Source organism: Nicotiana tabacum, chromosome 23, assembly GCF_000715075.1.
Source record: "Nicotiana tabacum cultivar K326 chromosome 23, ASM71507v2, whole genome shotgun sequence".
NCBI classification, from domain to species: domain Eukaryota; kingdom Viridiplantae; phylum Streptophyta; class Magnoliopsida; order Solanales; family Solanaceae; genus Nicotiana; species Nicotiana tabacum.
In genome coordinates, this window is record NC_134102.1 from 135,537,173 (window position 1) to 135,609,261 (window position 72,089).

The 72,089-nt window shown below is 35.9% G+C and overlaps 4 protein-coding genes across 6 annotated transcripts; all 4 read right to left on the reverse strand.

The window, feature by feature from the left end:
* Positions 1–6,681: 6,681 nt before the first annotated feature.
* On the reverse strand, positions 6,682–13,481 carry LOC107832030 (AT-rich interactive domain-containing protein 2-like). The gene is made up of 4 exons (XM_075245886.1): positions 13,464–13,481; positions 12,564–12,608; positions 9,535–10,659; positions 6,682–7,808 (listed from the first exon to the last, which is right to left on the reverse strand). Exons 1-4 carry the CDS (start codon positions 13,479–13,481, stop codon positions 6,936–6,938), a joined length of 2,061 nt encoding a protein of 686 aa, XP_075101987.1. The 3' UTR covers positions 6,682–6,935.
* A 3,507-nt stretch (positions 13,482–16,988) lies between these two features.
* On the reverse strand, positions 16,989–22,415 carry LOC107832031 (putative E3 ubiquitin-protein ligase RHB1A). 3 transcript variants are annotated; one of them, XM_016659837.2, is made up of 6 exons: positions 22,206–22,318; positions 21,343–21,404; positions 19,746–19,873; positions 17,864–18,296; positions 17,665–17,774; positions 16,989–17,562 (listed from the first exon to the last, which is right to left on the reverse strand). In XM_016659837.2, the coding sequence occupies exons 3-6, from the start codon at positions 19,812–19,814 to the stop codon at positions 17,530–17,532; spliced, it is 645 nt and encodes a 214-aa protein (XP_016515323.1). In that variant the 5' UTR covers positions 19,815–19,873; positions 21,343–21,404; positions 22,206–22,318; the 3' UTR covers positions 16,989–17,529. The 3 variants fall into 3 exon arrangements, with proteins under 3 accessions (XP_016515323.1, XP_016515322.1, XP_075102723.1); XM_016659836.2 differs by lacking the exon at positions 21,343–21,404 and having other exon boundaries at positions 22,206–22,415; XM_075246622.1 differs by lacking the exons at positions 21,343–21,404; positions 22,206–22,318 and adding an exon at positions 22,083–22,103.
* A 10,364-nt stretch (positions 22,416–32,779) lies between these two features.
* Positions 32,780–36,331, reverse strand: LOC107832034 (uncharacterized). Its single transcript, XM_016659839.2, has 7 exons — positions 36,182–36,331; positions 34,458–35,045; positions 33,947–34,094; positions 33,731–33,864; positions 33,332–33,394; positions 33,180–33,248; positions 32,780–33,086 (listed from the first exon to the last, which is right to left on the reverse strand). The coding sequence occupies exons 2-7, from the start codon at positions 34,647–34,649 to the stop codon at positions 33,012–33,014; spliced, it is 681 nt and encodes a 226-aa protein (XP_016515325.1). The 5' UTR covers positions 34,650–35,045; positions 36,182–36,331; the 3' UTR covers positions 32,780–33,011.
* Positions 36,332–41,657: 5,326 nt separating this feature from the next.
* LOC107832035 (beta-adaptin-like protein B) lies at positions 41,658–52,266 on the reverse strand. Its single transcript, XM_016659841.2, has 15 exons — positions 51,879–52,266; positions 50,310–50,507; positions 47,527–47,640; positions 47,133–47,383; positions 46,723–46,858; positions 46,433–46,612; positions 46,209–46,301; positions 45,904–46,115; positions 45,762–45,825; positions 45,487–45,666; positions 44,089–44,181; positions 43,402–43,799; positions 42,971–43,160; positions 42,638–42,841; positions 41,658–42,221 (listed from the first exon to the last, which is right to left on the reverse strand). The coding sequence occupies exons 1-15, from the start codon at positions 51,963–51,965 to the stop codon at positions 41,922–41,924; spliced, it is 2,700 nt and encodes an 899-aa protein (XP_016515327.1). The 5' UTR covers positions 51,966–52,266; the 3' UTR covers positions 41,658–41,921.
* Positions 52,267–72,089: the final 19,823 nt, after the last annotated feature.

Genomic DNA, 72,089 nt, shown 5'->3' on the forward strand with positions numbered 1-72,089 from the left:
CTGATACTAGGGTGAAGACCCTCAATAAATCTGCGAACCCGCTCTTGAACAGTAGCAACTAAGGCTGGTGCATGCCTAGCCAAATCACTGAATCGGACGGCATATTCTGAAGCGGTCATAGAACCCTGACGCAGCTGCTCAAACTCTGCACGCCATACATCTCTAAGACTCTGAGGAACATACTCCCTTAAGAACATATCTGAAAATTGAGTCCAAGTAAGTGAAGCTGCCTCAGCCGGACTATCCAACTCATATGCCCGCCACCACTGGTAGGCTGCTCCTCTAAACTGGAATGCCATGAAAGAAACCCCACTGGAATCCACAATACCCATAGTACGAAGGATACAGTGACATTCCTCCAGAAAACCCTGAGCATCCTCTGAAGCTAAACCGCTGAAAGTGGGAGGGTGGTACTTCTTATACCTCTCGAGCCTGAGCTGCTCCCCCTCTGAAACTGTTGTCCTAATATCAGGCTGAACTGGGACAACTGGTTGCACTGGTATAACCTCTGGGGCATGGTCAACTTGGGCACGTGGCTCTGGAGTACAGGCGGCGGGAGTCTGCGCTCCTCCCCCAGCCTGAGATGTGGCAGGAGCAAGTGAAATTAATCCTCCCTGAGCTAAAGTGCCAAACATGCTCAAAAACTGGGCAAGAGTCTCCTGAAGTGCAGGAGTAGTAACAGGCGTCTCAGGTGCCTGCTCTCCAACTGGAGCTACTGGTGGCTCTGGTGCAGCAGTTCGTGCAAGTGCTCTGGCTGCACCACGTGGTCTTCCTCGGCCTCTGGCTCAGCCTCTGCCCCGACCCCGGCCTCTTGCGGCTCCAACAGGGGGCGCGGGTGTTTGATCATCAGATCTAGTCGTGCGTGTCCTCACCATCTGTGAGAGAATAGAAAGACAATTGTTTAAAATTTTGAAGTCAACAAATACGCACGATAAGGAATCAAAGAAGTGAATATTTCCTAACAGTTCCATAGCCTCTCGAAGATAAGTACAGACGTCTCCGTATCGATCCGCAAGACTCTACTAAACCTGCTTGTGACTCATAACACCTATGAACCTAGTGCTCTGACACCAACTTGTCACTACCCCAAATTCCCTCTGTAGGAGGTCGTGATGGCACCTAGTCTCTAAGATTAGGTAAGCCTATCAATGCGAAATAATAATAAAAATCTGAAGTAAATAAACTACAATTCAAACAATTTCATCTCCCAAAACCTGGTAGAAATAAATCACAAGCTTCTAAGAATTTATTCTCAATGTCTCTATATGTCAAGGTCTAAATAAAATATAAGGAAGCAACATAAATGATAGAAGGGGACTCCGGAGTCTGCGGACGCTGGCAGATATACCTCGAAGTCTCCGTGCGTAGGTAACTCACTGACATCTAGGCTGGTAAAATGTACCTGGATCTGCACAAAAAGATGTGCAGAAGTGTAGTATGAGTACACCACAGCGGTACCCAGTAAGTGCTAAGCCTAACCTCGGTAGAGTAGTGACGAGGTCAGGTGAGGCCCTACTAGAATATAATAATGGCATGGTAAAATATTTATCAATATAGTAAAATAAAATGACATTGGAAATGAATCAAATAGTATGTCACATTTAATGACACCAAATAATTGCAAATAATATCTCGTGGAATCAAAACAGAATTTCCTTCAACTTTATGAAAATCACAACAATTAATCGAAAGCAACTATGGCCATAAATCAATATCAACAAGGGCACTACCGAGGTACCGCCTCGTAGTCCCAAATTATAAATAATTTCACAATATCTCATTTCCTTATATCACTGCGGGAGCCTTCACAATTTATTTAAAGAAAATATTTTTTTCCGAAATAGCATCCCGCGTTTTAGCCACCCTTATCACACCGCATGACTTCTAGTAGTCACCCCTACTAGCCACGCGTATCAAGCCACCCTTATCTCACCGCATGCGTTTCAACACCCAGACCTTATACCACCGCATGCGTATCAATATCACAATATATCACAATTTGCACCTCAAGTGCCCAATATTTCAATTTTCCACAAAAAAATCAACAACAATATTTTTCAATAATAAAGAGCTCACGGCTCATGCCAGAATAATCCAAAAAAAATCTTACGAAAATATTCAAGAATAAATAATTCAAGAAAATAATATTTCAAATTTTTAATACGTTGCTTCAATATCAAATTTAAAAATGTCAAATACTTCATATTAATAATATTTAATTTAAAGAAAATCAACTTCAAATAATGCACAGTATAAAAGAAACCAAGTTTCAATTAAACAGGTAAAATAATTAGCAGAAAAAGGTAAAGAAATCTAAAATATATATCACAGATCAATGATGAAGAATATAACAAGATAAAATAATTTAATAACTACGCAACAATGATCTACACAATTTAAAAATATAATCTTTCACATTTAGCCCGTGTACACACTCGTCACCTCGTGTACACGACTTTTAACACATTTTAATAATCACATTAATATCAATTCTAGGGGAAATTTTCCCCCCCACAAGGTTAGACAAGTCACTTACCTTGACTTGCTCCAATTTAATCAAGTATTATATTTTTTTCCTCGATTTTTCGACTCCGGTCGACTCGTATCTAGTCATAATTAATTCGATACAGTCAATAAAAATTATAGAAATCAATTCCATAAGAAAATATTGCATATTTTACAATAAAATCTGAAATTAGCTAAAATTTTGCCCATGGGGCCCACATCTCGAAATCCGGCGAAAGTTACGAAATATGAACGCACATTCAACCACGAGTCTAACCATACCAAAATGACTAAATTCCGATAACGATTCGACCCTCAAATCCTCAAATCTATCTAAGAGGGCTTTCAAATTTTTCCAACTTAAATCACCAATTAAATGTTGAAAACAGTGGTGGATTCGGGTAATCTAACCAAGATTGGGTTAAGAACACTTATCCCAATGTTTTTCCTTGAAGATATATCAAAAATCGCCTCTACTCAAGCTCCAAGTTGTTAAAAATGGCGAATGGGACGAAGTTCCCCCCCCCATTTTATATCTAACAGATCTGTCTAGGGTGACCTCGATCATGGGGTCCGATCCTGGACCTCGATCATGGGAGTCCGATCATGGTCCTCGATCATAGCTTCGATCATGGCCCTCGACCCTGGGGCTCGATCACAGCCATCAACCCTGACTATCGATCATGGCTTCGATCTTTAAGGCCTTCGATCACTGGCCTTGGTCATAGCTCTCGTTCCTGGGCCTTCGAGCAGTGGCCTTCGATCATGGCTCTCGAGCCTGCCATCGATCATGGATCTCGAGCCTGCCTTCGATCCTCAGGAAGTTCGATTATGGCAGCATTTCCAACAGAAAATTGCAGCAGCTTTTGCAGCAGCTTTTTGATCTGTTAACCATCCGAAACTCACCTGAGGCCCTCGGGACCTCAACCCAATACACCAACAAGTCCTAAAACATCATACGAACTTATTTGAAACCTCAAATCACATCAAACAACGTTAAAATCACGAATCACACATAGATTCAAGCCTAATGAACTTTGAAACTTTCAATTTTTATAAACAACACCGGAACCTATCAAATCAAGTCCGATTGACCTCAAATTTTGCACACAAGTTATAAATGACATAACGGAGCTATAAAAAATTTTAGAATCGGATTTTGACCCCGATATCAAAAAGTCAACCCCTCGGTCAAACTTCCCAAAAATCTAACTTTCGACATTAGCCTAATTCCACTACAGACTTCCAAATAAAATTCTGATCACGCTTCTAAGTCCAAAATTACCATATGGAGTTGTTGGAATCATCAAAATTCTATTCCGGGGTCATTTGCACATAATTCGATATCCGGTCACTATTTGAACTTAAACTTTAAATTTTTTTATCAAAATTCCATATCTCGGGCTAGGGACCTCGGAATTTGGTTCCGGGCATACGCCCAAGTCCCAATTCACGATACGGACCTACCGGAACTGTCAAAATACTGATCCGAGTGCGTTTGCTCAAAATGTTGACCAAAGTCAACTCAGTTGTGTTTTAAGCATCTAATTCACATTTTAATCCATTTTTCACGTGAAAACTTTCCGGAATTTTTTTTTTACGGACTGCACACACAAGTCGAGTAATGGTAAATAGTGCTTAGATCATATAATTAATTATTAAATTTAAAGATGACATTTTGGGTCATCACAACAAACCACCCTTATTTATAAGACTTGGGGGCACCAGAATCGAAACGGCAGGTCATGATTAGCACGAAGATCGAAACGGCAGAACTAATCAAGGATCACTCGTGAATCGATGCAAGCGCATCGGGAAACGATGTCAGCATGACGCATGATTTCATGACGTCATTCTTTCTCTTGGACCAGATAGTTCCAACACATTTCCCGGGAAAATTCAAAGAATTCAAAATGAGCGGTCCTCAGAAAGCCATGTTGCTTGATCGTTACGACGACCACGACCTGTATAGCCAACTCAGTAAGCTTGACCACAAACGACATTATCCACTCATCGACCTCGCCCGCGAGGACGACCTCAATAAGAGGAGGGACTAACTGTATGGGCCAAAAAATATCTTTGCTATAGGCAAGCCACGTCAGCACTATTGTAGCCTTCATCGACCTCTACGTGCTATCGGTAAGGTCCCCACAAAGATTGGCCCCAGGATGAAGTAGCCTCGAAGCAAGGAAGGGTGCGGTCAAAGAGTCAGCAAAGATCAAGGTCGTGAAGTTACCGTAGTTCAAGGTCGAGCATCTTAGACAGAGTTATAACGGCTAGTTTTAAGATAAAACATAAAAGAGAATATTCTAGTAGATATTCTCTGCACATGTACTATTAGGGTTTCTAGGAACATGTTCCTTATAAATAGAAATAGACACAATGATAGGGTACATGAGATATTCATTTGTAAAAAACACATTAACTTTATAGAGAGAATCCGGTCCTATTGCAAGCATACAAAAATAATCTTTTTACTAAGATTCTTGTCTAGCATTTTCATCGGATCCAAGAACAACCTAAGTGTTCAAAGGCTTATCAATCATTCATCATTGTCAGAAAGAAGTGACTCACACGTTTTATTTACTTAAATGCTATTTATTGACATTCATTACTATTTAATGCCATATTCCATTTTTTGGGATCATTGAATGTTGTTATTATTGCGTATATACGTTGCCATCTGGACAAATATACAAGTTATTTGTCATAACACCGATAGCTTTATCTTTAGGATATTATTTTTAACTAAGATTAACTCTTCTTTATTTAAATCTAATTGATTGAACCAAAATCTATATTTTTGGTCAAACAATAATTACCCTCAATCCGAAGTAAGTTAGAATTAACTATATGAATTCAGATAACGTGCTTTATTCTACCATCTTCAGAAGTGTACAGCAAAATAAAAAACAAAGTGCGCCTCAAAGCAATTAAACTCGGCTATATGGATCATCATTATGCATTTCGTTCTACGTTTGCCATTCTTTAACATTACAGGTTCTCTACATTTTTTATTAACCTACAGATCTCTAAAACAGACTTAAAATGGCTCCTAACAATATCAAACATAATTATAAATCAACCAATACAAACTAGATACTCCCTCTGTTTCAATTTAGATGATGTAGTTTGACTTGACACGGTATTTAAGAAAAAAAGAAGAAGACTTTTGAAACTTAACAACAACAACCCAGTATAATTCCACTAGTGAGATCTGGGGAGGATAGTGTATACGTAGACCTTACCCCTACCCTGGGGTAGAGAAGCTATTTTTGATAGACCATCGGCTACTTCCCTCCAAGAACTCTCCACCTTGCTCTTGGGGTGACTCGAACTCACAACCTCTTGGTTGGAAGTGGAGTGTGCTTACCACTAGAGCAACCCACTCCTGTCAGACTTTTGAAACTTGTGGTCTTAAAAATTTAAGGAATAAAAGTTTTGTGAGGACATGATATTTGTGTGGTTATAAAAGCTTCTCATTAAGAATAAAATGAAGAGTTTAAAGTTGAATTATTTTCAAGTATAAAAATGTATCATTTATTTTGGAACAAACTAAAAAAGAAAATACCTCGTCTAATTTAAAACGGAGAAAGTATATAATAGCATATTTGGCTAAGCTTATCCAAGACCACCAAAAAAACAAAGTGTTTTTTGTCAAAGTTGAAATGTTTGGCAAATTTTTAAAAGAAAAAAAAACGTTTTTGAGCAAAAGCAGAAGTAGTTTTGTAGAAGCAAAAAAATTAACTTCTCCCCAAAAGTACTTTTAAAACAAATACACTTAGAAGTACCTTTTAAAAGCTTGACTAAACACTAATTTCTGATTAAAAGTGTCTTTCAAATTAATTAGTCAAATATAAAATGTTAGAAAGATTGTATGATCTCGAAATAAGCTGATTTAGAAGCTTGGCCAAGCTGGCTATAAGTCAGAAAGATTGTATGATCTTTTAAAACAACTTCCTTCTGTGATTTTACCTTTCACCTTTAACATTCTCAAGCATCATATCACACCTATAGACAGGTGCATTTAAAGATTTAAATAAGACATAACTAAACTACCTCGCGCTACACTCTTTCATTTTATCCTATATATTTGTATCTTCAATCAATCTCGAATGTAATCAAAACTAACTAATCTTATATGATCAGACATTCCGCTTAAGCAATCAAGCGTCATTAAAGAAAACCTTGAATCCTTATATGCAATTTGTTTAAACTTTTACAATGCACTATTTGGCAATATTTCAGATATATATATTTACATAATAAGATCATCACTTCAGTCTACTGAGTAGTATTTGCTCTTGCCATTACCTGCACTCAATTAGTCTGTCAAAATTGCCAAGCAAGTTGCAATAACTGCTTGTTAAATTCAAGAAAACATATTTGTTGGTATCAACTAGAACACTCGCTACAATGTCCATGACATGTTACTCCAGATCAGAGCATACCTTATTCTCGACGCATGTTAGTGACCTGGAGCTTGGTACATGAACTGCAATATTACCAAAACTGTCGCCGACAGACCCAAGCTCAATCTCATCATCATCGCTATCGAGTTCTTTTGGAGTAACTCGGTTTTGATAGCTCCGACGTCTGATAAGGAATACATTGAAGTAATAGCTAACCAACATATTCCTAGTCTTGGATGGAAGTAGTTTCTTAGAATTCTTCCATTTGTTATTCGACGTAGAACTTGACCTTACCATATCTTTGAATCTCTCTTCCTCTTCAGCTGTCCAAGAAAGTGAAATTTCTTCTCCCATGCGATCAAACCTCCATCGGTTGAACAAAGGACCGAGCTCGAGCTTCAATTTAAACCTCTTCTCCGCAATATGGAACCTGATGCATTCAACAGATTGTGGAAATCGACAACCACATGAACTTCGTCTTCCCTCCCCGATAGGATCTAACTCAACCAAAGATTTTGTTGTTTCCACTTCGGGAGGCCACATTCGCGTGCCTAACCACTTGGAATCACTCTCAGAAATCACCCCCGACCATTCAGGGACTTCAGCTTGGTGGAGAGGACCCACAGAAACTTCAGGGTGTGTTTGCTGATCCCCTAAGTCATCAGTTTTTTCTGTTACTGATACCTCAATACTTGTAAGATCTGGCCCAGTATCTTGTTCTTCTTCCTTCTGATGAGTTGAAGCTTTGTTTTGAGAGGTCGAACATGAGTTACAACACGGACAAGGAACATGTTTTGGTGAAACGGGGATCCTTTTGCTGCATCTTAGTTTTTCAGCAGGTTGATTGTTGAGTCTCTCTTCATACATGAACGGATGCATTCTCTGCTTTTTCTGCTAATTTACATCATGACAAAAACGGATAACGAATTGCTCTCGATAGATTGATACTTGAGAAGTCATAGAAGACACATTGTACAAGGTTCAAATTTCTGACTACCAGGAAAAGATGTGTGACAAAATAAATCACAACGGTTCGATTCACATAAATATTTCGGTGGTGAATCATGAATGTGCCAGCAGTAGCAGAATTTTAAGTCAGCCATAGTGGAGACAAAAGGTGCTTCCCAGCTTATCATTCCTTTTAATACTTTACTTTTTCTTTGGCCAAGAGAGATCCTTATACTATATCTTTTAGAAGAAAGATTTACTAGCATAACACAGTCAGGAAAATTGGCAAATATTCTAACATCAGCTCAGCAAGGAGATGAGATATGTCTATTTTCTAAGAAACAGATCTTGGGCCTAACTTAAACTCAAAAGCTAGTTCATGAGATGAGGACTGCCTAAGACTATATAAGGAGACAACAACTCATTCCTTCAATCAATGAAGGGCACTTAATACTTTTCTACACGCCCAGGATTGAACATCCGGGGAGTAGACAATATAACATGGGGGTCGGACATTCGACAAACCAAGAATAGGGATGGGTCCGGCTTGATACCATGTTAAGAAAAGAAATAACTATTTAAAACACAGTAAAGAAATGCAAAGAGAGATAACCAGGAGAAGGGAGGGACAAAAACAAAATAAAAATTCTATAAAATGGGAGCATGCCGAGTTAAATGTTATTTGCAATCAAATCACCCTAAAAGTACAAAGACCATAGAATATCTCAGTCATTATGTTCTGCCAGAGTTGCAAGCGCAGACAGTACCGTAGGGGAAAGCAGTCAAATCCTTCCCTCCCCCAGAGGGTTAAACTTGAAACAGAAAGCAAAAGTAAGTCATCAACTCAATTCGTAATTTGTGCATCTCAAACTTGGCCTCTCTTAACCTGGAAATTGTCTAGTAGTATGTACCTTTTGAACATTGAGATAGACGACGTACTAATGGGACATCAGTAATTTGCCAGAAGGAAAAGGAAAGTGCAGCAACAAAGAAAAGTTAGATTGGTAAATATTAACATAAAAGCTAAAAGTTGAAGCCCATCTGAAGGAGCATAAGTTGTAGTTCCAGCCTTCAAAATTCAAGGATATTTTGTAAGTTCAAATACCCCGAATGAGCCCCAGTTGGTAATATCAGCTCAGCCACATCTGTTTAGCTTTACCCGTTGTTGTGCTTGACAACTGACATAAAGCCACACGGGGAAACAAAATATTAAAAGAGCTCCGAGTACTGGCAGTATGGATCGATCTTTTGCCTTGGAGAACTTTGAAAGTAAAATATCATTTTTGGTTCTTGGAGTTGTGATACGCTAAACTTGTTACGAGAAATGATGAACCAATTTACCATTTTGGCCTAATCTGTGCCAAGTGACTTGGTTATAGTAAGGCTACAACGACTATCAAGTCTTTGATAGAACATGTGTAACATAATAATATTAAATATTATGTAACACCAATTCAAGGCATTGGTCAACCAAAAGCAAAATGAGCCATAGATGTGATTCTCATTTAAATACTTCTGAGAAAAATAATATAAAGAAATCATATTTAAAGGCCCCTGGCATGTAACAAGCAATTTGCCAATGCTACAAAAAATCATGGAAGATAAGGCAATAGTGAACAAAGACATTTGCCAATCACTCAATTACATTGAATAAGGATCAGATAAATACCTGAGGATTAGATTCCTCTGCATTTGTATCAGTATGCCTTCTCTTCAGCAATGCTTCCTTAACCAACAAGACCTGGAACCAGAACTCGTTGCTTGTATGACCTTTCCACTTGGAAGATTCAGGAACTTCTCCAATTTCAGGATCATTAGAATGTTTTGCCGCATGATTAATCCAATTCAACATTCCTGAGAAACATGAAGATTCTCTTTTTCTCTTGCGAGAATCAAATACATTCTCAATAACACTCATGGCCGACGCAGCTCTCTGAATCACCTCTCCGTTAGATGTCACTTTATTTTTAATATCGCGGGCAAAGAATTTTTCGTCGTCATCATATTCATTATTTGATTTTTCAGGTGCTTTATAAAGGACCTTCTCGACAATCCCCTCGGCAGATGCCAAAAAAACGTAGTCGTCGTCAATCTTAGAAACGGATCTTTCATCGCCATTGTAAAGGTTACCGTTCCTGTTTTCAGCATTGAAACTTCTTCGTGTTGTGTAATCATTGGTTTTATTAACACTTTCAGTAGTAAGCATTTCAAAATCAACCTGACCATTTTTCGAAGGAAGCAAATTAGCATCTTTCTTTTTCTGACACCTACGGAGCAACAACCTCCTAAACCTTGTCTCCAACTCCTTTGACAACAAATCAAGTCGGCGAACAACCCCACCCTCTCGTTTCTCCAAGTTTCCTTCTTTACATAACTGCCTTAGCCAATGATCAAATTCAGCCAAATACTTAACATAAACCAACTTCACAAATGCAACAGCCCCAACATCCAACCCACAATGCTCTGCAATAAAGCCCCACAAATTCTTGCTCGAAACGCGGTCATATCCCCCTATTTTCCTCACAATCCAGTAAAGTTTAAACAAATCCAGAGGCTTCCCACTACCGGTCATAACTGGAAGAGGCCTTACACATTTTTTCTCAGTTACCTCACTTAGAAAAACAGAAAGAACTTGATCAAACAAGCTCTTTAGCCTATTCTTACTACAGCCATCAATGCCATTTACTTCTACAGTAAGATTAATACCAGAACCACTCTCATTTCCTTTATATACCTGAGACTCATCATTTAAACTTGACCATGCTTCCATTAACTCAAAAAGATTGTACCTTTTCTGGGGTTTTCAAGCACAACCTATGTTAATCAAGAAATGACTAAATCCATAATCCAAAAAAAATAAAGAGGCTACAAAAATGCTGATAAAAAGCAGGAAAAGAAAAGTTAAAACAGGATAAAATAAAAGTGATACAATCTATAAACTTGAGGTAGAGTTACCTAGGGGTGTCAATGGATATTTAAAAACCGACTAAACTGACCAAACTGTATCGTACCGAGTCGATTTTTAGGTTTCTTTTAATAAAACCGTAGGTTTATATATAAATCTATAAACGTACCGACAGTTAGGGTAGGTTTTTAATTTTATGAAAATAAACCGAAAAAATACTGAAACGTACCGAATAAATAATTTATATGTGAAAAATATATTTATATATTAAGTTTAAAAATAATAAAGCATTAAATTTTTCATTAGGCCTTGAAATTATGAAAATGTTTACAAGTCAACAAGTAATTAATACTCAAAATCCTAATTCTCAAACTTATTATGCTACTCCTATCGAAACTAAATTATTTCATGCATATTCACTAGCAAGACACAAGGTATTCTAGCGATTATGAGTAGCAAACTACAATGTATCAAATATGTTTTTTTTTGTATGATTTAGATTTATCTTTTTGAATATTTAATCTTCTATGGACTTTATTCTTGAGTCCCAACTTGGTTAATATCTTTCCACTTTTCTTTGTCTTTACTTGATTTCTTTTACGCTAATGTAGAATAGTTGATGGATCTATACTATGTTCATCTTTCATGTTTTCTTAATTCATTACCCTTTAAACACTAATTTTTTTAGTGTGTTTTGCCAAGTCCTATAAAAGTACATATACTATTGCATTCTACTTCTACTTGTGACTTTTACATGACATTTAAAAAAATACCGAAAACTAACCGAACCGTACCAATACCGAAGAAAAACCGACATGATTGAGACAGGGGCAGCTCAATAAATATGGAGGCCTAAAGCAAAATCTCAATGAGGGGCCTTTTTTTATATAAAAGGAAAAATTCATATATAATTTCATTTAAATTCTATATTTCTAGTTTTTCATATGCAAAGTTATTAATAATTCTATCTAATCCATTTAATTTCTCTTGAGATATACACGTTGTGGGACTGTATTAAGGTTTTAACCTTTATTGAGTTATGAATTAATAATCGAATCCTTTCTCAATTTATGGTCTAGGGAGTGATTCCCAAAAAGATATTTTTTCTCAATTTATGATTAACAATTTAATCCTACTTTTTTACTATGAAAATTTGTACTTTCTCATTTAAAACACTAAATATTATTCTAAAAATAAATTAATATATAACCTGTTAGAAAAATTTGGGGCCCCAAAAATTATGAGGCCCAAAGCAGCTGCTTTAGCAGCCTTACCCTTGGGCCGGCACTGTTGAGACGGTTTTGAAAAGTCTAATTTTGGTTATACATAATAGAATAACCGAAAAATTGATATGGTATAAATTTTATAAAATAACCGGCCAAACCGAACCATTGACACCTCTAGAGTTACCTGATACCTGTGATGTGCTGGTGGGAGATAGCAGGTACCTGGTGGAATAGCCGAGGTGCACGCAAGCTGGCGGAGACACCACCAGCGTCATCAAAAATAAAAAATAAAAGAAATAAACTTGAGACTCATCATTTAAATTTAACCAAAGCTTCCATTAACTCAAAAAGATTATAATTTTATGGGGTTTTCAAGCACAGCCTACATTAATCAAGAAATGACTAATTCCATTTACATAACAAGAATCAATACAGAGAGAGAAAAAAAATATAGGCTAAATAAATGTTGATAAAAGCTGAAAAAGGATCAACAACACCAAAAAAAAAAAAAAAAAAAAGAGTAATGGCAATCTATACTAATTGAGCTGTTTTATTGGAATTATTTACCTTCACAAGTGCAGTTTTATAAAATTTCTTCAAGCCCACCACCACCTTTCATTTTGTAATATTTTTTTCCCTTTTCTTGAACAGCTATGGAGAAAATACAAGAACCCCAACTGAGATTAAGGAGTGAAAAACTATTCCCTTTTTTTTTTTTTTGTGGAGGGTTTGGGAGGGGGGGGGGGGGAGTTAAAGGATGTATGAAAATTATTATGAACAGAAGCAGCTGGTTTTTTGACAGCTCAAGAAATGGAGTTGACAGGTGTTTTAAGGGTTTTTTGATGTCTGAGATTTTGTGAATTTGCAACAAAACATTCTTGGAAAAATCAAATTAGGAAAATGAAAGATTAGGGATTGATATAATCTAAACCTCAATGAACCCTAACAATTAAATATTGTAGGAATGGTAAAAGAATATATAAATAAAGTTTTATAGGATGATGAAAATAAATATTGCTTGGTCCATCCCCTTGTGTCTTTTACCTCATCTTGAGATTTGATCATCACCGTTGGATTAATCGATTTGGAAAAATATACTTTATTCGTTTCAAACAGAATAAAAAATTACTAAAATAGGAGATAAAATTTTTAAAATTCGTCTTAATCATATTAATGTAAATTTATGTAATTTTAAAGTAGATAAGCTTCTATAAATTACTTTTCCGGCACACTAATTAAGAAAATTGTTTAATAAATATTAATTATGAGAAGAATTTGAGTAAATTATCATTATGTTTTCATTTAATGAGTAATTAATGACAATATGATGAAATTAGAGGAACTTTTATGTTGGAGATTTTGTGAATTTGCACAAACGTTCATGGAAAATTAAATTAAAGTTAGAAAAAAAAAAGATTAATTTTCTGGAAACGTGATATAATACGAAGTAGTAATTATAATATATACCTTATTGAAGCCTAACATTTAACTAATAGTAGGAAATGTTAGAAGAATATATGAAATTTTATACTCCCTCCGTTTCAATTTATGTGAACTTATTTCCTTTTTAGTTCGTGCCAAAAAGAATGACATTTTTTTCTATTTACAAAGAATTTACCTTTATGTAATGATTTATAGCCGCACAAAATATATGTGTCTCATTTTACACCACAAATTCAAAAATCTTTTCTCTTTTCTTAAACTTTGTGCTCAATCAAATAGTTTGACATGAATTGAAACGGGGAGTAATGATTATCACTGTTGGATTAATTAGTTCGGAAATTATACTCTTCCATCTCAAGAAAAATGAAGGGGTTCAGAGTAGGAGTAATAGACCTTTTTACTATCTTTTAAGAGCAAACTTCATTTATGGCCGTTCGGCACAAAATTAAGACAAACGATAGCCTATTAAATTTAATTGCAAGTTATAGCCAAAAATTTATTATATTGGTTACACACAAAAAATATGTTGACCCGTTTGATCAACTCTTCAAGTTGCAAAGTAGAGTTTTTAATCTATTCAGATCTACTACTCTTCATTATTTCTCCACCATAAATTGTTAAATTTTTAAAAATAAATTAATTTTCTTATTTAACTCCATTGATTTGCAGGATTTAGTAGACAACTTAAAGTTATTTCAAAGTCGATCACTTCTTTTTTAATATCTGAAGAAATGGAGAAATGAAATGAAAATTTCATATAACTAAAATCAAAAGCACCAACTTACGATGAAATAAGCAAGTTTTAATTTCTCTCTCTCTTCTTTTTTCTTCTAAAGACTTCGTCTTTATATTCCCCCAATCTGAATAAGTGTCACATTTTACTTTTTAAGGACAAGTTGGACCATTTTGAATTAGTCTCCTATTTTATGGATAAAAATTAAAAGGTGTAAAATACCCTTTAAATATTCGTCAGAGAGATACCAGTTTTTCATATTACGAATAATGAGTTCCTTAAATTTACTAACACTTACGATTAGCAAAAAGAAATTTATGCTTGTTTAATAGAAATTAAAAAATAGCTCAAATTTTAAATAAAAAATAATAATTAGAGTAACACGAGTCTTGTGAGTTGTGATTCAATAGAATTACTTTAATCTTTTTGTGAGGTGGGCCTATTATTTTTATTCATTACCATTCTTTGATTTTTGTTTTAATAGAAATGTTAGCAGCTTCTTAATTATAAATTTTTATACAAAATAGTCTATACACGTTAAATAGATAAAGTTAAGGTAAAAGACTAATATATATACACTTTTATACATCATACAACAGTCTATACATGTTGGATAGATTAAAGTGCTCGGGATACAAAATATATACAAAATAAACTGCCACTATATAAAAAATATACAATAGACTGTCACTATACAAAATAGACTGTCACTATACAAATTTACGGTGGGGATAATACTGATATGTTGTATACAAAATAGACTGTCGTTATATAAAATATATACAAAATAGACTGTCGCTATACAATTTATATACAAAATAGACTGTCACTATACAATTTATATACAATAGACTGTCACTATACAAAATATATAAAAAAATAGACTGTCACTATACAAAATATATACGAAATAAATTGTCATCATACAAACAATATACAAAATAGACAGTCACTATACAAAAAATATACAATATAGACATTTCGGGCTATTAAATGTAATTGTTTGGTCCAAAGGGACATTTCGTGTCAATGGAGAAAAACATGGGCTATTAAAATTTTGAGGGGTTATAGATGGTCATTTTATCATCTTTTTAAATATCAAGTCGGATATTAACTTATTAATTGCTTTAATATAATATTTACAAAATCAAAAACTAGATAAGAATACTTACTATAAATCACGTCTTTTTATAATTTGACATTAGGTTATCGTATTTACAGCCGAATCTTGTAATATTAACGGTCTTCGAAAAGGGAAACTCTTATCCTAGATTTGGAAATTAACTGTGCAATTTGGGTATAATGGATAAGATAAGGTGAGAAATTTATGTTCACAAATTAAATGGGGATTGAGTTTCTGTCTAATATTTCGTAATAAATTTTATTCTCATTGTCTCCTTTCCCGTTCTCCTTTCCTAATTCACTCGTGTAAATAGAGAAATAGCTTTAGGGAAGAAATAGGGGTCGAGGTAAATACAAAATTACAAATTTTAATCTTGCGTGTTAAACCAGTCTTAAATGTCAAATTACAAGACATGTCACATGTTGAGCCATCATTAGATTTTTGTGTAATTCGATTTATTAAAGTTATAAATGGCTGGTAATGTTTTCCCTGATTACTGATCTTTAATTGTGGGAACACTCTTCCTTTTTCCTTTCTTTTTATTTAAAAATAGTTTTTCTATTTTTAGTTTTTTCAACGCAAAGCATCATACAATTTTTTTTTTTTATGCTCCAGAATTTTACCATACTTCATTTATTTATCCCTTTGTCTATGGAGGGGAATAGGTCGGGTAATTTACCGGCTTCGGGTATTAAAATTGAGGGTCGGTTATTTGCTTTTTAGCTTGCCGCGTGTACCATTTGTCTAAATTAGTAGCAAATCGGTGTCGTAATATAACGGTAAGGGTATAATTGGATGAATACTCAAATATATGTTCTATTTAAACTATTTCGAATAGTACAAAGGTATATTTGACCTTTTTTTATTTATTTATCTCAATTATTTCAAAATCATTGTTATTGAAAATAAATCATTTAATGCTATATACCACAAAGTTATGGTTTGTCAGTGTCAGACTGTCAGTAGAGAATTAGTTCTTCTTGATTCAGTTCGATGGTATTATAGACTTGTTTTATTTGACCACCAAAGATGTGGCGTAGCAGATGGGTTGCTTTTCACTTAACCAGAGGTCTCGAGTTTGAGTCATGGGTATGAAAAAATTCTTAGTATGGAGCGTATAGTCAGACTCCAACGTAGGTACCAGACACCGGGTGAGAAACAAAAAAAAATACTAGTTTTATTTGTGGCCTCAAGTTGCTATATTGCCCATCATTTCCCCAATATTTACCTGTCAAATTACTGATGCTTTCAAGATATATAAGCCAATCCCGAGTTAGTAGAAATGAGGAGTAATCCAATTTTGTCAAAAAGAAAACAGAAAACTTCGGGATTTATTTTCTACCTTACAAGTCTCTTTATCTGAAAAAATCTAGATCCAATATCTGCATCTTATGGTAAATTATGGAAGCAGCATTTCTTCGATATTAACATAAATTTACTATAATTATGTCATATATTAAGATAAAAATCAATTTAATGATAAGAGCGTATGATTTTTGCAGCCCATACGACTTGACAAGTAGAGCAAAAAAAAAAACATGGTAAACCAGATCTAAGTATTTAAGTGAAAAAAGGTATAAGGAACAAACTAATCGAATCTCGACAGAGAACTCTAGATTATCAATAAAAGAAGAAACGAACAGGACAAAACTAACCCCCTGAGAATGCTTTATATATACCACAAGGCTACGGATGGGAAACTTTATACGTAAAAAAACTGCAAAATTGCACAAAATTTCAATGTAAGTGTGGTTTTGTACACAAAAATGGAGGAGTTCCTATACTGCGTATTTACAAACAAAGAAAATAGAGCTACCAATTCATAATCAAATGACCAAAAAAAGAAAAAGAAAAAAAAGAGACTTGTGTATGGGTGGGAGATACAGAGATGCACAAAAATCTGCAAATTTGGAAATGCCATACAACTTACAAATGATGAATAACCTATATTTCGTGGATAAAAAGGGATATTCACAATGGAAAACGAACCTATGAAGCGTATTGAAACCAAATGTTCCTTTTTCCTTTTTTTTTTAAAAAAAACTTTTCAACCATTATCCTAATTATTTCCCACAACCAAGCTGAATGATTTGAAGCAAACACAAGGAAACATGTGAAGAAACTACGGCTAAAGCTGTTAACTGCCATGGGCACAAAAGGTATTGAACAAACACTTCTTGGCATAAAACAAAAGTCACTTCCGCGACCGACTGCCAATAGCAGAATTCTCGTTGTTATCCATCAATTGCAGGATTAAAAACCGTTTCCTACAACCAATGAAAAGAGGACAATAAGTCTGATGCATCATAGCAGTAACCCATATTACCAGTCAATGCAATCTAGTGAGGTTCCTATAATTTAACACAAACCTGATCACAAACGGGGCAGGTGTCACTTCTCTCCATCCACTCAAGAATGCATGAAAGATGAAAATGATGCTCACATTTTGTGCTCATTTTTGGATTCTCAGCATCATATTCTGCAATGAGGAGGGCAGTCATTGTTCAGTTTCTAGTTGAAGCTAGAAGTAAGGAGTTGGGAGCAACAATGCTAAAAGCTATTTCTCACCTTCTAGACAGATGGGACACTCTTCTTGTGGGGGTAAGAATACAAGGATATTGGATTTTTTGAGTTCCTCGGACTCCTCGAGTTCATCTTCCACTTCCTTTGAAGCAGCAAACTGGACGTCTGCTTGCACGATGCCTTCAGACTCCTTATTATCCTTCTCTGCAGCTTCGACAGCATCTGCTGTGTTCAGCGCAACACCAGTTTCAGTGCTTGTTTCCTGAACTGCTGCCTCGTTCTTGATACCATCTTGATTACCTGGTGGCGTCCTGGGCCTACCCACATATGTTTCATAAGGCATTGGCATTGGAGGTGGTCTATAAGTGTCAGGACTTGAGGTGTCCAGATTTGTATCAACCAAAAGCGCAGTGGAGAGTGCTGCAGCAGTGACATGATGAGATGACAAGGGCTCGCGCTCTTCCGGCACTGTGGGATACTGTACAAATCTTCAAGTTAAAAAGTCTTCTTGTGGCACAGCACAAATTCAGAAGGATTGTGAAAAAGTTAATCCCATTAAAATGGAAAGGTTTTTGTTCCACTAATGGAGAGCACTCAGCACATAATAGCGAATTTCGGTTACTAAAATGCTAAAAAGTATAATTCATCATCTTATATTCCAACTCTTTTTCTTTTACCTTATCCTCTCACTTTCCTGATTAAAGACACTGCTGATGCACTATGAAATACCAGCTTCTCTATTAAGGACCTGTGTACTTTTCTGAATTCAAGAGAATGAAGCATTTGCATGGATTTGGGACCATATAGTGGACTTTATTCAAAATAAATCATAATAACCTCTTGCAAAATCTAAAAAAATAGGAGGAGAAAAGGGACTGTAGATTTTGTCAATGGAATGAACCAATTACCTAACATACAGGGAATAGAACTGCAATAGAAATCAAAGGTGCTTTCTGAAAAGAGCTTATATAGAGCATGGAAATGACGGGAGGATGGGAAAAAGGAAAGATAAGAACCCTATATTAAAGAACAAAGAGTCCAACTAACTATATCCAGGTTGTTATATGATGCCACAACATGCAACATACACAGGAACGAGTTCAAGAACCACGTTTATCAACCTATGAAGCATGAACAAGACATTGTTGAGTAATGCTTCTGGACAGGGGACACTCACCAGACTGAAAATTGATGATATCAGTTGGTGCCCGAATTCTTTTTACTTTCAGACTTCTCCCTAAAATAGCACACCAAATTTACTAGTTATTCCCCATTAAAATTTTTAGAACATACTATAATTCAGAAAAGTGGAGTTGGCATGGTTTTATGTAAAAATAACAAGAGAAAGGTGCCAGCTTTGGTTCATCTTCATACCCTCTTCGCACCTTCGGTCCCCGATATTCGACGTCACACATTTAACTTCTGATTCACAAACTTTACAGACTTGGTCTAATACAGCAAGAATAGCTAATTCCAGAACTCCATTAATCAGTAACATTCTCATGCTTGCCTTGCATAAAGGGGCATATTCATCCTTTAAGTTTTCTTTTAAATAAAAGAATTTTGCGTAAAGAATATGTATGTAACAAAATTTCTGCTTCCAATCCAAAAATGAGCCTTAGAGACAAACGAACCCTCTGGCAAATATCATGCATCAGCAACATAGCCGTGGATCAATATAATTGCTAAAGTTAGCTATTCCAGTTTACGATTGGAGTTAATCTACAGACACTAACGAATTGAAGGTTAAATTAAATATGGAACCCGGATAGAAGAAAGACTAAAGATGGAAACAAAGGGGCCAGAACTCAATTCTGCTCTAACAATAAATTTCAATCTTCAAAGAGACTTTGAACCAGAAAGCTGTGGTTAGACTACTCAGAAATTACAAGGTAAATGGCATTTGGAATGAGGATATAACACTTACACGACAGAATGAAGGTGAACCATTCAATTCCACTCCTTTCGAAGCACAACAACAGCAGCAATTACCCATTTCTGATAATTTATCTAGGTCAACCGCCTGAAGTGGTTAACCCTTTGCTCATTTTCTCTCTACACCATTACAAGATAATACTATCATTATCAGATATGTAGCAGATTTCAAAAACCAAAGGTATACATCATACACTAAAGTGCAAGTTAACAAAATGATATGGAGAAGCACTGGTATGACCGGAAGAAGCAACTAATTCTGATTGTAAGACACAAATTACTCACTAGAAAAGACCAGTATGTTCTATCTTATGGCAGGACTACTCTGAAAATTCGTGAAGCAAGGAGCAAATCATGAAAAGAAATATAATCTCCAAGCACAACCACCAAAATAGCATCACGAAAGTTGACCTCAATATTTCAACTCAACTGACAAGATTACAATGTTTACAGAGATGTAAAATCAAGTCGCATTTTGTAGAGGCTAGCAAAATGAAAGTGAACCTTTCACTTGATCCAGATTTTCATCTCAGGTGATCGGATTAGACGGGAGATGCCAATGTTGAGTTGTAGAACTAATTAACTATGTATAAATAGTAACGTTGGAGGAACAGTAGAACTGTTCATGTGACCTCTGTAATTCACAAACAAAGGATGAAACTGATTTCAGTATGCCCCTGAAAAAAAATTCTAAATCTCACCCTAGGCAGAAACACCAGTCTAAAATGCCACCACTATAAACATTCAGACAACAGGGTAAAAAACGGCTGATTAGTGGGTTGACTTCAGGAGAGCTACAAATTACAATAGATTGCGCCAAGTTAGTCATGACATCTCTCTTTTATGAACATACAACAACTTTGCCTCAATCCCAACCTAGTCGAGATTATGAATCCTTCATCTCCATTCCAAACCCTTGTCATTTAAATATTGCTAAGTACCTTGTTTTTTAAGGCAAATAAGGTTCTCTAAAACTAGATGGTCTAAATCACACTCTTATCTATGCTCAGATCTAATACAAGTGCAACAACAAATAAATCTTAATCCCAACTAGTTGGTATCACCCATATAAATATATTGCTTCCACTGTGTCAGATTCTTAGCTAAGTCCGCATTGATTCAGGGAGGATGTAGATTTTTTTTCACAATATTACTTCATACTCACTTCGTCCCAATTTATGTGAAGGTGTTCAGATTTCGAGAGTCAAACGAATTATATTTTGACCGTAATTTTTTCAGGTGCCTTTTAAATATTCTAAATTATTAATTATTGTGCCTTATAATACTTTTTACTTAGTTTCCAAATATGTAAATTTTATTTCGAAAAATTAAAAGATTTTATGTCCAAATGCATGGTCAAAATTACAAGGATTGAATCTCGAAAAGCAAAAAGTATAAATTGGAACAGAGGGAGCAAAATTTTAGGTTCATCCCATCCCTGTCAAGCATCTTCAATCAACTATCTTTTGTTATAAACCAAGTTCAATAGTGTATTTATTTCTGCAAGCTGATTCCACAAGAGTGCACTGATACAAAAAGCAACTCCTTACAAGATTCAAGGTCAAAGAAAGATTAAGTTACAGGCTTACAGATATTGTAGCTAGGTCTCTAACCAACTGAAACCAAATAACTGGAGATTTTCTGTACATACCTGAAATTACATTGATCAACTGCAGGTTTACATAAGAAACCACAATATAGAACACATTAACTTTTTAGCAAATGCATCCAATTCATACTAATCTATTGAGGTGAATTTGATCCAAGACGACACTAGGATTTCGTGAGCATGTAAAATTCTACAAGAGAATTGAGAGAAACTCAGTAGCTTAATATTTGTTGCCTCAAATTTCAAACAGCTTCAACAACACAACACAAATACGCCTCAATCTCTAGCTAGTTAGGGTCAGCTTATGAAACCCCAAGGCGGGTGAAAACTCAAATTTTTGAATCTACAGTGTCAATCATAAATCAGTAAATTAGCAAACAATCTTACAGCCAATAAACTAACCCAACAAGCCCTAATCCCAGTCAAATACTCCTTAGCTCTAAAATGAATACTCCAAACATCACATTAAACAATTAATCACACCATAATCCAACTTTCCTAATTGAATTTCCACAAAACTGATTCAAAACTAACAAAATCAAACACTATAAATTAACAAGTAATCCTAAAAGCAAAATTTAGGGGAAATAATACAGTTTCTACAGTTCCATATCCATAATCAGCTACAAAAATTAACTACGGAGAGCAGAAAAAAGTCAAAAACCACCGATTTCAAGCTGAAAAAACAAAGTCTACCATATAAACACTATAGAAGCTTACTGTAATCAATCCTTATGAATCAAACAAACTCAACAAGCAAAAAATTGCAGATAAATTTTGGACAAAGATACAGAAGAAGATTGAAACCTATAGAGATAGGAAGGTGTACGTTTAGATTATTACCTTGTGTTGTGTGATTGAATTGGTGATGACTCAGAAAGAGCAGAAAAACGGTGAAAAAGTTTGTGGGTGGGGGTGGGGGTATACGACGGGGGTGGGTGGGGGAAGGAAGAGGCAAAGGCGTTTGGGCACTTGTGCTTCTTTTGTGCGAGATGACTTCCTTTGCCAAATACCACGTCTTCGTTTTTTGGAATTATATCAAAACGACTTCTTTCACTATACTCTATAATATTGGTATTATAATTTATTTTATTAGGAATATGAACAGGGTAAATTTACGTACAAAAGATGATTATGGCTTGGCTCTTTTTCTGAACCTATATATAGCGAAAATTTATTGCATCAAACTGTTCTTATGATTTTTTTCACCTGTATTCTATGTTTACTTTGACACTCGATTAATATTAATTAGTGCCAAAAATCTCACTTTAAAGAATAAAACATTTTCTGTCAAACTTAATTTTATATTCAATTAACTTTTGAATTCAGTGCCGTTTATGGATTCGGCCGAACCCATTAACTTTTATTTAAATCATATATTTATTTATAAAAATTTATGAAATATAAACAAATTATTAATTTAAAATCTAATAACTTAAAATATTATAATTTCGAAATCATACACTTTATTAGTAGTACTATATTATTAAAGGAGTCGTACTTATTCATTATTAAAATGTGGGAATTGGAAAGGCCTTGATTTATTCTTTCTTTTGGAATTGTACGTGGCAACGACTAACGCGTGAGCGTATGAAACTCCTTGGACTCACCAATTGAGATGAAACGAATAATTTAATATGATAAATGTAAAATTCATTATTTTTCTAATATGTTTGCTTTAGATTTAATGTTTGTAATTCAATATTGTCAAAACTAACGTTGAGAACTTTGACAATGAAGACATTTTTAGTGGGCGTTTTTGTAAAATTCCGAAAAAAATAAAAAAAAATCAAGTAAAAATAGTATTTAAAAATTAGAGTTGTATTTGGACATGAATATAATTTTGGGTTGTTTTTAAATTTTTGTAAGTGAGCTGAGTGAAAATTTTGAAAAATAATTTTTTGGAGTTTTTCAAATTTTTGAAAAATTTCAAAATTCATCTTTAAGTGAAAATTAGAAATTTTATGGCCAAACACTGATTTCGAAAAAAGTGAAAGAAAAAAAAATTATGGCCAGATGGGCTCTTAATATTATACTGAAACAAAATTAAATGGAGCCCGTAAAAATTTATATAATAAACTTATTTGGAGTTGCGATGTAACAGTCATTATGCTTTATCCAAGTAAAAAAAAAGTAATCCTGTTTTAAGTATTTTTAGGCTGAGACTCAACCTTTTGTAACTCTATCTTTTACTCTAGCGTAAGAACAATCTGTCTTAATTTATGTGTTATATTTTAAGTATGTCCCAAAAAGAATGTCATACTTTCTTATTTAGAAATAATTCAATTTTAGACTTTCTACCTTATCATTGATAAGATGATTTATAACCACTCAAATATCTATGATTTATTTTAGATTATAAGTTTCAAAAATCTTTCTTTCTTTCTTATACATGCCGAATCAAACACCGCCACATAGATTGAAAATAATGAAATAATAATGTGCAAAACTCACATACGCAGAGTTGAAGCTAATACTAAATATAAATACTTTAAAATATTTTTATAAAAATATAATTCAGTCTGAAAATAGTGAATACGCTTATTATAAAAATTTAATTACCAAGGGCTTCATCCAAATCGAATACGCTTATACTTACTGTAATTAAGAAGGTAGCAAAGGTTGCTTGGCTGACTAGTGTATCTTCAATAAATATTTGCTCGTTTATATCAAATGATTTAATTTAACTGTTAAAAAATAAAAATAAGAAAAGATATTACGTAGTAAATTAAAAATATTTGAATGAAAAATACTGTAGTGGTGGCTTGTTGGGGCGGCGTTTGACGAGATGAGTCGTCGCCTTAGCTAAATGTCACTGTCGTCAATATTTTCTGAATTTTAAGCGATAACTAAGATAGCCGCGTTTCTTGCCTACATTACCAACATTTTAACAGTATTCTATTATTTATTGCTTACATATTAGTATTACAGGATTGACTTATCAAGAGAAAGTTTATGGGAAAAACAAAAGAAACAGAGTAAACTACAGTATGTATTTGGTTTTTCATAAATCAAGCCAGTTTTTTTTTTGGAAAAATAAAAGCAATCTAATGGTAGTATTTCACAAAAAAGTAATATAAATATTACCCGAAGATATTTTCTACAAAAGTCAACGCCAATAACTTTTTCCAAACTGTTCTCCAAAATATTACAAAAACCTTCTTTACAATAACTAATTAAAAGTTAAAACCAAATACAAACGCCTTAAATCTTTCTTTCTTTTTCTTTTTTTTTATTTTGAAGAAAAAGGGTCAATCTCTTTTTGACTTCGTAAGAGTTAATCATATTAAACTCTAGCTACGAGTTTTTTTAAATCTTTATGCAAGCATAAAATGTATTTTTCATGTTGTACCACAAATATATTCTATAAAATTTCTATAGTCAAGTTGATAGTTGAACTCGATACGTTAATTCTTATCGGATTAAGATAAAGAAAAACATAAATTAGTTGTTGAAGCAAGTTATGCAACACAAAGACGACATCATATTAGAAGTAAATTCTGTTCTTGTTGAATAAGAAATGTAAGCGAAATATACAAGTTCCAAAACATGTAGGATAATCTATAATAATGGGATCAACTTACTTATCAACAAAATAAAAAATAAAAAATTAATACGACCAACAGAATTGTGGTATTCTATAGTGGAGAACAATTATTTTAAGCCGAAGAAGTACCTTTCATGATTAATATAAATTATTATCTCAATAAGTTACCATCCCAACTAATGATGTATCTAATGGAGTTGTAGTAACATTATTATCATCATTATATTTTCTTTTTTCTTGAAAGAGTGGATGGGCTTAGTTTTTTTAATGAAAACTTAACGCAAATAGTCGTCCACCCAACAACTTAAACTAAAAATAACCAATAAATATATAATATATGTACAATCAATGTATAATATATATATATATATATCGGCTAAAAAAATAAGCAGTGAATTTGACTGGCTATTTATGTAAAGATTCCGTGTTTATTATATTCAAGACTGGTATCAAACCCCTGGTTTGTCCAAAAGTTGAAAACCTTATCTCGAGCCTAATTTAGAGTCTTATCAGCCCAAATACTTTATGGGCTTCGTAGTCGAGGCCCATTTTAAGATATGCTTGGTTTATTATGAAGGATCCATTGACATGGGTAGTTGTGTTTTATTTTTAAGAGATAAGAGTCAAATGTATTATTTTCTCCCTAATGGGAGAAGAACAATGGATGTTGTCCTTTGTATCCCTTGTTTTAGAGAATTCTTAGAATTGTTGGCGGCTCGACGATCTTTATTCTAAATGTTTACCGAAGTGGAACTCAGAGAATGCAATCTGTCGTTTCTTTTGTAGTCGTCAGCTCATTCTTGATATTTTTTTCCTAACAAGCGAAAACATAAATGGAAAAAAGAATCTTTAATTCACATAAGTTAAATTACCCCAAGAAACACACAATTTATTGGAGCTAATACTACGATATGTTAATACTAACTTATCTAATAACAAAACGAAGTAGGAGGATTTACGACGTGTCAGCCATTCTTCTCCTAGTATATTTGTCAATCATTTGCTCTTTTTCTAAATGATATTAGGTACTATAATAAAGATCAAGGCATGATTTGTTGCTGTTACCATTACATAATGTTTGTCTCGAATCTTTTTATTCTTGTTCACAACTTAGGTTTCTGTATAGGGATAAGGTGTGACATATAGAAAACTTTTAGACCGATTTTCGATTAATCAAAAATACGAAAACCTTGATCATGAGGTCATAATTAAAATTATCACAAATATAAGCACGTAATCAGTGGCGTAGCCATATATTTATAATCCGGCTGGTAAAAATGGAGATGGTACCGAAGCGGGAGGCTCGCAGACGCTACTATATATATATAAAGTCAGCAACACCTTTACGAAATTCCTAAATTTGCCACTGCACGTAATATTACAATTCAAATATTGTTATAAGAAATATCAAATTATGATGGATGTCTACTCTTCTTCCATGATCTTCATCTCAAATGCTTAATGACATATTCAATGACATGTTTTCTATGTTTAATGACATATTCAATGACATATTTTCTTCACTTTTCATGCCTATATAAAGGCCTTGTAATAGATAGAAAAATACATACAATTGAAGAAGAAATAAGAATCTCTTCTGTCTTTCTCTATGTTATGATGCGGCCAGTGTCGGTAGCATCATTTAATGTTAATAATATGGTAAGAACGATGACGGTATAAGGTGTACAACGCCAGCATATATTCAGCCATCACGGTTAGCCTTTTCTAATTAGTTTTCAAGTTTCTTTATACTTTGCTATTTATGTTTCCATACATGAACAAACTTGCTTTACGGACTTGAAAGTTCATCAAATTATGTAAGGACTTTTTGTATAAAGAACGATAAATATTTTTTCTATAACAAATATTATGTTCCTATGTGTTAATATTAAGAAACACGATGTGAAAACTTTTGAGAGAGCACATATTTTTCATTTCTATTTTATCACATAACTCTTCCATCTTAAAGTGAGATAATTATCACAAAAGACACGTAGATTTTAATTGATTATGTATTTTTCTATATTTGCTTGATACTTTTTATTTGATTGAGTTCAGTTGATGAAAGTTCGCATATGCAAATTAAATTTAATTGCCACCAATAGTGAAAACCCGTCCCATAAGTCTAAAATAAGACACGATGTTACCGTGAAAGTATGAATGGATGTGAACGTGATAATGGACGAAATTATAATCGTCATCATTATAGTAATGAGAACAATAATTGACTCTCAAAATAATCCTTCACTTTGTGAAAGTGATGTTTGCCATTGATATGGCATGAGATTTTATAAAGCACGCATGGATTATTATGTTCCATTCCTGAAGTGAATGTGAAAACAATGTGATAATCATTATGAATACATATTCATTCTTGCAAGAATATGAACGTGCTAGTGGTAGTAAATATACCACACTCACCTCGAGAAAGAGGTTTGAAATGAAATAAGAAAATAATATCATTATTATGGCATGAATGGTCAATGGTCACGTACCTATTGTACGCCAAAATATTTTGGCAATGTAATTATTAAAGGACAACAATAATGCAAGAAACAGATCTTGCATATAATTTTGACCATGACCATAATGGTATAACTTTTTCTTTAAAAGTGATATTCACCATATAGATGTTGATGAATATATGGTAGTACAAAATTAGTTGAAGGTTCTGGAAGAGCTACTATAACTCTACCTAAGGGAACAACACTTATCATAGAGAATGCAATGTTCTCCTCCAAGTCCAATAGGAACTTGTTGAGTTTTAAAGATATCCACCGAAATTTATTTCATATTGAGGCAATAGATGAGAATAATCTCGAATATCTCATCGTTACCAAGAATGTCTCTGGCTAGAAAAGGGTTATTGAGAAATTCTCATCTTTATATTGTGGCCTGTATTGGATAAGAATTAGTGCAATTGAGGCACATTCTATTGTAAACCAAAAGGTTACTAAATCCAATACTTTTGTACTTTGGCATGATCGATTGGGACATCTCGTATCAGTTATGATGAGACGAATTATAGAGAACTCAAATGAGCATCCATTAAAGAATTTAAAGATTCTTTTAAATAATGAATTTTTTTGCACTTCTTGTTATCAAGGCAAGTTGATTATTAGACTATCACCAACAAAGATTGGGATTGATTCCTCTGCGTTTTTCGAACGTATACAAGGGGATATTTGTGGACCTATTCACCCAGTTAGTGGATCGTTTAGATATTTTATGGTCTTAATAGATGCATCTTCTAGATGGTCTCGTGTATGCCTATTGTCATCTCGCAACCTGGCATTTGCAAAATTAATGGCACAAATGATCCGATTACGGGCACAATTTTCCGATAATCCAATTAAGTCTATTAGACTTGATAATGCCACTGAGTTTTTATCCCAGGCATTTAATGATTATTGCTTATTAAATGGGATAAAAGTAGAACATTCTGTAGCTCATGTTCACACTCAAAATGGCCTTGAAAATCTTTGATTAAACGTCTTCAATTGATAGCAAGACCATCACTCATGAAAACCAAGTTACCCACTTCAGTTTGGAGTCATGCCATTTTACATGCAGCAACGCTAATTCGTCTCAGACCGACAAATTATCATAAATATTCCCTATTGCAATTAGTTTTGGGTCATGAACCTAATGTATCCCATCTAAGAATTTTTGGATGCGTTGTATATATGTATGTAACACCGCCATATCGCACCAAGATGGGTCCCCAAAGAAGGTTAGGAATATATGTTGAGTTTGAATCGCCCTCCATTATTCGCTACCTTGAAACATTAATGAGAGATTTGTTCACTGCTCGATTTGCAGATTGTCGATTCGATGAGGCATTTTTCCCAAAATTAGGGGAAGAAATTGGTGAAACCAAGCGTGAAATTTTGTGGAAAAATACATCATTGTCTCATCTTGATCCACGTGCCTCTATTAATTTTATAAAAAAATACATCATTGTCTCATCTTGATTCACGTGCCTCTATTTGTAACAAAGAGGTGCAAAAGATTATCCATTTGCAGAAAATAACAAATCAAATGCCAGATGCATTTATGGATCTGAAAAGGATAACGAAATCACATATCCCTGCAGAGAATGTTCCAATCCATATTGATGTCCTTGTTGGAAAATCTTCTAGTGTCATAACTAATGAGTCAAAAGCACACCTACAGCGTGACAGGCCATTGGGTTCTAAGGATCGAAATCCTAGAAAAAGAAAAATAAATGATCAAGATGACACTATGAATGAGTCTCATAAAGAAACCCATGATTTAACCAATCCTGAGATTCTTGAGGAAATCAATGAGACTGAGACTCAAGAAAATAAGGAAATATCAATAAACCCAATCGATATTGAGACAGATTTGAATCGATTGAATATAATGGTAGATTATGTCTTTGCATACAATGTTGCATCGAGCATTATGCAAGATAATGAGGATCTTGAACCTCAATCTATTGGAGAATGCCGACAAAGACGTGATTGGCCAAAATGGCAAGAAGCAATCCAATATGAGTTGGATTCACTTGCGAAACGTGAAGTTTTTGGGCATGTTGTCCAAACACCTAATAGTGTTAAGCTTGATGGCTATCAATGGGTCTTTGTACGTAAAAGGATCGAGAAAAATGAGGTACAAAGATATAAGGCACGGCTTGTTGCACAAGGATTTTCACAAAGGCATGTCGTCGATTATGAAGAGACGTATTCTCCTGTTATGGATGATATAACGTTTTGTTATCTCATTAGTTTTGTTGTCCATGAAAAGCTTGACATGCATTTAATGGATGTGGTTACAACCTACCTTTACGGCTCACTTGATAATGAGATATACATGAAAATTTCCGAGGGATTTAAAATGCCTAACGCACATAATTCAAAGTCCACAAAAATATTTTCAATCAAATTGCAAAGATCTTTGTATAGTCTAAAGCAATCAGGAAGAAGGTGGTATAACCGCCTTAGTGAATTATTATTAAAGGAAGGTTATATAAATGACGCCATTTGTCCATGTATTTTTATAAAGAAAATAACATCGGAGTTTGTTGTACTTGCCGTATATGTTGATGACATAAACCTTATTGGAACTCCTTCAGAACTCCAAAAGGCAATTGATTATTTAAAGAAGGAATTCAAGATGAAAGATCTCGGAAAGACAAAATTATGTCTTGGTTTGCAAATTGAACATTTGGTAAACGGGATTATTGTTCATCAATCTGCCTACATAGAAAAGGTATTAAAACGGTTTTACATGGATGGAGCACATCCATTAAGTACTCCGATGATTGTTCGATCACTTGATATGAATAAGGACCCGTTCCGACCTCAAGAAAAGAATGAAGAGCTTTTTGGTCCTGAAGTACCATATCTTAGTGCAATTGGTGCACTAATATATCTTCCTAACACTACAAGGCCTGCCATAACTTTTTCAATTAATGTCTTAACAAGATATAGCTCTGCTCCTACAAGGAGATATTGGAATGGAATCAAACACATATTGCGGTATATAAAAGGGACTACCGATATGGGCTTATTTTATGGCAATGATTGCAATCCTGATCTTGTTGGTTATGCCGATGCTGGGTATTTATCTGACCCACACAAAGCTCGATCTCAAACATGCTATGTGTTTACATGTGGAGGCACTGCCATATCTTGGCGATCGACTGAACAATCAATCGTGGCTACTTTTTCTAATCATGCTGAGATAATTGCTATTCATGAAGCAAGTCGAGAATGTGTTTGGTTGAGATGTATAATACATCTTATTCGAGACAAATGTGGTTTGAAGTGTGACAAACTACCCACAATTTTGTATGAAGACAATGTAGCATGCATAGCCCAATTGGAGGAAGGATTCATAAAAGGAGATATGACAAAGCACATTTCACCAAAGTTATTTTTTACACATGATCTTTAAAAGAATAGTGATATCAATGCACAACAGATTCGTTCAAGTGATAATATGGCTGATTTATTCACCAAATCTCTACCGACGTCAACCTTCAAGAAACTAGTGTACAAAATTGGGATGCAAAGGCTCAAAGATGTGAACTAATGCTCTCATCAGGGGAGTTAATACGCGTTGTACTCTTTTTTCCCTTACATGGTTTTGTCCCACTGGGTTTTCCTTGCAAGGCTTTTAGTGAGGCAACCAAAAAGCGTATTTCTAAACATGTGTACTCTTTTTCCTTCACTATGATTTTTATTTTTAAATAAGGTTTTAACGAGACACATTATCTATCGATATTTAAGGGGGAGTGTTATAAGAAATATCAAATTATGATGGGTGTCTACTCTTCCTCCATGATCTTCATCTCAAATGCTTAATGACATATTCAATGACATATTTTTTATGTTTAATGACATATTTAATGACATATTTTCTTCACTTTTCATACATATATAAATGTCTTGTAATAGATAGAAAAATACATACAATTAAAGAAGAAATAAGAATCTCTTTTCTCTTTCTCTATATATCTCTTAGCTTATTTTTCCTTGTTCCATATTGTTACTTTTAGTTATATTTTATAACATATAAAACTTTTTAGCAACTGAACTACTCTAACTAAAGCTTAGAATCCATAATAGGAGAAAGTGACGAATAAATGTACATCCACACTTTACCTTTCTAATTTGCTGTTTGACTTCACACAGAAACTAAGGTTTAATTTTTGTAAATCAACAAACAGAAATGATTTAATATACGAAGCTCTCTATCCCATTAATTATAAATTCCAATTATAGGTGGGTGGGGGACAAAGAGGGTCCACTATAAAACTGAAATAATAGAGCAAATCCAAAGAAGCCCCCCTAACCTTTTGCACAAAATCTTTTGTAGGGACCAATAATAGAATTCTTTTGGTACCAACTTAATAACGTGAAGAGAAAGGTACTCTTCTCAAACACTCAATAAAAATTCAAAATTTATTTCTTTTCTAATTTCGAATTGTATTGCGGTCCGATTAAATTTAAATTAAATTGAAATGTACCATACCGGAGGTAAAGCAGGGGCAAGCTACATTGTGCTAAGGGACCACCTTTCAACGAAAAATTACACTATGTATATAGGTCAAATATTAGGGGTTAGAAATATACAACATATATTAAATGGCCTTTGTCAAAATATTTTTTTCATTTCTTTCAAGTTTGAATATGCTTGAAAAAATTTCTGATTTCGCTGTTTAGTAAATTGTTCCCTAACAAAAAAAAATTCATACTCAAATTTTAAACCCGATAGGCCGAGACGTATATAATTAAGAACGAAGATATACTTACAGAACCACCCCAACTCTTCTTGATGATTTAATATATTTATTTTCATGCGTATGTTAGGTTTGGTTGCACAAAAGTAGTATCTCACCGGTTGGTAGATATTTAATACTACATAAAATAAGACCCCACCATGGGTCTACATATGCCAACATATTGTTGACCCGTGACACCTATTTACAACAGCCTGGCCTCCATATCCACCAATTTTTATACATATTAATAAATTTAATACTAGTAATATTTTTAGATATTTTTCCTCTTCTAGAATGTCTACATTTACATCCAAAAAAAGAGAAAAACCAATTAGCCAGAAAAGAGAGACTGAATTTGCTCTTGTATTGTACAAACGATTCGGTTTTAAAATGGCTTTATGTTAGTAACGTACTTAAAGCTTTTAGGGTAGAAAAAAGAAAACTAAATTATGAAATCAGCTTTTTAAAAATCAAGGTGCATTCACAAACATATTTGCCAAATTATAAGAGTCGCAAGAAACAACTCAATCTGCGCCTCAGTACAGAAGTATATTGAGAAATATATAACTCTAAACAAAAAAATAAAAATAAAGACACATCTAATGTAACACAGAATCACACCAGAAATGAAGGTTATAAATATCAACCGGGTCACAGCCGCATAATACAAGGTTAGGATCCGGGAGACAATTAGGGGGTGATTAGCTAACAAAGAAGCTCCCACCAGTCTCCATTAGTAGAGTCTATAATTAGCTGAACTAAGTTAGAGGTTCATAATATTTACTCTATATGTGCATTATATTACAGATAATAATCCAACCTTCTTCAATTTTACGCTATTATCAGTTCTTCAATGGGTGTCAGCTGATCTTAATCTCTTGGCTGCACGGATAAATTCCACCACCACTTGTACCTCATCAACTCGCTGCACGGATTAAGATTGGAAGCATCCATTAGTAAAACTTGGAGCTAAGCAAGTAGATTATGCAGTTAAGCATAGCAAGAGAACGAATGAGACCTGCGATGAGAAGTGCTGCTGCACAGCATTAAGCAGTTGTTCCTTTGTCGGGTTAGGGTTAATATGTGCCTGCACATATGCAAAACTGTTACTAACTTGAACAGACATGTTTCATTGATCATTGAAAATGATCCGCAGTGGAAGAAACTTACAAGGTTGAAGTTCCGCCAGTATCTCCATAGTGAACCAGTTCCTAGTTTTGCCAAGTTCAATCTCTGATAGTCCAAATGAAACAAATTAATTAATCAAGTATGGCACAGTTAGTTCAATAAAAGATGAGTTTTTCCAATGATTAAGCCTCAAGCAGCATATATTGACAGACTTGCAGGTATAGAAAGGCCCTTCCAATTCATAAAGAACAAGTCACAAAATTCACATAATGGATCTTATACTATTTGTACTTCATTTGAGTTTCTGTAATACCAGTTAAGATACTACTATAATTTAATCACTTTGAATGCAAACACACAATGTAACCTGGACAGAGCAATTCAAATAAATGAATGGCAGGTCTAACACTGGACAGAGTCAATCTCTACTAATGTGCTTACCGGTTGCAAATAGTTAGGTTCAACTTCTCTGCAATTGCCACGGTTCATTGTCTTTGCTGGTCCAGACAAGGCCCATGTGGGCCTTGTATAACGAACTCTAGGCTTGCTCACTTTTCTGTACTCGACACCAGTGGCTACCAAATACAAGGATTTTAATCAAATAAGAAACCTCTTTAGAAGAACTGATAAAACAAAGTTCGGATAATGGAGACTGACCAAAGTGATGGCTTTCTTTTTCACCAATATCTGAACCACTGCTTGAGTCATCAAAGTCATAATCATCATCTTCTTCATCTCCCGTGGGAGGTTCTAGCACACTCAATGCATTTCTCTGTAGCTTGACTTCAACCCCATTTTTCAAAACCTTCAGTTTTGAGAGAAAGAAGTTTAGTACTCCAACTGATTCCAAAATCAAACAGACAACAGAATCACAAAAAAAATAAGGAAAACAAGGATGTTAACTAGGAGATTTCACAACAGCAAGGTCCAAAGCTTAACTATTTGACAAACAGAAATCATGTAAAGTTAATTTCACTTTGCCAGCAAGTCCACACGAAGTTTTGCTATTAAAGTAAAGAGAATAGCACTACATTAAGAGTAACTTAATTAAGAAGCCATTTCAGCAGTTATTTTAAGTCAAGCTGTCAAAGAGAAGAAGAATCATTCTTGACTTTTATGGGTAAAAAGAAAAAAACAAATACACAATCTACAAAGAATGAGGCCTCACCAGCCAATGCCAACCACCAAGCCCAACAGCCTTTTTGACGACTCCCTGAAGCCCTAGCAAAACACTCTTGGTTCTGTTGTTTCCAGTCACAATAACTTTGGTGTGTCTCGGGAGAACAGACAGTTCCTCATCACCACTCTCTTCACGGAAAGGCGATAACACCCGAGAAGGACATAGTTGAGTCTCCAGCATTTTGCACGTCTAAACAACTAACTAATCACAGTGAACCTAATGAAGATAACAACAGAGATCAGTCTAGGTTAGCTACTGTTACTCTGCAACCAAACTGCAGAGCTCTACATGATGAATAATCCTTTCTCCCTTGCTCCTCATTTCTATCAGACAATCAAATAACAAATTGCTAATAACAGCCAACTTGGTAGCAGATTAAACTTCAACTTCTGTCACGTAGACCAACTTCCAATACAGAACTAAATCCCAAGAATCTCAATTAAGATTCCTTTCACAAGGATCTCACTCCTAATTACACGATTCACCTCAAAATGGCTTCACTGACAAAGACTTCCAACCTTTTAACTTTCAAGAATCGGAATCAATCATCCAGAACCCCCAATCTGAAATGAATTCCTGAAAAAGCAAATATCAAGAATGTCAAAAGGGTAGCGATATAATTCCCACAAAGCATGCCTACTCTGTCCAATCAAGGCATTTTCCTAGAGCCAGCCATATATACTCAAAGGAGAGAGAAAAATATAAGTAGTGATTTTTAGGATCTGATAAGACTGACACGAAATTTCTTATGGAATGTTGAATGCTATGAGCCAACAAGTTATTAAAACCAGCAATTCACGGATTTTACATGAGTATAATAAATGCAAAAATGCATGATCCACTAAAATCTACAGTGCATTCACACACACATATACACATACTTAAAAACAATTACCAGTGTCACTTCTCCTATCCAATTGAAGATTAAAGCAAATAATTTAAGCTTAAGCTCTCAAATTCAATCAAAATTACTAGCTAATGCTTCGAATTCACCTTTCTGTTACAGAACTTTCAGTTAGCTCGTACCAGAGCATGCATTTAAGATGAAAATTAGATATCTCACAAAAAAATTTAAAAAAATGCAAAAGTTAAAAAGACAGACGATTTTTTCGCAGAAGCAATACGCATGAGGCTACATTAAGAAATAAACGCTCACTCATAAACAATAAATGCTCGCAAATCGCAGTTCTGTGACTTTCAATTTGCTCGGAAGAAAGCTTTTTCACTTGAATAATTAAAAATACACCAACGTAAACAAAAAGAAGTCGTTTAAAAGGCAAAATTAAAATAAAGAAAATTGAAAAGCTGAGAAGAGCTCAAAATTGTTGATTTAACATCATACTGAATCCGTTACATTAGTTGAACCAAAAAATTTGAGAAACTTAAAAAGTGATAGTTAGAGAAGAGCTCAGAATTGTTTTAATTTCAAAGTGAAAAAAAAATGAATTTTTCACAATGCATAAAACAGAAAACAGTGAAAAATTCAAGCAAAGCAAACAAGTGAAATCCGTTACAGTTAACGTACGTATCGCAGTTCAATGCGAATATGAGTCACTCAAAGCAAAACAGTGAATTTCAGAGGCCAAAAGAAACGAGATTTTTGGAGTCAGATTTGAGTGAAATGCCATCTGATATAACACACAAAATGCAAGAATTTTCAGAGACTAATCTAGAGAGAGAGGGAGAAATATCTAGAGAGAGAAAGAGCATACAGTAAATGCTTCACAACTGCCATTGGAATGGAAACGACTCTGCTTCTCCTTCTGCTAAAAAAAGAAGAGAGAGGAGAGAGAAGATGAGACCCACTTGTTGTACGGTCAATTGGCTTTTTCTTCCTTATCTCTTTCATTTCTTTTCGTCTGCTTTATATTATATATTGAAACCGGTTTGAACAGTTAACGGCTAATTGAGCCGGCTCAGTTTCCGGTTTTGTTGCGTGTTAAGTCGAGTTGAATGCGATCTCTGGACCGGTGACGTACAAAAGGAATCCGAGGCTTTTGATAGCGACCACACGGTACATTCTATCCAATAATTTAAAATAAATCACACGTACATTTTTATATGAATATGAATCATCTCATTATAATTTAAAATTAAATAAAAAAATTAAACTTAAATTGCTTTTAAATATAAAGATAAAGCATTACTTTGAGACAAATTTAAAAACATGTGTCACATACATTGTGACAGAAAAAGTATTTTACATGGGAAAATAATTTAATAGTTTGTTGATTTAGAGGATGTTTGGATTAGTTTTTAAGCTGGTCAGATCAGCTTTTAAGCTCTTTTTAGTTTTTTTAATGTTTAATAAAGTTAAAAAGTAATTAAAATAAGTTAAAAACTGCTTAAAACAAATCAAAAACAATATGATGGACAACCTCAACTTATTGCTTTTTGGTTTAAAAACTATTTTTACTAAAAAGTCATTTTTAAGTCAATCCAAACGGGCTCTTAAATTTAGTTGAAGAAAACAAACTAAAATAAGCCAAAATAGTACGAGAGCACAGTAAAAACCAAATACATTTAAATGAAAATTATACTTTAAACAAGCTCAGTTTCTCAAAAAATATATCAATATTATATGCACGGACGAATTCAGCTTTAAGGTTATGGGTTCCCGTAAAATCAGTAATTTTTGCTTAAATCTTGTATTTGTATTAAGAAATTTACTAAATATCTATAAATAATTGATTGAGAATCAAGTTATTATTGCATATATAACTCGAAGTTATTGTAAAAATTTATAAATTTCAAATTATGAATTCGTCTATGATTATATGTATATAATATATATAGGTTATATATAGTTTATAGTTAGCGAATACAATTAATTTGGACTGACGATAAATTTTGCATTTTGTCAAATTTTAAGCTTTGGTTCTACTTTGTCTGGTACATCTCCGGCAACTACATCAACGAACAAGATCAGCCCTCAGATTATCTCTTTTGGCCGTTTAGCCCCTAATAATTTGCTATTATTAAGGGTATAAAGGTAAATAAGATCCATGCTCATAAGCCGAGCTGAGCCGGTTGAAGATAAACTGAAAACCAAAAGAGGGGGAAAATAATTGAGGGACGAGTTTAACGTACACGTGTCAGTAAACATACAGCTGTCGGATCTTATCCTGACAAAGGGCAAAAGTATATATCGCTTGTACCTTAATTCACAACTGTTTGTACTCTGTGCAAGTGTGTGAGAGAGAATTTGAATTGTGTATTTTTGGAGAATTTATTAAGTAAATTTGAATATAGATTTGGAATCCGCTCGTTTTACGAGGCAGCTGGAGCGCACAAGTTTCTCGAAAATAAAATTAAAAGATTTTTGAAAGAACATACCGCACTCCAGTGGGGTCCCTATGGACCCACGTCACTCTCTATAGAAGTGGGACCCAGGTGAGTAAAAATGTAGGGACCACTCCCACATGCTCTGCAATTACTTTTTTCTGTCGTTAGTCGTAATATGGGGAGTGATTCGTATCATTTTTGTGATTTTACTTTTGTACACTTATTTGTGTTTTTCTGTAAATAATGTATGATGTTTGACTTACAAAGCTTACAAACTATTTATTCCCTTTTAAATAATATAAGAGCTTTTTTTAAATAATTTATTTAAAATTTGCACACGTCTTATTGGAGCTATATTGTAAGTGAATTACTGCTTAAAGTACTTTTTTGGTTTCACAATCCCAGATAATTTAGCTTATTGTTTTACATTTAAACCAAAAATGAATTATTTTTAATGGATACTGAGGTGATAATCGTGCATATATTATGTTGGAATAGAATCGAAATTTTAGATTTGATAGATTCAACTTTCACTTCCTATCATTAAATCTAGTGAAAATAATATGTGCTAGAAAGTTTTCGAACTGATAATTAAAAAATAGTCAGCGTTTGCAAGGTCATTAAAAATAGCCATTATTTTGCTGCAAAATGAAAAGTTCCAGCATAATATACTAGAGATTGGTGCACATGTGTATGAACTTCCAGCATATTATGCTGTAATTCCAGCACACGGAAAGTTCCAGCATAATATAGTGGAGATTGGAGCACGTGTGTATGAACTTCCAGCATATTATGATGGACCAGTATATTATGCTAGAAACCCAATATATTATACTAGAACTCCAGTATATTATGCTGGAAGTTCACATGTAAAAAATTCGAACTCGAGTATATTATGCTGGAATATTTTTCGGATTTTGAATAGTATTTTGGTTCAGATTTATCTTTACATGAAAAGTGACTATTTTTCGATTACTTTTGAAACTATGACTATTTTTCAATTAACACTTGTAAATTTGGCTATTTTTGAATTTCACCCTTAAATCTATTATATGTTACATTATACAACAACAACAAATCTAGTAAATCGTACTAGACAAGCCCAGTTACATAATGTTACATTATGTGTTCGATATTTAATATTTATTTTTTTATGAAAAATTCTCCGGGAAACACCCGCTACTACTATTTTTCGAATACGTATTGGATAACCTACTCACTGTGGAATAACCTGCAAACTACACATGAAATATAAATTACACTATGCAAATCCGATGCGATGAGGTCTGAATCTCTGATTAAGCAGACTGAGGTGAGTAGAATCGATCTCAGGTCTACAATAATCCTGCGTAGGTTCGAAGATTTCACCTTCTTTAAGTTCAGTTTCCTGACAGCATATATGACCAGATGAATAAATAAATAAATAAATAACACAAATACACATACGCACAAGCCAATTTATAGACTAAAATAAAAGGAGTTATAATATACCAAGTCAAAATGTGGAAAGCTTTTTCCAGGTAAGTCTGGCATTTCATTAACTCTTTTGTCCATTTTGTAAGAATTTTTATATTTGAACTTGAAAAGTAATTAGTGCTAGGCAAAGAGGGATGTAAAGGTTTTTTTTTGGGCCCAAGAGGTATATACAGTTCACAATATTTAATACTACGAAATTTACAAAATAAATAAAGACTTTTGATATTAATTATTTTAAATATGCCATAGTATTTACGTGGCGATAAGACTTTTGAAATATGTGATCTTAAATATACTATATAATTTGTGTAGCTATAAAAACTTGTTATTAAAAATAAAATGAGAATTTTAAGTTAATTTATTCTTAAATTGATAGAAGAGTGATTATTCTTTTTGGAACAAACTAAAAAATAAATATATGTAAGTTGGAAAGGAGGAGTATAATATACTAAAGAATTTTTGCTGTCTCTTTTCAAGTTTCTATTTGTTCAAAACTTCAAATACACTTCAATTCGTGTGAAGAGGGAAATTTCAATTGGCTTTTGCTGTACTCCTCATTTCAAAAGTGTAACTTGAGAGGGAAAAACTTTGAATGAATGATTGGCAACGTTAAAAATATACATTAAATATTTGCCCCATTTACTTTTTGAGTTGTAAAATAAGTAGATATTGGTACAGTTATAACATACAAATGGTCCCAAAAGCAGTTGAAGAAGAGACACTTGGATTATCGTAATGTAATGAATTAAAAAACCAAACCAACATACTATAACATGGCGCCAGTTGATTGCTCAGCCAAACTTCAAATTTTTAAAAAAGAAATATAATATTAAGAAATATTATGACCTTTTAATACCCTAAAAATATTGAAAACGATTTAGTAGCAGGTTTTTTTAAAATTAGACCCACGAAATAATGGGAAAAAAGGAGCAGATATTTATGGATTCATAAATAGTAATCTAAGTGAGATTTAAACACTAAATTGGTGGAATCGAATTGAAAACTATTACATTACTAAGATGTTTAAAAACCAAGAAAATTTGTCTCAAATACTATGGTGAAGTATTATGTTTCTCATATTCGTGTATGCTCTATAGCAAAAGATGATACAGCTAAAATATCAACTTTCACTATCATTTTTTCAATTCTGAATGTATTTAATTTCATTATTTCACCCAAAACAAACAAACAACAACTCAGTATAATCCCACAAGTAGGGTTTGGGGAGGGTAGTGTGTGCGCAGACTTAACCCCTATTAGGGCCGGCTCAATTATATGCGGGGCCTAAAGCCAAAATTTAATATGAGGTCTAAATTTTTAAAAGAAAGTTATACGATATATTTTTTATTTAAAGTCTATTTTTCTAACTTTTTGAGATGCAAAGTGTTAATAATCCTTTTTATAGTTGATTTTCCCTAATAATTCATTTTCAATTGATAATAGCCAACTTATTTAATTTTTCTTGAGATATTGTTAATTTTAGATAAGATTTTATAGAGCAATAGAAGTATAGAACTATTAGAAGCTTAAATTTCTTGGAGAAAGAAAGTGAGTAAGAATATTAAAGAGAAAGACAAAAAATATGTAGAGGTTTCTGAAATATGAAGAGATCGGGAAAATAAAGATTGACTTGGACAAATTAAGAAAGGGAGAATAAAATTTTTTACACGTTATTTAATGAAGGAGTAAGAAGTGAAAAATTGAAATGCTGGGAAAACTATTCATCTACCCATGTTTAAGTAAGTCAAATTATTATTTTATTTATGTATCTAAAGAGTTTTCTTTTCTTTTATATTAAAAACTCTACTTTTGTATTAAAAGTACTAAATATTATTTTTTAAATACCTATAAACCTTTTAAAAAATGGGGGGCCCAAAATTTGGAGGCCTAATGCACAAGTCTTACTACTCAACACATTAGAGCCGGCCCTAACCCTTACCCTAGTGAAATAGAGAGGTAGTTTCTGATATAATCTCGGCACAAAAATTTAAGAGACAAATACTTGTGAGGAATTAAGGCGAAGCGACCCTTGGCAAATAGTTGAATTCAACGTGTCGGCAGTCTCGACGTAGGAGCTCAAGGTGTGATAGGAGTTTGAATTTGACGGAGACAAGCCAAACCTGCTGCCAACGTTTATCAGGCAACATTTCTGAAGATAAATTGAACTGGCAGTTAATAGTAAATTTACAAGCTCCAAATAATTAGGGACAATTCTAAGATATTGACAAAAATTAAACCGTCTTATACTCTGCATCTGCAGTTGTTTCCAGTGACAAAAGCGGATCCACGACTCTTTGGTTCGAGGATCCATATGGTTTACGAGTATTAGTTCCAAAAATAAACCTTCTAGTAATTGGAGCAAAACAATGGTTCAGCTCTTAATGGTTTACGAATAATCTTGGTTATGGTTCACGGATAAATGACAAATTTGTGAAATCCAATCTGAATGTCATCAAATATAAAGAGGCTACAAAAAAAATTCTAAAATACATTCCATACAGCTGAGAAGATTGAAGATTCGTGCAATAAAAACCCTTATAATAACAAGAGCTGAACATAGGAGCATGAATTAACAGTTCAAGCTGGAAACTCAAGCTAATTAATCACAACAAAATAAGACGTATCCGAATAGAAGAGAACCAAAACAAAATCACAAGGGAAATAAATAGAAGGGAGAGGACAAGCAAGATATCAACTCTTTAGCAAAGTCTCGACGGCTTCAAAGAAGAGAGGAGCCATTTCTGGGCTTGGCGTCTTGACGGCACACTTGACACCAGGGGTTCCAATAACTGCTGTTAACTCAATCAAGAAAGGAATTCCTCGAGGAATCTTGGCAGAAAGATACAACACCTCCTGGTTAGCATGTTTGCGCTTAGCGATAAAGAACATGTTTGATACCGCTAGTTGATCAAGGGTTGCTTCAACACTATTTATAACAGCTGCGGGGAAGTCCTTTGATACTTCATTTGAATCAGGTAGTGACTTCCAAGTCTGGCAAAGAAGCAGAGGTACCGAGTGTTAAGCATCCAACTTGGTTAGGTGGTTGTCACAACAATAGGAAATACAATGAAGGAAAGCAGATAGAGTAAAATATGGAGAATAAAGAAAAGAGGCAGCGAAACAAATCTATAAAGGAGTGGAGTTGAAAGGAGTTGAGTCATTTGTTGGAAGTGGAACTCTAAAGAATGCAGATTAAATGCAGCTAGCCTTTAATTGACAGAAGCTGCGAGAGATGATAAATAATTCCTCTGAGGAGAGAAAAACAAAGCCGAGGCTCACAGATGTTATGTCCCATTAACTTGAGTAGATGGTAGTAATACATATATCAATCAACAATCAGTATATGCCTCAATCCAAACAGTGACCAATGCATAAATCTAGATAGGAATTCAACAAGGTATTGTTACCTCAAGAAAAGTGGAGCGCTCCATCCTCCCATCCTCGGTGAAAAGTACGTGGAAATAGATTTTATCATTGAAATACCATACTGGTTGTTGATTATTTTTTACTGCAACCTGTAAAAGGGTACTTGGAGGGCCAGGTGAAATGTTCTGGAATAGAACCATTGGCAAGAGGGTGCTTGCAGATGTCCCAGGTAGCAATTGAGGAACCTATTGAGCACAAGACAGCAATGAGAACAACCAAAGAGAAGTAGAATTCACAGAAGGATCATCAATCACTGGATAGTAACATAAATACTATGTGAAAAGACTACAGACAAGTGGCAACATGATACTCACTTGGAGAGGTCCACCGGCAGCAAGACCAAATGTATTCTTATTGAACTGAATCATGAAGCCATCAAGAGGAATCTGGGTATTGTTCTCGAACATCATGCTGTAAAATACCTGGCCATCTCTCCGTATCAGCTGGGCACTGATTTGTAAACCTTGACCAGTAGACGCTGGCACTATAACAGGTAAAGGAGGGCTGCAATAAAAGTCAACACTCCATAAGTGCTTGCATGAACGTGATCTCAAATAGTTTGAAACATAATGGTCAAACAAAAAGGTGAGCAAATTTAACAAAAAAGATGTGCGAACTCCTTTAACATAGATAACTTCAGATTCATAATTGAGAGAAATGGCCGCCTTCAATCATTATGCTTGTGACCTTATAAGACATCGCAAAGACAGTCTTTATAGTACTAACGCAAACGAACTGTACATACCCGGCAGGGGTTGCAGGCTGATCAACCGACACAATAGCACTATTGCTGTTATCCATACCAAGGTCAAGTAAATCAGGCAGGGCTGCAGGAGCTGCAGGTGCAGCTGGTTGTCTTGCTGCAGGATGCTGAGCATGAGCTGCAGTAGCTGGAGGCGAGGCACCACTTTCTGCAACACGAGCAGGAGAATCAGAAAGGCCCTGTTCACCTGCATCAGTATACTCCTCCTCCTCAGTTCTCTGAGTGGTCTTCACACGAGTAACAAAAGCTTCTGGAGGCTTATGATAGACAGAGGATAAAGTAGCAATATTGGAAAGAAGTTCGTCGAGGAGAGAAGGATCGAGTTGGTTTGAATCATCACTAATCACAGGCTTTTCAGCTAGCACAACATCTTTTGCTGCCTGCAATACGGAAAGGAGTCTGTTATAACTAGATATCCATAGATTAACTTAATCATAGAACTACGCACATACTCATTTTTTCAAATTGAAACTTACATAACTAGGAGCAAAGAAAGTAGCAGCCAAGGGGAAAAAGTTATTAATCCTTATATTAACTATAGCCCCCAAGACAGAAAGTCTATTCTTCTCATGAAAGATAGAGCTTTTTTGAGCTGAAGTCATAAAAAGGTTCTTGGGACAGCCCAAACAGAAGTGCCAAAAGTTGAATTAAGCATTTGCTTGCACGTACCTCAGGATCAGTTGAGAGAAGACGCCAATATATGTACGCACGATCTCGCAAGTCTGGGTTGTCAGTCTCCACAGTGGCATTATTTAAGACCACCTATGAGCAAGGTCATATCTACTGAATCAACTTTACAAATAAATAAGTAAATAAAACAGATAGATACTTAGCAGTTAGCATCAATTCTGTAAGAGAAATGACCATGGTTGCTGCAAAAACAAACCAGTCTAACTCCAAATTGTAGTTGGACTAAACAAAAGTAACATTTAAACATGAAGTTAACAAAAGAAACGAATAAAATCGCTATGCTGGTTAAATTGCATTGATCTCAATTTCTACTTTAATAATTCGACGAACTTCCCCTCCGTTAAGTGTCCAAAATGATTTGTTGACTCCTTACATGTCTTCGACAACGCCTCATGAGCTATATTCAGACTCATCTATTTTCTTGATTTACCCAGTGTTGGGCCCACATGTTATACTGCTCATCATCTCCTAGCCGTGCAGGGAGAGGGACTGTTAAGTATTCCAAATTGGTTAAGGAATGCCTTATATGGTCTTGGGCAATCCTCATGAGCTAGGTTTGGGGGTTAAGTTAGGCCCAATATCCATTTTCTTCACACCCTCAAATTTTTGAATTAAAATAATCTAACTATTATTACTTCATGACTATCAATATCAGCGTCAAAGCAGTGTTATTGAAAGCCATGAAGCAATAAAGCGAGGCAAAGCAAGGGGCTATCGCATCATGTGTCAAGCCATGCGCTTCAGAGAAGTGTGCACTTCACACAACGACAGACAAAGTGATCCTAAAGAGAAGGGTCGATTCTTTTTTTTTTGGGGAAAGCAGAGAATGGTCAATTCTTTGAATGTCAGCTATGAGAGGCTGGATTAACATTGACATTATGTATATTGAATGCTGAAATCAGTTATTTAAATAGCAATTTGATTATTATAGTGCTAAAAAAATTCATATATGTTTGGTATTTTTTAATTTTCCGTAACTTTTGGGTTTCACTTCTCGCTTATTATTTCAAGCCTCGTGGACCTTGTCACCTTTCTGTGCTTTTCACTTTTAAAAACATTGCTTCAAGGTGCATAACCCTTTTCGCTCATTGCTTTACATTCAGAAAAACTCAATATGTCCATCTATTTAGTAAATTGATTACTCTTATTCATGGTCTATATCAAGGGAGCATATAAAACACTCCTGCATAAAGAGGATAATTTATGAAGTTTCTTGGCCTTAATAAGGAAGGGAATTAAGAAAATTAGAGAACTAATTGATTAGAAAACTAGATTGGATTCTTTTCTATCTTTAAAATTGATAAGACTGCAAATTTTAACATATTGCATGATATAACAAGAGAATAGATCACTTGATGACGTGACAAGAAGAAATACCTGAATCATTTGTTGTGGTCCTTCAGTTGGCTTCTTGAGGAATAGTTTGACTGTTGCTGTCAGCAACTGCAATTGCACTTGGGGAGGTTCCTCCGGGAAACTCTCTAGAAAGCTTTCAAGGAGCTCATCTGCATTATCAATTCTTTCAGCATACTCACCGATAATCCAGATCATTGATGCCTGTCAACGAAGAGACAAAGCAGTTACAAAATCTGTGAAAAGATTGTAGACCCAACAACTTTCCAGAGCCAACTTCTGGAAAGATCTTCTATTACCTTTGCCTCTGGCTCATCCAGAGTGTCCAAACTCTCACACAGAGTAGCAATTATGGACTCATAGCTGAAAAAGAAGACACGTCGAAAGTTAAATAAAAGACAAAGACTCAACTTTAGCATGTGAGACTTCGAAGATACTTACGTGTTAGGATATCTTCTGAAAATATCCTTGATTACTATAATAGCTTCTTGAACAACATAATTTACTTTTATCTTAATCAATTCAAGCAAGACGCTGATACAGCGCTCAGCAGCCCTCTCTAATTTGATGGCACAGCGCCCAATAGCACGGACAGCTTTTCTGACAAAGTCAACATCCACTTCAGTAGCATATTCTTTGAATTCCAGTAGCACCTGCAAGCATATAAACCACTTGAATGATGCAAAACAAATAAGAAGGAACCTACATTGGAGGAACTAAACTGAATCAAAGCAGTAAGGATTTACCTGGTCTATGTTTCTGTCTGAAGCAAGCTTTATCATGATTTCTAACTTCTCCATTTTAACATATATAGGATCATTATACTTGCAAAAGAATACCTAGCAACAGAACAATATTAGAAGCAAAGCCTACTACTCCAGATTTAGTTACAGATAAGTCCAACAGTTCTAAGGAAATAGAGTTTTTGCCGCTAATAATGCAAGTACCGAGGGAACACCATGAAAAATACCTTGATTTCATGTGCAAGGATTGTCGGACGCTTTTGTACAATGAGGTTTATGTTCCTTAATGCAACATACTGAATTTCAGGCTCTGCTGAAAGCAACGTTACAAGAGGAGGAGCCATCTTCTTACAAAGGTTCCGCACTACATCAGTGCTGGTGATTAGTTCCATCTGTTGGAGTATCATCTGCAACAGCGGAAAATGACTATTAGCGGAATGTCTTATATTGGCAATGCTAATCATGCTGAAGCATTTAAGAAAAAGTAAGTTTGTGAGAAAGAAGGAAACAATCCGACCTTTACAGCTGAAAGAACAACAGCGCAATTTGCATGCTGTAATCGCGGAGTGACTCGCTCCACTATATTTTCAGCCTCACGAGCATCAGCTGCTTTGTACTTGGAAAGAGCATCCAGTATAAAAACTTGACCCCACCTATATCCAAAGAGATCATCTCATTCAAGAACAAAGGAGCAAACATAAACAAGTTCTATACAAAACAGATGTAAAAGCGCAATAAGTGGACGTAATAGAAGACAATCCATAAAGTTGCATCTAGTAGACAACAAAACAATAACATGAAGTGAATGTAATGTCCTGTGACATGCCGACTAATTTTTACAACAGTGTTCACAATTTACGTAATTCACCAATCCCTAGCACATTTCACATTGAGAAAGGTAGCAGCATTAGTTTTCCACAAGCTTACTCAGTGCATTCATTCAGAGCAGTTAGAAGCTTTGAAAGTGTATGGCTGGTGATCTCAAAGATGGGTCTGCTACTGCTTTCTTGAATTTCTGCAAGAGCCGCAACAGCATTTGCAACAACCATAGGATTGTTGTCAGATATTAAGTCCTTAAGAGCATCTAGAAAACCCCTATCTTCCACAAGCTCGGCATTTATGTCATAGAGCTTAGCAACACAGATAGCTGCTGTCTTACGAACATAAGGATCATCATCCTGATGGAAAGAGAACAGACAAATTGCATTGATTAGTTAGAAAACACCGTGCACTGTTATGTTCCAGACCAATGTCAATCAATCAAAAAGATCCGGCTTCAAAACTAGGAGCAGACAGGGGAAGAGAAAATCTGTAAATTCACCTTAAGGCAACGTTGGAGGGGATCACACAAATACTCGGTGATCTTGTCAACACGAATGCATCCCATAGTCCGCACAGCCAAAGCACGAATTAAAGGATTTGGGTCCTGTGAATCCTGAAAAAAGTGCAAAAACCATAAGACGCCATTAATAAGATATCAGAAACAACATGCTAGGGCAGCAAGGAAACCAATTCAAATGAGTAATAAGAAACATCTGCATGATTAAGTGGCATTCGGATTCTGGAAACCAATTGTTACCATGCAATGCTCCATCCACTAGAAGGAGATGACAAATGGGAAATTTTTTAAATATAATATGTAAATGCAAAGCAAATGCGGTATGTTCTATAAATGTTGAGCGAACACGTGACAGAATCTGAGCCTCCAAATCAAAAACCTTAAAGCAATGGATGGAATAGTGAACAACCTTCATAAAGCCATGTAGAAGCCCTTATAAAACCCACGTGAGACAACAGTATAACTCAACACCCTCCTGCATGTGATCCAATTCTGAATGTTCACACCTGAACTGTATTTCAGACCTACAGGTGCTAAGACGAGCCTCCCAAAGGTTGGGTCTTACCATGTGAAAGAATTTGAACATTCAACTCAAACCATAAGACAACGGATGAAGTAGCTGACAACCTTTATAAACCCCTTGGGAATCCCTTACAAAATCCATACGGGATAAATACAAGTATACAACTCAACAAAACAAGTTAATTAAGCTAAACACATTATTTTTAAACCTCTGATACGCTAGGGAGCACAGACACTAGGTTGTGCTGCCACACTCCACCGTCCAGCGATGCTCAAGTCAAATTCAAACTGGACAGGTTGGACATCATCTGGACACCGTGTTGGACAGCCAAAAAAGTTCTTATTTCTTTTTAGAACTTCCTTGAAATTCAAACTGTTAAAAGACACTATTTGTCCTACTCTCTTTGAAAAAGCTTTCTTTGGGAAAGAGGGAGGCATTAACAAGGTATTTCTAGCAAGGATGAGAAAGAGCTGGAGAGACAACTTTGGGACCAAAGTTGTGATCTTCACAAATACGCCATCAGGTGAATTCTTTGATCCGCCTAAACTTTGCTTGACAGAGCTATCTGATGTTACTTTGCTTGACAGAGCTATCTGATGTGTTTGCTGGGAAGTAGCAAATACCAGGTAGATTAAGTGATCTTTGCGCAAACTGGTATAACACTACTATTATCAAAAGAAAAAAAGGAAAAGAAAGTATAAGACATAACCTATTCTTCCCTATTCAACCTACCTTTTTTAAGGCCTTATTTTCAAACCTACTTTAAATTGAAAGGCATGAGTTCGTTACTTATCAAGCAAAGTAAGTTTCACGATTTCACGATGGTTCATTATCTGGGAGCTCGTAGAAAAACCTTTATCTCGGAAAAGGCTCATCACAAGGTCCAAGATCTCTTCTCGGTAGATTATGGTTTATACATTGAATACCTGCCAACAGAATTTAATAGTCTTATTTGTTCCATGTCCCGCTGATTTTTTTAGATTTTTCATGTCTTTGGGTGTATTTCTATGTTAATGTACCATGTCCAATTACTAGGCATCACTAACCTCAATATAACAAACAAACAAAGAGGAACTAATTAAAATTCTTTTCCTGATAAAGAAGAGGAGCTACTCAATTGAAGAGCGAAAAACATTATGATCTCTGGAAAAGCAAGAAGGGTATATAGAAGGATTAAATCAGATAGAAAAGCCCCTCCGATCTCAATTCTCATTGCAGACCGGGTAATGGAGTATCATGAGCGTTTGAGACTCATTGCATTACACCACTCAAAAGATAGACATAAAGCTTTATCAATACTTCCCTATTCTCAATCATAGGTAAATGAGACAGATTAGTTGAGAAGTCTAGATCAATGATGAATGCTAACGCTTTTATTGTAGCAGCCGTCTCTGTTTTAAAAGGCGTTTCTGGGGCGAGCCCCAGGGCGATGGTGTGGGGCGAAAGTCTCAAGAGGCGTATGCCCCGCAATTTGGGGCGTACGCCCGAGCGTTCGGGGCGTACGTCCGGGCGTTCAGGGCGCGATTTTTTAGTAAGGAGTAAGCCCCAGAAACTTTTTCAAATTAAAACAAAATTTGTTGAACTAGTCCTTCATATAATACCCAAATTCTCAAAAGTCAGTTTGGTAATTACTCAAAAGGTTTAAAAAGGAACTCAAAAGTATTAAATTTAAAAGTAAAGATCTTTTTTATTGATTTAAGCCCTAATTCATGGTTTTCCCAATATTTTATCTTGTCCTCTAGTCTACTAATATCTCCCAAAAGCAACAAATATTTTTTTTTTTTACAAATACAAAGAGAACTACATTCTTCTTCATAGCAGCAAATTCAAAATTCAAATTGCAGGTTAATCATCCTTTTTGTTCCTCCATATAGAAAATTCTTTGACTCAAATTACTTGTGCTTGTAGGTAACGTATAATAGATTGTTTTAATTAGTTTTTTGTGGGGATGGAGCACACACATATATAGTTTTCTTCAATATTTATGCAATTTTACCTGTTTATAAATATTTACTGTCATTATATTATTTTATAAAATATTAAAAAATAAATACATATGGGGCTTACGCCCCGCTGAGGCATATGTAAAACGCCTCGCCTTACGCCCACGCCTTTTAAAACACTGGTAGCCATATGGGTGAAGATCGACATATAAAGAACAAATCAGCAGGTAATGAGAAGAATAAAACCACAACATTTACAGAAGACAAATGATTAAGGATGAGTTTCGTCACGGAAATACCTTCACAAATGTATTTACGGCAAGTATAGCAAGATCAGGCTGGCTTTTAGCATAATTGATAAGATATAAGTATACAAGCTTCTTTAACTCCAAATTCTCTGTTTGCATGCAGTTAACAACATCTGTGAAGAGTGAAGAAACATCTTTCCCAACAGTCATAGCAGCAATAACCTTTTTGACAGCATCTTTTCTCTTGTCCTGCATTTGATACAGATATATAAGCACCTACCAAATTTAAATAAAAAATGGAATGGCAAGGCTACAACAAAAAGCCTCACGACTCAGAAACACAACTTAGCCAAAATTAGATCTTCATAAAAAATAATAAAAAATTAAAAAAGTTATCTTCATCAAAAAACTTAGCCACAATTGAATAACGTCACGATTCAGTTGACTAAAAATTAAGACTGAAAATGTTGAGTTCATTGTATAGCAACAATTTTCAACTACAAATGTCTACGATTATCAGAAGCAACCAGTTTTAAAAGGACAGGTAAAGATGTATCATTTCACCAAATGAACGGACATCTAGTTTCTAAAAGCATTTCATCACCGGGAAACATTCTTTCAACCAAACCCACATGGATCGAGCCAATAATGCAACTGAGTTCAGATGTATGCAAATTCCAACCAAATATTCTAACAAACGAGCAGATAAAAATAGTAGATTTTTTATAACAATTTCAGTTACATCCCCAGTTTCATAAGCATCCTACAAAAATATGTAGTAATTTCAATTGGATTCTAAATAAAAGAACTATTCCATTCAATCAAAACTACTGATGAATGTGACATAAAATTATTATATTCTATAACGATTTCACAAGCATCTACCAAAAATGCACTATCAATAAGATCTTGAAACTATATTTTTTTTAAGGAAATAATACCTTGAAACTAAATATAAAATAACATATTCAACCAAATCAAACCGCTTAACTTATTGATATCAACCAAACAAAGGAAGCAATACCTAACGAATGAGAAGCAATACCTATTCATCACTAACTTCCCCAATTTCATAAACATCCCACTGGAAATGGAGTAATTAAAAAGAACCTCAAAACTAAACACAGGTGATAAAACATAATTCACAAATAAGATCAATTAAACAAGGGTCTAGAGACTCCTCCAACAAATCAAATTGCATAACTAAATACGAATTCTAATTAAGTATAATTCTCCAATTTCAATAACTATTCTATTCGATAAAAAGCTCAGTAACTTCCCTATTTCATAAACATCTCTCTCATTGGAAATGCAGTAAACTTCAATAGGACCTCAAACCAAACATAAAAACCTTGAAAAAGCATAAATTCACATTCAGAAAATCAAAAATCTTAAATTATTGAGATCAACAAAACAAACGAGGACTAATGAGACTACTACGACAAATCAAATGCGAAAACTAGCCAGATCTGACCACGGCTATCCTAAATCACTATTCAAATGACAAAGTAAAATCATAAATTACATTAAATCGAATCAATGCAAAGCTAATAAATTCCGTAAATTTGAGTTTTTTTGTAGATTCGATATGAATACAGGAAGAGGAGAGTATTTTGTGACCTTGTACTGAGAATTGAGTTCTTCTTTGAGCTCAGGGATTTCTCCTTTCTTCGTAGTGGAGAAGTACTTTGAATCGTGACCGCTCATTCTCTTTGATCGGAATCAGACGGTCGGCGAAGCTGCCGGTGGAGAGAACAGAGCAGATAGAGAGAAATAGAGAAGAGAGGGAAAGCAGGAACGTAAGGCTTCTCGTCAAAATTAAAAGGCAGGGAAATCAGAAATGTGGTATTAAACCGGTGGCTGAATCAAACCGGTGCTTAACCGTGGGAATTTTCTATGCCCGAGTTAATTGTGAAACACTGTTTGGATAGTGGCAAAATGTTACTCCAAACATCAGCTATATGTATATTTTTTGTTAATAAATTATTCATTACCAATAAATAAATATCTAATGCAATATAACAAATTGGAGAATAATTCAAACACCTTTAACTTCGCAAAAATTGGTATGTGGGAAGGTTAATATATGGAAGATAATGGTTGAACATATGGTTTTAAGAAACAGTCACATATCTCAATCTATATATTTCATAATCAAGTGATTTCAATAAAATAAAATCATTTAAACCATTCAAGGCACCCGATCCGGATGGCCTACGTCCTTTTTTTCTTCCAAAAATTCTGGGAAGATACAAAACTAGTTCGTAGTTACAATCTGTACAACTGTTTTTGCTTTGTTACCATCCCCGATGAACTAAATAAAACATTCCTTACACTGATACCAAAAGTACAAGACTCAGAGACATTTCTCAATATCTACCCATCGGACTCTATAATACAATTTATAAAACAATTACAAAAATAATTACTAACCTTATTAGGCCGTATTTATCAAAACTTATTAGCCCAACGCAAAATAGTTTTATACCGGGCAGACGAGCGGTTGATAGTGCTATCATAGCTCAAGAAGTTGTGCACTCTTTTAGACGACAAAAAGGTAAAATTGGCAATATGTTATTAAAAATTGACCTTGAGAAAGCTTTCGACCGACTGGAATGGTAGTTTATAACATACTCACTACAACAAATAAATTTTTCTCCGCACATCATAAAACTAATCATGTCATGTGTCTCAACCTCTTCTATTTCAATATTCATAAATGGGAAACCTACCCAATTCTTCCAACCTAAACGGGGTATTAGACAGGGAGACTCGTTAAGCCCTTACATTTTTATCATCTGTATGGAATCCCTCTCTCGTCTAATTAACCAAGTTGTTGACATCCTACGATGGACACCTATAAAAATCTCTCGATCCTCACCCCCTCTTTCTCATTTACTCTTTGCCGATGACCGAGTTTTGTTTGCTAGAGCTACTGGAAACAAATGCGGATACAATTATCAACATCTTCAACCAGCTTAATATACACACTGGCCAAATCATTAACTTTTTCAAATCTAAAATTTTTTTCTCCGCTAATGTACCAACTTTCACTCAGAATACAATCTCATCGCTCCTTAACAACAACTCCACCTCTATCTTTGGCAAGTACCTTGGACTACCCATAACCAACACTAAACCTACTTTCACTGACTACTAATATCTCATCGGCCAATTAACTCGAAGGCTCGCTGGCCGGAAAAATAAGTTTTTAACTTTGGTTGGTAGCACAACCCTCATCCATCCGGTCCTAAATCATATCCCCGTGTATGCCATGCAGCTTAATCTCCTACCACCTTATTCAAAGAAATTTTCTATGGGGCTCTTCGTCTGACAAACGCAACTACACCTTATTAACTGGGATAATATTACTATGCTTAAAATATATGGTGGCTTAGGAATACCCAAATTATATCCAAAAAATATGGCATTACTTACTGCTCTACTTTGGCGTTACTACAAAAATATGATGCCCTTTGGGCTTATACCCTCCGCCTTAAATATCACTCCACAGTATACCCGCCAAATACCACATTGACTCCCACAGCTAAACATTGTGCTTCCTACATTTGAAAAGGCATGATTAAGGCAATACCCTTTCTACAAGCAGGGACTAGGCTGGAATATAGCAAATGAAAATCATATCCAGCTATGGTTAGACTACTGGCTACCCACAAACACCACCTTACGCCAGCACATCCATGAACCACTACTCCCCCATAAAGATAACCTCTTTCTCAACACTATCATTACTAATGAATCTTGGAACCTCTCCCCACTTTCCTTCGACCTACCACCCCACCTCTTCAACTTTATCACTACTACCATGTTAAATCCTAACCCCAATACTATAGACCAATCATTTTGGAATTCCTCCACCACATAGGCTTTTTCTACTTCCACTGCATACAAATTAATAACACTTCCTCTTAACCAACAACAATCTCATTCTCCGTATTATTGGGTTTGGAAGATTCTTTCCACCAACAAAATTAAGCAATTCTTATGGCTCATGCTACAACAGAAACTACCCACACTATCATTTCTCTATCATCAAAAAATCTCCATATCTCCATAGATACTACCCGTACAATGTGCAGACAAGTACCTATATATTTTTTCGTTGCCACATCGCTATACCTATATGGCAACATTTCAATATCCCGCTCCCTATACACCCCTTTCAAGACTGGGTAAGAGCATTATGTCTTCCGCCACACAAACCACCCACTCTCCTCACGAAAAATGTGTCATTACCCCCAATCATACTATGGCACCTCTGGACTAATCGTAATAATAATGTGTTCAATCATACCAACACTCAGATTAATATCTACAACATAGTCAATGTTGTGTGATTGCATAGAGGTCTCAAATTTGTTTGTCAAAGTAGTTACTCTTTTTTCACCTTTATTTACTTTTGTAGTGATGCAAATTGCTTATTAATAAATTAAAAATATAATAAATTTTAATATTTTAATATATGACATTACCGAATATCTTTTACCCATTTACTTGGAATTTAATGGTTGCATAATTTTAAATGCATGTACTTATTTTTGAAAGTCAGTTACTAAAGGGGGAAAGCACACTACTTTTGACTATAATAGGTAGTTTTCTCACTTTATTTTCTCATAATTAAATTATGGATGATTTCTCGTGCTACATGTATCTTCTAATAGTGTTCACCTTATTATGTGAAAAAATAAGCTATAACAAGACTGTCATTTTTAATCGAAAATTAAGAATGGTTGGAGATTTTGTGTGTTTTGCATTAGTTAACAACCCTTCTTTTTTTCGTGTTCAACTTTGGCATAATTGACCTGTAAAAGCTTTGTAGCTGACCTTTAGTGTATTATAAATTTTTTCTAGTTATTTAGCCTTCCATTGGACACAACGATTCTATAACCATATGCAAATTAAAAGAGCAATATTGGTAGTGGAACAGGTTAGAAATTAGAAGATATGCTCTCCTTAATGCTAAGTGTATTTCTTTATGGGGTTTTTGAGAAATTGGATGGGATACCTAGTGTCGGTGGATTGGGCTCTTTAAGCTTAGTTAGGTGCAACTTGTGATAAAAAAAAGGTCAGTAAAAGATGAGCATATAAATTTAAAAGATATGCTTGATTTTGTGTATTTTGCACGCATACATTTCTAATTACTACAAGTCTACAACGATCTCAATAAGGATAAGAATCTCGGTCTAAGTAGCATGAATTATGATGTTTGAAGCCATGAAAAATGTTGCATTTTACCACATGTTTGTCCATGTTAACAAAGCTATGATCATATAAATAATTTCCTTTTTTCATTTTCTTTCTCATTAGCATTCGTGTTCTCTCGAATGCACATGATAATATACAATAGTGACTGCCTCCCCACAACAACAAAAAGAAGGAACATATTAAGAAATGCATCCATGTTACAGAACTGTCACGACCCAAAATCTAACTAGTCGTGATGGCATCTAACCTCACCTGCTAGGTAAGCCAAATAACAACAATTCGATTCAATTAATATTTAACTAACTCTAATACACTTCCCAAGGACTGGTAGTACAAATCATGAGTTTTTAAAATTGGAATTTACAAAACTTGTGTGAAATAAAAATACTTTATCTATCTAAAATATACATGAACAGATTAAAAATTCTAAAGCTACCATGAACAAGAGGCAGCAATGGCTAGAACGCAAGTACATCTTCAGATCCAGTACCCGTCGTACGCAGCAACATCAATGTCAAAAATCTGTACGCAAGGTGCAGAAGTGTAGTACGAGTACAACCGACCCCATGTACTCAATAAGTAACAAACCTAACCTTAGGTTGAAAGTAGTGACGAGTTGGAACACAGGTCAAAGTCCAACAACAACTCATAACAATATAACAAAAGTGGTACAGGAAATAACTCAGAAATAAAATATTCAGCTCGTTCACAGTTCCAGAAAATAGACATGATTTTCAAGTATAAAGGTAAAAACCCAAATCTTTTACCAAAAATACCAAAATATGAGTAAGTTTGTAAAATCATGATTTTCCTTCCGAAACTTTTCAAGAGGTAAATGTTTCATTATCAAATGGCTTGAGGAAAAGTACATCTATATGCCTACATGTCAATATGTATGAGAAGTCATGAATGACGTGATACCGTACAACATGAGAAAAAATGTGTCTCTATGCTTGTATGTCAAGTGCGCATGCCAATGCAGTACAACATAGTGAACAACCATATGCATACTCTCAGAGTATCAATCCACTCAGTCCTCCCAATCACTCGGCACTCGCACTCGCACTCAATAGGTACCTGCGCTCACTGGGTGTGTGTGCAGACAGACTATGGAGGGGCTCCTTCAGCCCAAGCGCTATAATCCGCACTAACAACTCACGTGCTATAATATCAATATCCGAATCCGCATGGATAACTCACGTGCTGCACAGACAACTCACGTGCTATAGTATCAATATCTGGATCCGCACGGACAACTCACGTATTTCACGGACAACTCACGTGCTATAATATCAATATCTCAAAATCAGGCTCTCGGCCTCACTTAGTCATCAATCTCTCCAGTCTCTCGGGCTCACAATGTCATGAAACTAGCCCAAAATAATAATATGATGTATCAATAAATAACAATAGAGACTGAGATATGATATACAATGAATGAACATGACTGAGTATGAAATTATAATGTAAGCAAATAACTCAACAACAGTAATGATCTCAGTGGGTCCCAACATGATAAACATATATGTTACACCCTGTGCGTCCCAAGGTGACGTAATGAATATGAGACTTGTTAATCATGATTTAAATGAGTTTAAATTCATAATATGGCTATATACGATATTTGGATAGAAAATATAAAATTTGGGAAAAATCGGATTAAAGTTGCGAAAAACCCGACTAAGGATTTACCTTGTAACAGAGCGTTTTGAGCAATACATTTTGTGTACTATATTGGGTCTTTTGGGACATATTATATACCAAATTGAAGCTATAGAATTCTAGTTTCTAACGCATTAAACCTTTCGTCAATACGACATTTGAGTAGAGAGATATCCGCATTTTTGTGAGACTGCGCAAGCAGCTCGGTTGGGACCCACTTGAGACGACCACCGACCTTACGTCTTTTAAAAGATGTTTCAGCCTCATTTCGGGTCATTTCTCACCCAAATTTCGTCCAAAATCTCTCCAAAACCCTCCCTAACATATCCCAAGATCCCAAGAACCAAACTCAAGGGAAATCAACTCAAGTCATCATCAAAGGTGTTAAAGACTATAAGAGAATGCTTCTATGATGTTGTGGTGTGATTGAAGGCTATTGTGAGCTAAGTTGAGATAGGGTTTTAAGTTGTAGCTGCTGTCCAAGGTATATATAACATCTTCTTGATTGTTCCTAAGGTTAATCTTATGTTGGTTGTGTTGTTTGAGTGAAAAACCATAAGATAACACTTGAAAGAACATGGGATATGGTTGTCTTTTTGGTTGGACTATTTTGTGGCTAAATATATGGTTTGTGGTGGCTGAAAATTGTGAGAAATAATTTGATAATGTTGTGGATGTTGTTGTTAAGCTTTTCTAGGTGTTAATTAAGTTGATTGAAGAAGAAAAGATGAAAAACAAGTGATTGACGATAAAAATTAAGGTGCTAGACTTATGGGGTTATTTTGGAAGGCATTTTGTGGATGTTTTGAACTAGAAATAATATAGTACATATAATTATGATGTTCTGAAGATTGTAAACTAATTTATGGAATAAGAGTTGGATTCAATTTATATCTTGTTATGAGTAAAAACGAGCTTGCCGCTCAATATGATTGTTAAGATAATCGGAGAAACTCATATTGGATTATATTGTTGTTGTTGCTATTATTGGTTATAGTTGTTGTTGTTGGGCTGTTGATGACCCTTAGTGGTCTTTGGGATGTATTAAAAATAGGGGAGTTTGTGCCCGATTTTTCTTAAGCCATACGACTAGCCAAATACGATGGTACGACATTATATGTTGATGTCAATATAATTTCACTTGTTGTAGATGCAAGAAGTTATGTTGAGCTTGGTTGAGTTATAAGGAAGAGATCATACAGGTATGTTAAGGCTATCCCTTCTTTCCTTTTGGCATGATCCATATGATACAACGAAACGAGCAAGCACGCCACTTTCACGAATGATTCTATTCCTAGAAGTACTAGGGTTACCTATGTTCTTGATTCCCCATATGTCCTACTATCATATCGTCTGCTCATGGGTCTCATGACATTCTAAGAGATCTTAGTGACTTATTTCATTATGCACTGCATGCATTTATACATGTATATTGACACATGACCAGATAGCGTTATATACGCGTATAGTATATGTATATGGGGTATGGGGGAAAGGTTATGACGTTATATACGCACCACCACCTGATCAGCTGGTAGACGTTTATGATTTTGCCCACAGAGGCTGAGATGATATGATGGGATGCCCTCAGGGGCTTGATGATGTTATGTACGCATATATCTATTCATGATATGACATTTATACGCATATGCATGATATTATAAATATTTTCATGATTCACAAAGCTATTCAGACTTACAGGTTGAGTTCTTTACTCCATGTTTCTTTCATGCCTTTTATATATTGATTTTTATGTCTTACATACTCGGTACATTATTCGTACTGATGCCCCTATTTCCTGGGGGCCTGCGTTTCATGCCCGCAGGTGCAGATAGACAGGGTGACGGTCCCCCTCCTTAGGATCCTAGCTCAACGAGAGTTGGTGTGCTCCATTTGATCCGGAGCTGCTATTGGGTTTTGGTACGATACTTTTGTATGCATATAAGGGTATGACGAGGCCCAGTCCCATCCTTTATAGAGTTTTACACTCTATTAGAGATAGAGACAATCATGTATAGTTGGATAGTATATGGCCTTGTCGGCTCGCCCTACTGTATTCCGCATGTATATATATATATATATGTCTGTTGAGTATATCTCCTCACGTATGTTATTCACACGATTCAGCAGTTTATGGGCAGATATTATGCATGACCTACACTTATTTTATGTTTATACCTTAGACGCATTCTTAGGGGTGTTCGGTAGGTAGAACTCTGGCACTCATCACAGCCCATCGGTTTGGGTCGTGACAAAAGTGGTATTAGAGCAGTTCCATCCTAGGGTTGTCTACAGACCGTGTCTAGTAGAGTCTTGTTTATGAGTGTGTTGTGTACCACACTTATAAATAGGAGGCTGCACGACATATAGGATGTTACCCTCCATTCTTATCTTAGATCGTGCGATATAAGAATTCATTTTCCAAACGTTATGTTATGTTTTCAGTGATGCCCAAGAAGGCTACAGCCGCCCAGAAGGGCAAGTCCGTGGATGATGAGACTACAAATCGAGCGCCACGAGTTACCAAGGCTCAGGGAGAGTCACATAGTGAGACTCCATCTCAGACTTCACATACCCTACCCTCCCGAAGGAGATCCGAGGGGGACCAGTGTCACGACCCAAAACTCTAACCTGTCGTGATGGCGCCTATCGATGGTACTAGGCAAGCCGACCTTTCAAAATACTTCAATATATCATAAAAAGGATAATTCAAAGCTTTTTCATACTAGAATTTTTTACAAAAACCAGAGTTGAATTCAAAATAAAATGCGAAAAGATAGCCCCAAACATCGGGGTGTCACCAAGTCATGAGCATCTAAATATCCAGTCTAATAAAAACAATGTCTAAGTATCAATACAGGAAATAAAGAAACATAGAAGGAGAGACAAGGTCTGCGGACGCCGACATCTACCTCGTAGTCTCCGGTACTCGATCACGCACGAACTCAACGACCTCCATGATCAAACACACCTAGATTTGCACATGAAGTGCAGGGTGTAGCATGAGTACAACCAACTCAGCAAATAACAGAAATAAATAAGGAACTGAGAAACAATGACGAGCTATACAATTACAGTTCATTTTCAATAATTCCAGCAAAGAATAGACATGCTTTTGCATCCGGCAGTTTAAGTCCAATCAATTTTATACAGTTAAAGTTCAGGAAATTCAGATATAAAATCTTTCAGGAGTTTCACAACAATGACAGATAGCAACTAAGTGCATCAACAAATGAAAAAGCAAGTACAACCTCTTAGGGCAACAGTCACTCAACTCGTCACAACAGCTCAAATCACTCGGCTCTCAGCCCTCAGTACTCACTCTCAATAGGTACCTGCGCTCACTGGGGGTGTGCAGACTCCGGAAGGGCTCCTTTCAGTCCAAGCGCTAAATACAAAAGGGCACCTGTTACGGCGTGTAGCCCGATCCATATTTACAGTCGACTGCGCTCACTGGGGGAGTGCAGACTCCGGAGGGGCTCCTATCAGCCCAAGCACTATAATCCGCACGGATAACTCACGTGCTGCACGGATAACTCACGTGCCATAATATCAATATATGGAATCGCACGGACAACTCACGTGCTATAATATCAGTATCTCTCGGGCTCTCGGAAATCACAAAGATCGGCCCAAACAAAGAAAACATAGTGTATCAAGAAGAGACTGAGATATAATGCACAAGTAAAACCATGACTGAGTACAAGACATCAATTATTAAGTAATTCAACAAGTACGCGACCTCTGCGAGTCCCAACAGTACCATCACATTAAGCATGATTTCTAACATGATTTGCAGTCAAATTTCTATAACCTAGGGAGAGCATATAGCTAGCAACAAGTTATTCAACTTTACAGTTTCACGGAATGGGCCAAGTCCCAATTCCTACGGTGCACGCCCACACGCCCGTCACCTAGCATGTGCGTCACCTCCAAAATACTCACATAATCCAATAATCCGGGGTTTCATACCCTCAGGACCAGATTTAAAACTGTTACTTACCTCAAACCGCGCAAAATCCTACTCTGCAATGCCTTTGCCCCTCGAATCAATCTCCAAACGCCCTGAATCTAGCCACAAGCAGTACAATATAATTAACATAGGCTAAAAGAATCAATTCCACAAGAAAAATATGAAATTATAAGCCAAAATATGAAATAGACTCAAACCGCCCCCCGTGCCCACGTCTTGAAATCTGATAAAAGTCACAAAATTCGAAATCACATTCACTCACGAGTCTAACCATACTAAATTCATCAAAATCCGACATCATTTGGTCCTCCAAAATCCACTCTCCAATTCTCAAGCCCTAAAGCCCCCAATTTCACTTTAAAATCTCACTAATTAGGTGCGGAAATTAGTGGGGAATCAAGATTTATGATCAAAAACAAGTACAAGAAGCTTACCTTAATAATCCCCTCGAAAATCTTCTCCAAAATCGCCTAAGTCCGAGTCTCAAATGGTGAAACAAGATTAAAATCGTGAACCCTAGTTTTTTAAACCTTCTGCCCAGACTTTTCGCATATGCAGACCCACTGTCGCATCTGCGACGCCGCACCTGCTGAAAATTCATCGCAGGTGCGGACTCCACTTAAAATCCCAGATTCCGCTCCTGCGGCTCCAAGACCGCATCTGTGCCTATCGCATGTGCGGAAACCCATCGCATCTATGGCTAAAACTCGCACCTGCGCCCGGTTGCCCGCTTTTACGACCATCGCAGGTGCGGGAAAATCTTCGCACCTGCGGCTTCTGCTCAACTTCTCCTTGGCCGCTTCTGCGGTCCCATCCCCGCTTACGCGAGCTTGCACCTGCGGTTCCCACTCAGTAGGTGCGATTACACCAGCAACAACAACATTTCAGCTGCCCCTTTCAAATCCAAACCAAGTCCGAAACCTCCCAAATTCCCTCCCCTGAAACCTCCTGAATTCCACCCGAGGCCCCCGGGACCTCAATCAAACATGCCAACAAGTCATATAACCCAATACAAACTTAGTCGAACCTTCGAATCACTCAAAACAACATCAAAACACCGATTACATCCGGATTCAAGCCTAAAGAACTTCTAAACTTCCGAATTCTGCAAACGACACCGAAACCTACCAAACCACGTCCGGTTGACCTCAAATTTTACACACAAGTCATATTCATCATTACGGACCTATTCCAACTTTAGGAATTGGAATTTGACCCCGATATCAAAAAGTCAACCCCCCGGTCAAACTTCCCAAAAAATTGACTTTCGCCATTTCAAGCCCAAAATTAGCTACTGACCTCAAATTCACAGTCCGGACACGCTCCTACGTCCAAAATCACCCAACGGAGCTAACGAAACCGACAGAACTCTATTAGAGAGTCATCTTCACACACTTCCAACTACGGTTAAAATCCTAAGACTTAGGCTTCCGTTTTTAGGGACTAAGTATCCCAAAACATTCTAAAACCAAAAATAAGACCTCCCGGCAAGTCAAATAAGCAGAAACAGATACGAGAAAAACAGTAAATAGGGGATCAGGGCTAATACACTCAAAATGACCGGCCGGGTCATTACATCCTCCCCCTCTTAGAACAATTGTTCGTCCTCGAATGAGCATAGAGACATACCTAAAGTGGTGAAAAGACGAGGATAACGGCTGCGCATATCATGCTCGGTATCCCAAGTCGCCTCCTCGACCAGCTGACCCCTCCGCTGAACCTTTGCAGAAGCAATATTTTTCGACCTCAGCTTTCGAACCTGCCTATCTAAGATCGCCACCGGCTCCTCAACATAAGATAAATCCTTGTCCAACTGGACTGAGCTGAAATCTAACACGTTAGACGGATCGCCGTGATACTTCCGGAGCATAGAAACATGGAATACTGGATGAACTCCTGCTAGAATGGGAGGCAAGGCAAGCTCATAAGCAAACTCCCCAACACGTCGTAATACCTCAAATGGACCGATAAACCTCGGGCTCAGCTTGCCCTTCTTTTCGAACCTCATAACACCCTTCATGGGTGACACCCGGAGCAAGACCCGCTCTCCAATCATAAATGAAACACCGTGAACCTTCCAATCTGCATAACTCTTCTGTCTGGACTGGGCTGTGCGTAGTCTATCCCGAATCACCCTAACCTTCTCTAGAGCATCCTGAACCAAGTCTGTACCCAATAATCTAGCCTCGCCCGGCTCGAACCAACCTACTGGAGACCTACACCGCCTACCATACAGAGCCTCATACAGTGCCATCTGGATGCTCGACTGATAACTATTATTGTAGGCAAACTTCGCCAGTGGCAAGAACTGATCCCATGAACCCCCAAACTCCATCACACACGCACGAAGCATATCCTCTAATATATGAATAGTGCGCTCAGACTGTCCGTCCGTCTGAGGGTGAAATGTTCTGCTCAACTCCACTTGAGTACCCAACTCATGTTGTACAGCCTTCTAGAACCGTGATGTAAACTGCGTACCCCGATCAGAAATGATAGATACCGGTACGCCATAAAGCCTGACGATCTCGCGGATATACACTCGAGCCAGCTGCTTAGAAGAATAGGTAGTCATCACAGGAATGAAATGAGTTGACTTGGTCAGTCGGTCCACAATCACCCAAGCTGCATCAAACTTCCGCTGAGTCCATGGAAGCCCAACAACGAAATCCATAGTGATCCGCTCCCATTTCCACTCCGAAATCTCTAACTTCGGAAGTACCCCACCTGGTCGCTGATGCTCATACTTCACCTGCTGGCAGTTTAGGCACCGAGCTACATACTCCACTATGTCCTTCTTCATTTTCCTCCACCAGTAATGCTGTCTCAAGTTCTGATACATCTTTACGGCACCTGGATGAATAAAATACCGCGAACTGTGAGCCTCATGGAGAATCAGCTCACCCAAACCATCTACATTGGGCACACATGGGCTGTCCTGCATCCTCAATGCACCATCATCCCCAATAGTGACCTTCTAAGCATCACCGTGCTGGACCGTATCCTTGAGGACAAACAGATGGGGGTCATCACACTGACGTTCCCTGAAACGATCATAAAGAGAAGACCGAGAGACCACACAAGCCAATACTCTACTCGGCTCAAAAATATCCAATCTAACAAAATGGCTAGCTAAGGCCTGAACATCCAACTCCAATGGCCTCTATGCTGCTGGAAGATATGCTAAGCTCCCCAAACTCTCTGTCCGGCGACTCAAGGCATCGGCCACCACATTGGCCTTCCCGGAATGGTACAAAATGGTGATATCATAGTCCTTAAGAAGCTCCAACCACCTCCGCTGATGCAAGTTAAGATCCTTCTGTTTGAACAGATACTGCAAACTCCGATGATTAGTGTAAATCTCACAATGGACCCCATACAAATAGTGCCGCCAAATCTTCAAGGCGTGAACAATAGCTGCTAACTCAAGGTCATGGACATGATAGTTCTTCTCATGAGGATTCAACTGGTGCGAAGCATAAGCGATCACTCTACCCTCCTGCATCATAACACACCCAATACCGATCCGCGAGGCATCACAATACACTGTGTAAGAACCAGAAGCTGATGGTAGAACTAGAACTGGAGCCGTGGTCAAAGCAGTCCTGAGCTTCTGAAAGCTCTCCTCGCACTCTTCCGACCACCCAAAAAGAGCACCCTTTTGGGTCAATTTAGTCAAGGTCTATGCAATATATGAGAAGCCCTCTATGAAACGGTAGTAATAACTAGCCAAATCGAGAAAACTCCGAATCTTCATGGCTGAGGACGGTCTGGGCCAACTCTGAACCGCCTCTATCTTCTTTGGGTCTACCTGAATACCCTCACTAGACTACAAGAGAATGCTTCTATGATGTTGTAGTGTGATTGAGGGCTATTGTGAGCTAAGTTGAGATAGGGTTTCGAGTTGTAGCTGCTGTCCAAGGTATGTATAACATATTCTTGATTGTGCCTAAGGTTAATCTTATGTTGGTTGTGTTGTTTGAGTAAAAAACCATAAGATAACACTTGAAAGAACATGGGATATGGTTGTCTTTTTGGTTGGACTGTTTTGTGGCTAAATATATGGTTTGTGGTGGCTGGAAATTGTGAGAAATAATTTGACAATGTTGTGGATGTTGTTGTTAAGCTTTTCTAGGTGTTAATTAAGTTGATTGAAGAAGAAAAGATGAAAAACAAGTGATTGACAATAAAAGATAAGGTGCTAGACGTATGAGGCTGTTTTGGAAGGCATTTTGTGGATGTTTTGATCTAGAAATAATATAGTACATATAAGTATGATGTTCTGAAGTTTGTAAACTAATTTATGGAATAAGAGTTGGATTCAATTTATATCTTGTTATGAGTAAAAACGAGCTTGCCGCTCAATATGATTGTTAAGATAATCGGAGAAACTCATATTGGATTATATTGTTGTTGTTGCTATTGTTGGTTATAATTGTTGTTGTTGGGCTATTGAAGACCCTTAGTGGTCTTTGGGATGTATTAAAAATAGGAGAGTTGCTGCCCGATTTTCCTTAAGCCATACGACTAGCCAGCTACGATGGTACGACATTATATGTTAACGTCAATATCATTTCACTTGTTGTAGATGTAAGAAGTTGTGTTGATCTTGGTTGAGTTATAAGGAAGAGATCATACAGGCATGTTAAGTCTATCCCTTCTTACCTTTTGGCATGATCCATATGATACAACGAAATGAGCAAGCACGCCATTTTCACGAATGATTCTATTCCTAGAAGTACTAGGGTTACCTATGTTCTTGATTCCCCATATGTCCTACCATCATATCATTTACTCATGGGTCTTATGACATTCCGAGAGATCTTAGTGACTTATTTCATTATGCACTGCATTCATTTATACATGTATATTGACACATGACCAGATGGCGTTATATACGCATATAGTATATGTATATGGGGTATGGGAAAAAGGTTATGGCGTTATATACGCACCACCACCTGATCAACTGGTATACGTTTATGATTTTGCCCACAGAGGCTGAGATGATTTGATGAGATTCCCTCAGGGGCTTGATAATGTTATGTACGCATATACCTATGCATGATATGACATTTATTATCATAAGCATGACATTATAAATATTTTCATGATTCACAGAGCTATTCAGACTTACAGGTTGAGTTCCTTACTCCATGTTTCTTTTATGCCTTTTATATATTGATTTTAATGCCTTACATACTCGGTACATTATTCGTACTGACGCCCCTATTGCTTGAGGGCCTACGTTTCATGCCCGCAGGTACAGGTAGATAGGCTGACGGGCCCCCTCCTTAGGATCCTAGCTCAGCGAGAGTTGGTGTGCTCTATTTGATCCGGAGCTGCTATTGGGTTTTGGTACGACACGTTTGTATACATATAAGGGTATGACGGGGCCCAGTCCCGTCCTTTATATAGTTTTACACTCTATTAGAGGTCTGTAGACAGTCATCTATAGTTGAATAGTATGTGGCCTTGTCGGCTCGCCCTACTGTATTCCGCATGTATATGTATATATGTCTTTTGAGTATGTCTCCTCACGTATGTTATTCACATGATTTAGCAGTTTAGGGGCAGATGTTATGCATGACCAACACTTATTTCATGTTTATATCTTAGACGCATGCTTAGGGGTGTTCGGTAGGTAGAACTCTGGCACTCATCACAACCCATCGGTTTGGGTCGTGACAATATAGTCTAGACATGGTTTCTAACACGAATCACAGCTCGATAACTCTAGTACGTAGAGATTTCATGATTTCAAATAAGTTCAGGTAACTACACAGTACCACAGAAATTATGAAGTCACAGTTCACACGGTGCACGCCCACACGCCCGTCACCTAGCATGTGCCTCATCTCAATACCAAATACATAACACGTATAATGGAATGATGACGATGACCGAATATACAATATTGTTTGATTACAAATTAACAGTACAATAAAATGAAAAGACTCCAAGGGACTGCGACGGCCCAGCAACTCTACCTTGAATCCTTACGATCCCGCTTTAACTCTGCTCAAGTCCGATATCTCCAATACCTGGCTCTGCACAAAAATGTGCAGACGTGTAGTATGAGTACACCACGGTCGGTACCCAGTAAGTATCAAGACTAACCTCAGTGGAGTATAGACGAGGTACAATCAAGACACTCACTAGTCTAATAACCTGTGCAATATAATATACAAAACAACAGGAAACAAATAACAATAAGGGCATGATAAAACAACCAGTGATATGCACAACAGACAACAAGAGTACCATTAATATCACTCAACAATTAATAAACACAATTACACCCAATTAAATCAAGTCCTTCAAATAACTGTCCTTCACATATAATTTTTCCAAGTAACTCTCTTTAAAATATAATTTTCTCAAATAATTATTTTTCAAATATAATTCTTTCAATAAATCTTTTCAAATATAATTTTCTCAAATAAATATCTTTCAAATACAATTCTTTCATGTAATACTTTCTAAAAAAAAATCCTTCCAAATAAATATTTTGAATATAATTCTTTCAATTAAGAAGTCACCATGTGACACCCCATTTCATAATCATAAAAATACGGGTCTCAGCCCATTTTCATATTTTTCGTAAACACAGGTCTCACCATTTTTCATATTTTCACGGCACCTCGTGCCCATAATTAAATCATCATATTTCTCCGGCACCTCGTACCCTCATTTCATATCACAACTGCACGGACAATTCACGTGCCAAATATCATTATTATTTCATCACAGCACCTCGTGCCCACATTTCATATCACAACTGCACGGACAATTCACGTGCCAAATAACCTAATTATTAACTCACGGCACCTCGTGCCCACATTTTATTTTATAATCCGCCTGGAAATAGCCACAGGCTCTCAATTTCAACATAAATCAGATTGTTATCAATTTACTAACAACAAGACAAATGGCATAAGGTATAAAAATAAACACACGAAAATTACAACATCACATGAAAATCATCAACACCACAATCCCACATCATCACATATCGTCCCTGACAATAGCCGCCCTTATCGCTCCTATTGCCACCCTTATCACTCCTATAGCCACCCTTATCGCTCCGCCCAGACAATATCAATAGCCACCCTTATCGCTCTTATTGCCACCCTTATCGCTCTGCCCAAACAATATTCCAACAAACACAACAATAGTGAAATGCCACCTTTATACCCACATAATATTAACGGTGAAATGCCACCCTTATCTCCCCAAAATAATAACTCACACAACACAACAATTTCTAAAAATAATAACTCACACAATACAATAATTTACATGGAAAATTATCACGGCAATATAACAAAATCAAATCATATCACAATTTGCCTAATGGCCACAACCAAGATTCCAAAGATACAACCAAATCAATTAATTTCACAACAAATAGCCGAGGGCTCCACACAATGTATATAACACCCCAAAATCAATCGACAGAAATAGAAATTACTCAAGATAAAGCAAAGTTTTTATTAATCCAAATTTAGATAATTATATTAACACTTCTTTTTAAATTTGCTTAATTAATTATTTGCATAAGAAAATTTATATTGGAATTAATTTCCAAGAAATATTAAACCAACAATACTCACGAAATTTCATAAATATTTCAAGTAACAATCACATCAAATTATCGTATAAAAACAAATTCAACAACAAGGATTTAGGCATGGCAAACAAATGATTTAATAATTGTCACAATTTCCCAATTTACTATACAATAATGCCTAAGACTTTAATTCAATAAATTTTGCACATATAAGCCCGAGTACGTACTCGTCTACTCGCGTACACGGCTTTTTACATTTTACAAATGGCACATAAGTCTCAATGCCTAAGGGGTAGTTCCCCCACTCGAGGTTAAGCAAGATACTTACCTTTTTGAAGTTATGCCGATATTCCAAAATCGTCTTCTTGCTTGAATTGACCTCCGGACCGCTCAAATCTAACCACATTAATTGTATAATTTCTTTAAAATTCATCGGAAATAATTTCGAATAATAATACGTCGACTTAAAAATTTATTCCAAAAAAAAATCAACAAAAGTCAACGCGGGGCCCGCTCCTCGGAACCCGACAAAATTTTTATTAATCCGAACACCCATTCCGATACGAGTTCAACCATACCAATTTTACCGAATTCCAATAAAAGTCGACCTCCAAATATTAAATTTTCATTTTCAAATCCCTAAGTTCAAACCCCCCGATTTACACCTCAAAAATATGTAATCTAATCGGATTATTCGATGATAATTTAATATTATGCAGTAGAAATGATCACAAGGCACTTACCTTAAGTTTTCCCGTGAAAACCTTGCTAAAACATCGCCTAACCCGAGCTTGAAATGCCCAAAAATGGCAAAAGCTCGGAACCCCTCTGTTTTTGTATTGCCCAGGGGTTTTCGCACACGCTGTGATTCCTTCGCACCTGCGTCTTCGCACCCGCGGTAAAATTCTTCGCACCTGCGGCTTCGCACCCGCGGTAAAATACTTTGCATCCGCGGCAATATTTTTCGCACCTGCGGCTTCGCACCTGCAGCAAAATTTTTCGCACCCGCGGTGCCTGGCCAGCCCATGCTTTTTCCGCTTCCGCGACTAATTCTTCGCATCCACGAGCTCGCACCTGCGACCCTTTTTCGCGCAGGTGCGATCATACCAGATGCACGGCTGCTTCAGCTCTTCCTCCAAATCCAAATTCGATCCGTTAGGCATCCGAACTCCCCCAAGGCCCCTCGGGACCTCAACCAAATATACCATCAAGTCCTAAAATATCATACGAACTTAGTCAAATTCTTAAATCACATCAAACAACATCAAAACGATGAATCACATCTCAAATCAAAATCTATGAACTTTGAACTTTCAAATTCTATATCTTATGCCGAAACACATCAAATCAATTCGGAATGACTTCAAATTTTGCACACAAGTCATAATTGACATAACGAAGCTATTCAAATTTCCAGAATCAGATTTCGTACCCGATATCAAAAAGTCAACCCCCCGGTCAAACTTCCCAAAAATTTAACTTTCAGCATTTTAAGCCTAATTCTGCTACGCACCTCCAAATGAGTTTCCGGACATGCTCCTAAGTCCAAAATCACCATACGGAGCTATTGACATCATCAAAATTCTATTCCGGAGTTGTTTGCTCAAAAGTCAACTCTCCGGTCAACTCTTTTCATTTAAGCTTCTAATTAAGGATTGTTTCTTTTAATTAATTCCGAATCTTCTGCAAAAATCAAACTTGACCACACCCGTGGGTCATAATACATATCACGAAGCTGCTCGAGACCTTAAGCTACTGAACATGGCGTTAATTCTTAAAATGACAAGTCGGGTCGTTGTATTCTCCACCTCTTAAACAAATGTTCGTCCTGGAACGTTCTAAGAATTATTTTGAGGTTACCAAATTGATGATTTTACTTTTACACATATACTCACAGTTGATTCCACGCTACCGCATTTGAGATAAGACTGACAACATCATCTCATTTGAGTTTATTTCTTTTATCCATATTTGTAAACTTTAAGATCAATTTCTTACACTCCAAACATTTCAAAAGGTCTGATTTTGTTTTCACATCAACGCACGGTGTTAGTCTTAACTGGCTATAGCAACTCGTGCCTACGCACACATCAATTTTCTTAATAGTGTTGAAGTACTTCAAAACTTTCTCTGGGGTGCTACATTCTTCCTCGCTTGGGATCATTCGCCCTCAAACACATAACATATTTATCTCTTCCTTTTCAAATCCCAATCTTCCAAATTTTACTAACTCCCAAATTTTTTTTTCCAGAAATTTTGGCAGAGTCTCTCCTGTAATTGGGCATATCCACCTGCCAGAGTAACACCAAACAACTCCTAATAACACATCCACAACCCAACAAAATGCCACATGAAATAACACCAATCTCGACATCACAAGCATTGCATTATCATAATGATATCAGAACATGAAGCACATCATATGTATGCTCATCACCACATATCTGGGCTTAAAAGCTGTTCATAATTAATTCCAGCATCATCAATTAATCTCATATTAACCACCACCTCATTTCGAATTTTCACAACACTGACAACAGAATGTGAGGCATGAAGACCTCATGATTATTTACTCGGATTAATGAGTCACATTTAACGCCAATTGGGCACTCACCTCATAGGCTAAAACTCAATATTTACAGCATGAAAATGGCTGAATATGAACAGAAAATATATAAGAATTATCAAATAAGCCTAACATGCATGACTCCCTATTAATATTATTATACAAATTAATTTCACAAAGGGAGAATTTTAAACTCATAAATATTTCACCACAAGGACCTCGTCCTTATATAACTTCCACCGCGACTTGTAGCCCGATTTAAACATTTCACATCATATATAAAATGCGAGAATCTCGTCCTCAACTCCGAATCACAAGTATTTTGCACATTGTGCCAACTGAAATTTTCAATTTCCTTTCTTTCTTCTTTTCAATATATTTCATAAACAATTTTCACAACACATAATGAACCCTCATACCGGTAAGGCATATAATTCATAAAAAAAAATTGGAATCAATTATTCCAAAACTCATTAAACCCACTGTGATGAATAAGAAAAATTACTTTTGGACTTATAGCCCTCAATGGTGCACAAAATAAAAATGACAGACACGGGCTCACATCCTCAATTATCCCAACAGGGATAACATATAAGTGGGTCGCAAAATTATGAAGCTTACCCATAAGTGGAGCATAATATGAGGACTCACCTCAATATTCAGAACCGAATTAAATTAAGGAAAATTATCCTTTTATAACAAAATCAGGATCGTACCTGTAACGACACCATCTGGTGTATTGGACTCAGCCAAATCATAGCGATTATATCAACGGGTCGGGTCTCCACCTCTTAGGCGTCCACTACCCGCCCGTCCTCCACCTCTAGTTGA

Excerpts from the sequence above, each read along its gene's own strand:
- LOC107832030 (XM_075245886.1), bottom strand. Across the intron at positions 10,660-12,563 it reads ATAAAACTGCACTTGTGAAG|AAAAGGTACAATCTTTTTGA; the intron begins GTAAATAATTCC and ends TGAAAACCCCAG. Across the intron at positions 7,809-9,534 it reads CAGAGGAATCTAATCCTCAG|AAAAAGCAGAGAATGCATCC; the intron begins GTATTTATCTGA and ends GTAAATTAGCAG.
- LOC107832031 (XM_016659836.2), bottom strand. The coding sequence starts at position 19,814 with ATGGGTAATTGCTGCTGTTGTTGTGCTTCGAAAGGAGTGGAATTGAAT. Across the intron at positions 17,775-17,863 it reads GTGTCCCATCTGTCTAGAAG|AATATGATGCTGAGAATCCA; the intron begins GTGAGAAATAGC and ends TCCTCATTGCAG. Across the intron at positions 17,563-17,664 it reads CCTGCCCCGTTTGTGATCAG|GAAACGGTTTTTAATCCTGC; the intron begins GTTTGTGTTAAA and ends CATTGGTTGTAG.
- LOC107832034 (XM_016659839.2), bottom strand. The coding sequence starts at position 34,649 with ATGCTGGAGACTCAACTATGTCCTTCTCGGGTGTTATCGCCTTTCCGT. Across the intron at positions 34,095-34,457 it reads TTGGTGGTTGGCATTGGCTG|GTTTTGAAAAATGGGGTTGA; the intron begins GTGAGGCCTCAT and ends TCAAAACTGAAG. Across the intron at positions 33,087-33,179 it reads AGCAGCACTTCTCATCGCAG|CGAGTTGATGAGGTACAAGT; the intron begins GTCTCATTCGTT and ends TAATCCGTGCAG.
- LOC107832035 (XM_016659841.2), bottom strand. The coding sequence starts at position 51,965 with ATGAGCGGTCACGATTCAAAGTACTTCTCCACTACGAAGAAAGGAGAA. Across the intron at positions 50,508-51,878 it reads AACTCAATTCTCAGTACAAG|GACAAGAGAAAAGATGCTGT; the intron begins GTCACAAAATAC and ends TATCAAATGCAG. Across the intron at positions 44,182-45,486 it reads GACCACAACAAATGATTCAG|GTGGTCTTAAATAATGCCAC; the intron begins GTATTTCTTCTT and ends CCTTGCTCATAG.